Raw genomic sequence first — 72,089 nt, 5'->3', positions numbered from 1 at the left:
TTGGCCGGAATAACCAACACCCCTCTTAAGCTCAAGATAAGGATCCAGGCTGTAGGACGTTTGGTCAGAACAACCAAACACTTTACTCTAGGTTGGTTGGAAAAACCAATCTAGAGGTTGGCTGGAAAAACCAACACCCCTCCTAAGCCCAGGATAAAGATCCAAGCTGCAGGACGTTTGGTCAAAACAACCAAACACTTTACTCTAGGTTGGCTGGAAAAACCAACACCCCTCCTAAGCCCAGGATAAGGATCCAGGCTGCAAGACATTTGGTCGGAACAACTAAACACTTTACTCTAAGTTGGCTGGAAAAACCAATCTAGAGGTTGGCTAGAAAAACCAACACCCCTCCTCAGCCCAGGATAAAGATCCAGGCTGCAGGACGTTTGGTCGGCATAACCAAACATTTTATTCTAAATTGACAAGAATAACCAATTTAGAGGTTGGCTGGATTAAACCACCTCTTAATACTCTTTAGCCGAAGAAAAAACATCGGTTAAAGAGTGGTTGGCTGGACTAAACCAACTCTTGGTACTCTTCAGCCGAAGTAAGGACATCGGCTAAAGAGTGGTTGGCTGGACTAAACCAACTCTTGGTACTCTTTAGCCGAAGAAGAGACATCGGCTAAAAGTGGTTGGCTGGATTAAACCAACTCTTAGTACTTTTTAGCCGAAGTAAAGACATCGGCTAAAGAGTGGTTGGCTGGATTAAACCAACTCTTGGTACTCTTCAGCCGAAGTAAGGACATCGGCTAAAGAGTGGTTGGCTGGACTAAACCAACTCTTGGTACTCTTTAGCCGAAGAAAAGACATCGGCTAAAAAGTGGTTGGCTGGACTAAACCAACTCTTGGTACTCTTCAGCCGAAGTAAGGACATCGGCTAAAGAGTGGTTGGCTGGACTAAACTAACTCTTGGTACTCTTTAGCTGAAGAAAAGACATCGGCCAAAGAGTGGTTGGCTGGACTAAACCAACTTTTAGTATTCTTCAGCCGAGGTAGGGATCTCGGCTAAAGAATGATTGGCAGGTATACTCATAGTTGCAATGATTAAGACCGAGATAAAGTATCTCAGCAAGAGAATGCTACCTCATGCAAGACATCAGTTAGAAAGTAAAGCTATAAGCACTAAGATAAACCGAAATAAGAGTTTGAACCAAAAAGAAGCATTCATTCAAAATTCAAAAGCAAGTACAAATGGGTGGGGCCTCAGCCCGGTTATAATTTGTTCCCAAAAAGAAGAAAAAATACTAAATTAGTTAAAAAGATCATCTATTTCGGCGTCAAGATCAGCATCAACATCAACCCGAAGACCAATTTCAGACAGGATCTCGGCTTCGATCGGAAGTATGGTCTCTGTTGGAAGCATGGTATCAGTTGGTTGCTCAGTAGTCAGGTCTTCCACTGTAGGCTCCGCCCGAGCTAACTGATCGGTAGGATCATTGACGACCGGGGTGTCGTTAGGCTCGGTTTCATCATCATCTGAACCCTTAAGGAATTGTTGCTGAAGGGTAACAGCGTACTCCGCTACTGAGCTCGGTATAAAGTATGAAGGAGGATTGAATACCTCGGCTTCAGGTCCATGACCGAGCTGCACCACGGCCCCCCTCCAACCGCATTTGAAGAACAAATCCTTAGCTGCCTCACATTGTTGCATATAAAGGGCCTCCCCCTCCTTAAAACCTGCAGCATTCGCATCATCCGCCTTCTTTTTTAGCTCGGTGATCTCTGTATTTTTCTTTTCTTCGAGCTTGACCAGCTCACGCAGGTACTTGTCCTTCATCACGGTCAGGGACTTTTGTTTGTCAACATTAGCCGAGGTAACTAGTCCGGTTAGACGGGTTACCTCGGCCTGTAGCTCAGCTGTCCTCTGTTGGGAGTCTTTTAGCTCGGTGGTTTTTGCTTTAACTTCGGCTGTGGCTTGCCTTGCTGTTTTACGAAGCTCCAACACACGCTTGTGCGCAATTTGACTCTTTTGCATGGCCTGAAAAAGAATACAAAGAAACTAACGACAAAACCGAACAGAAAGTTGGAAAAATTAGAGAGACAAGAGGAGCTACTGACCAGGATCATTGATTTTGTTGCCGACCAGATGGCCTTGAGCTCGGTCAACTGCTTGTGATGCTCCATGTCAGGGGGCAGACATACGCTCTTAGCCAGGTTGAAGGCTAGCATATGGTCTTTGTCAGCCACCACAGAGTCAGTATCACAAATAGCACGGTTTTGAAAAGTCATTCTTGGAGACCATTTGGAGGAGCTAGCTCGGTCGGCACACTTCGGTTGCGGACTTGGTGGAGGGCTTGGTGGAAGACTAACTTCATCTTCATCAGCAAGGCGTTGCTCGGTTTGGGTAGTCCGGGGGCGCTTGCTTGGGCGTGATGAAGAGGGTTGTTAAGATGAGAGGGCCACCACGGTTTTCTGAATTTGGTTCGGTGGTGGTACCTCGGCTCGGTTTGTTTTGGTGAGAAGGGCCCTTACTCTGTTCCTTTTGGCTATCTCTTGTTCGGCAGTCAAAGGGACAAGATTGATCTGGGGCAAAGTGGGGTCCGGTTCGGAGGCGTCCTCTAGCAAAAAGTATGTTACTCTGGCTTTACGTCGGCTGCTATATCAGTATGTCGGCTCAAAATCTAGAAGCTTGGCCCAACTTCTTTCAGGGTATCGTAGTGCGGCGCGAAGTGTGTCTAGGTTGGGGTAACTGTATAATGACTTAAGGTGGGCTGAATCTGCATAAAGAAGACAACTGTTAGTTCGGTTCAGAAATAGGAAACCGAAATAAAAGAGAAGCAGTCAAAGAAACCGAAGTAATTATACCGGGGGTTCCTTTCTTCCAATTTATACTACGGCCAGGGATCTGGGCTTGGTGATCTTCAAAATTCTCAGATACCCAGAAGAAGTCATCGTCGTTCAAGTCTTTATCCGGTGTGTCCTTTATTATTTTCTCTCGGCGGCGACGTATTCTAAGATAATAAACCCAGCCATCTTCTTTCGAACCTATGGAGTATTAATGGAAGATCTCGGCTAGACCGAGGTTAATGCCAGCACGGCGGTTTAGTTCGGCTATACCATTTATTATACGGTATGAGTTTGTGGAAAGCTGGGTTGGGCAAATTCTGGTTTGCCTAAGGAATTCACAAAGCAAGGGTTGAACAGGAAATCTTAGTCCAGTTTCTACTATGGTCAGAAGGGTGAAGGGTACAAAACCTTGGTTCCCTCATGGAGTAATATCTTGTTTGGCTAAGGTGAGGTGGACATCGTCAGAGATGTTGTACTCCCTTCGGAATTCTGCCAAACCACCAGGTGTCTCTACTAAGAATCTATACTTCCCCATTTATGTCTTAAGTTATAAATAAATTAAAGCCGAGTGTTAGATCGGTCGAAGATTTGTGCTGAGTAGCCCGGTTGAGCGCTCAAAGGAGTTCCTGGGCAACCTAAGTCTGCAAAAGTGAAAAAAAGAGAACAAAGGTGTTAAGCACAGACCGTTGGACCGTGCTAAAGAGAAATAAAGGCAAGATACATCAAGTCCTAGCCCGGCTATGTGAAACGCTACGTGTCTTAGCTCGGTTTGTGCAAAGTGCTTTGTTATCCCGGTTTAGGCAAGGTACTCAATAGTTCGGTATGTTCAAAGGCATTTGCTATCTTGATTTGCGCAAGGGATTTATTATCTCGATTTGCGTAAGGATTTGTTAGCTCGGTTGAGCTTATAGGGGCAGCTTTCTTAGTTCAGTCTAAAAATTAAGAATGCTGGTTTACAGCCGAGACATAGCTCGGTTGGAATTAAGGTTTCCCAGTACACTATTGTACAGCCCTAGTCCGGTTCATTAGCTCGGTTAAGGAGAGTATTGTACTTTGGCTTGTTGAGACTAATAGGGTAGCATGAAGTATTAGTTCGGTTGGATAGTCTGCCTAATTCAGCATTAACTACAAACAACTTTCTAGTTCCGTTGCATCATGATTTTGGATCAAAAACCAGTGTTCTACAGGATATTACATGTATTCGAGTGTTCTATTGCTAAGTTTTTCCAGAAATATACAAATCAAGTAGAAAGAAAGTGTTTCGCAAAAACACAAACCTAAAGCTGTGGATTAAACAAATGTGAAAAACAAGGAAAGCAATGCAGGTTTGAGTAGCTTACCAGGACAAGAGAAGATGAGAGAAACGGCAGCAAAACCACGAAGCTTCTTCGAATATAGATCAAAGAACTCAGCAAGCTCAGAAGCTTAGGAACGAGAGAGAGAGAAGAGGAAGTGAATAGTGCAGTGTTTGATCCAAATAAAGAGTTTTTGTTTTGATGCAAGGGACAAAGGCGGGAACTGTTCAAATTACGCGAGGTACGAGGGCGGCGTGACAGCTGCCTTTAGCCAATCAAAGCGTGCCACGTGTCATTGAAATGAGAATCGATTCAGTCGCTGTGATTGAAGGGACGTTTTGACCGGACAAGCTGAGCCCGGTCTGGAATTTTGTTTGGCTGGAAAGGCTTAAGAGTTTTAGCTCGGCTGGAAAGACTAAAGGGGTTTAGTTCGGCTGAAAAGGCTGAAACTTTTTTAGCTCGGCTGGGGACAGGTAATCCCTATCATGCTTTGCAGATGGAATTAAGGGGCAATTGAGAGGGTAATTTATATGAAAATTGGGCCGAGCTGGGCCGTTATGGGCCTCAGTGCGAAGGGCTGAGTAAAAAGGGCATAAAGTTACTCCGGTCTTGAAGAGGTTTAAAGTTACTCCGGTCCCAAGGAGGTTAGCTCGGTTACCATACTAAAACTTATACCGGTTATGGCGCAGTATGGTTAGCTCGGTCTAAACCTTGCTAAAAGTTAGCTCGGTTTAGACTTACCACGGTTTGTACAGGATGAACTGAGGTAAGGGCAGTAAAAGGACGAACCGAACTAAGGATAGCTCAGTCTGTTCTACGGCTAAGCATAGGCATGCGTACCTCGGCCACATTGGAGTCCGACCATGGTAAAACCATCTCACTTGGTTTAAACAGTGAGGGGGGTGTTGAAGGATAAGCATTATCTTTCAAGAGTATGAATCCTAGGAGGACTCTACATGGAGGAGTAAGAGTCCTACTTGGATTGTGCCACACGGAACCTATAAAAGCTCACAAACATCACCTATGGAGAGGTAACACAACTTTGATTCTTAGATATACAGAGCTTTTGTCTTCTTGTCTATTTTACTGACTTAGGCATCGGAGAGGTTTCCGGCACACACCCGCCGGCTAGCTCACGTTTGTGTTTTCAGGGAGTAAAGCGACAACGTTTTGGAGGAGCGCAGACTTGATCAACAGGATTACATGAGAAGGTTTATTTCTTTCCTGTACATGTTGCCTTATATGTGTTTATATCTGTTTAACGTAGAAAGATTTGTTCATGTTTCCGTTTCAGTTGCGAATTAAATGCCTTATCGGCATTCGATTCAGAAATTGATTTATGTGTCAATTAAATTTTTTAGAATTTTATGATAGGTTTAATTAAAATTCGATTCGGAACGATTAAATTAGAGTAATTAGTGCTCAATTAAGACTAATTGATGAATTCCTTAATCCAAGCCTAACTAAGGCACTAGTGAACTCTTACATGCATCCATACACTCTTATTTCATTCTTTTTGAGCTACAAACGTGGGAAAAGAGAGGGAGACCAAGTGAGAGTGAGTTCAACAAGGAAGAATGGGTGAATTGCTAGGAATTGTTGGAAACTTGAGGAGAGTTTAGAAATTTAAGCCTCTACACTTGTGAATCCAAAGTATATGGTAAGAATTCAAGCCTTTAGTCTTGCTCTTGAGTTGGTAAGTTCATGAATGCAAGAGAATTAAGTTGAAATTGAACTAGAATGAAGGAGTATAAATCATATCATGCATGCATGCATATTTCATGACATTTTGAAGTTATCTTCAAAGATTTTCTCTCATGCATGTTATAATTCTAGCATGGTTTGAAGAATTCATACCATTCCTCACCATTGGATCTCATTTAATCATGTTTTGGAAGCTATGAACCCAAGTAAATACATGCATGTCATATTCATATCATATTCTTACATTTCAAGTTGAATTTTTGCACAATTGTCTTACTCTTGGGCCTTGATTTTGTAAAAAGATCTTTAATTCTTAATATTTTCAAAGTCTAAACTTGTTTTCTCAAGTTTTGGGGGCCAAAAGTTGTGTTTTGACGAGTTAGATTCGAATTTTGAGCTAAGGAATGCAATCTGGACATTCCAGATTTTGCACTCCCACTCGTGCGAAGGAATCCATGCTCAAGCGACCACTTTGAGTGCGTGTACTTCCGCTCGCGCGACCAGAAGTCCGCTCGAGCGTGAAATGCAAGCTCCTAGAAGTTCTTATGTTTTGCAATCCGCTCGAGCGACAAAAGTTGTGCTTCAGCGAGTGTGTGTCTCTCACGTTCGACCGAGCATCGAGCGGAAAAAATCAAGTAACCAGCACTTTTACCAAAGTTTACAAAATGCTCGAGCAACGGATCTTGCACTCGAGCGATCACTCATATTTTGCATGTCCGCTCGAGCATAGGAAGTTGCGCTGGAGCGAGAACTCTATTTTTAGCAATTTTTGTTAAGTATTTTCAAGTGCATTTTTTCATCCTGTTTCCATCATAGGCATTCTTAGGCCAAGTTTAAGACACCATAATGAAGATAAAGAAGTAGTAACACACCAAGATAAGAAAGAACAAAGTAAATGTTTTCGGGTGTGTAAATATGAATACATTTTGTACCTATGTAGGTCACACACCACAAGATATCTGAGTTGCCTACCCTATTTGTCTATTTGGAGCCACCTGTTATTTGTGAGTAATAACTCTGTAAAGTTACGTTAAACTTAATTATTTTCTAATGATAAGAAACGATTAGTTTCTAAAATACTACGTTTTGTGTGAATGAATGATCGTCTAAGTTTCTGAAATGTATTCATGGCATCCTTAGCATCATATGATATGTGTCCCTTTATGGGACATCAGAATGCCTTCACAGCTGTCCCTTTATGGGTTATCGGAAACATCTTTGTGCACACGAGTCATCGGAATGCCTTATGGTTGTCCCTTTATGGGTCATCCAAATGCCTTCACGGCTATCTTTTATGAGTCATCGGATTTGTTAACGCTAATGGATGTGTCACGTATTATGATGTGAAATGTATAAACTCAGAAAATGAATATGATCAAGTATATGAATCTGTTTCTGATTTGAAATCTGTATATGCATAAAACTCTGATTTTCTAACGCTATAATGGACATCATTCATTAAAATATTTACCTTGTTATTATTCACTGAGCTCCAGCTCCCTATTTATATTATTTATGTATGTAGGTGATCAGGCGCGAGACTAGGCCCAGAGTTGATGGCTTAAGATTCGTTTTGTCAGCTACCATTTGTGCCTCTTGAGGAGGTTCCAAATCATGTCATATCCCGTGGCTATGTTTTTGTGTTTAAGACTTTGGTTCTTTTGTTTTAATTATGGGTTAAATTTTATGCTTATATGTACAGTACTTGGAGTGACATGTATTAACTGTATCTTTTGACGTCACATATATCTTTATTGAAGTTTAAGAATATCTGTCTCATGTATGTCTTCACAGCTCAATGGACTATGTATATTTCCATTTATTGCTTCCGCAACCCCTATATTATATGTTTTTTTGTTAAGAAGCCTTCAATAATCCAAGGGTTACTGGCCGGTTACGACGCTAAACCTATAGGGACGGGTTTGGGTCTGGGTCGTGACAACTATCTATCTATATATTATATAAGGAAAATTGAGTTTTTAGAAAAATCTTTCTAAAAGCTTTAAACCCTTATTCTAAAGTTATTGAATTTTCTTAATTTCAAATAATTAAGAAAGTTTTCGTTGGCTAGCTTCTATTTACCTTTTATTTTACAATCTCACATTGAAAAAAGAAAGAAAAAGTGAATTGTTTCACTTACATAAAGTGAATCTTATGCTCCTATTTGTAGAAGCAAAATGAGATTTTTAGTGAGAAACTCTATGATCAACATCTCATACTCATTTTTTTGATTTTCTTAATTTTAACAATTAAGAAAATTCTCGTTGTCTAACTTTCATTTAATTTTTATTTTACAATCCCACATAGACGTTTTTATTTAAAAAATAATTTTCTATGGGACTTTCAAACTCTCATAATATTTAACTTTAAAATAATTACAATCCCACATTGAAAAAATAAAGAAAAAATGAGTTGTTTTACTCATATAAATTGAAACTTATAAAGGGGGTTTTAAGAGAGAAACCTTCTAAAAACTCCAAACCTTCCTTCTAAAATTATTGAATTTTCTTAATTTTAAAAAATTAAGAAAATTCTCATTAGCTAGCTCCCATTTACCTTTTATTTTACAATCTTAAATCAGAAAAAAAAGAAGAAAAAAGTGAATTGTTTCATTTATATAAAGTGAATCTTATACTCAAATTTATATAAATTATTGAAATTTCTTAATTTTAAACCATTAAGAAAATTTTTATTAGTTAGCTTCATTTAACTTTTATTTTACAATCTCACATCGGAAAAAGAAGGAAAAATTGAATTGTTTCACTTATATAAAGTGAATTTTATGCTCCCATTTATACAAGCAAAAAAAGATTTTTAGTGATCAATACCATTTTTTTTTTGATTTTCTTAATTTTAAACAATTAACGAAATGTTCATTGGTTAGTTTCAATTTAACTTTTATTTTACAATCTCACATAGATGTTTTGATTTAAAAAAAAAATTGTATGAGATTTTAAAACTTTCATAATATTAACTTTAAAATAATTATAATCCCACATCGAGAAAAGAAAGAAAAAGTGAATTATTTCACTTATATAAAGTGAATTTTATACTCTCATTTAATATTATAGTATTGGTCATATTTGAATTCAAGATAGTTTAAATTTTAAAATAAAATTTAAATGTTTTAATTAATTAATTTTGTTGTAAATTGGTTGGTCTTTTAACTTAGCCGATTTGGTTGAATCGTTTTCAGTTTGACTGATTCACTAGTTTAACTACGGTTTTACCTGTTTTATCAAAATATATTATTTAGATTTATTTGATTTGAAATAAACTAAGATTACCTTATTAAAAATTAAACGACTGGGATTGTTTGATTATAAATGAAGTTCCCGTCCAAACAACTGCTAACTTTATTTTACAATCCCACATTAGGAAAAGAAGGGGAAAAAAAGGGTTGTTTCACTATATAAAACATATGCACCCATTTAATATTGTAGTGTTGTACATGTTTCAGTTTAAGACAGTTTAAATTTTAAAATTAAAATAAAATTTAAAAGTTTTAATCAATTAAGTTTTGTATAAGTTGGTCCTTTGACCTAACCGATAGGGTGAATCGTTTTTGTTTTGACTGATTCGCTGGTTTTATTGTAATTTTAGCAATTTTATCAAAATATATTGGTTAAATTTGTTTTATTCGAAATAAATTAAAGATTGACCTAATTAAATATTAAACGACTAAGATTGCTTGATTTGAAATAAACTTTCCGCCCAAACAATTGTTAACTTTTAAACAATTAAGAAAATTCTCATTGACTATCTTTCATTTAACTATTATTTTATAATCCCACACCGAGAAAAGAATGAAAATGTAAATTGTTTCACTCACATAAAGTGAATCTTATACTCCTATTTATATAAGCAAAATGAGATTTTTAGTGATATCAATATCTCGTACTATTTTTTTTGATTTTCTTAATTTTAAATAATTAAAAAATCTCAATTGACTAGTTTCTATTTAATTTATATTTTACAATCTCACATAAAGGTTTTGACTTTAAAAATAATTTTGTATGAGATTTTGAAACTCTCATATTATATCTCCTTAAAAGTATTTTAATATATAGATATATTGATAATCTCAATGTCACTCTTACTGCTCCCTAATACAAAAATTATGAGATAATTATGATAATTTTAAATTTATATTTAAAACTTATAAATTATGAGATAGATTATTATAATTTTAAATTTATATTGTGTCAATTTTAAATTTAAATTAACTTTCCATATTTAGTGACAGTTTAAATCTTAATAAAATAAAATTTAAAAGTTTTAATTAATTAATTTTTGTGTAAGCTAATTGGTCTTTTAACCTAACTGATTAAGTTAAAACCATTTTTGGTTTGAATGATTTATTGCTTTAACCGTGATTTTAGCAGTTTTACATGTTACGATGATTATTTCTTACTATTAAGTTTTAAAATTTCTTTAATTATTTCCCTTTCAAAAACCAATATTATAATTTTTTAATATTCATATATTTTTATTTTAAAATAGTGAAGTATTAGAATTATGTCATTTTTTATTTTATTTTATAACAAAGTATAATTTTAATTATTAATTGTCAATACAACAATTTTAATCTATCTATACTATATATTATAGTAAATGAACATTTGAAAGAAAATTCTTAAACTTATATATAAAATTTTATTTAAGAGAGACAAAATATAAAAAAAAAATAAATATAATTATCATATTTTTAATAAATAATATATTATTTTATCTCGTGTATAATACAGGTGATATGCTAATTTTAATATAATTACATCTATCTTTCTTGTATAAATTAATATAAATAATTTAAAATATAAAAATAAATAAATATATATATTATGATATAAAATAAATAGTACTATTATTTTTTTATTCATATAACTAACAAAATATTGATAAAAAAATGAATAAAATGTTATATAAATTAAAATATTAAGAAAACTTAATATAATTATGAAACATGATATATTTTGATCAGCATAATTTATCCTTAATATTATTAGAATGTGGCCCAAATTGCTTGAGAGGAGTCACATGTGAATAAAAAATGTAGAAGTAACCCCAAGTAAGATAAAAATACAGCTTCAGCAATGGAAGAATTATATGGGGAGAACTACGTACAGGTGAAAATTGGAGAAAAAAAAATTATCAACACATGGAGGGATGCAAGTGACACTTGCACTCTTATAACCTTTCATTTGCACCTCACCACAGACACACTTGTACCCTCATGTGTTTGTAATTTTTTTTTCCCAACTCCCATCTGCATATAATTTCTCCTACTATATACCCAATCATAAAATTGCCATCCTCCTCACACTCGCACCGATATGCATGAGAACCTTTGCAGGTGGTGATGCATTGATCTTGCGGCACCAAAGACCCCAAGGTCATGTTTGTTTGGGCGGATTGGATTAGCATTCCCATGACTAATAGTCCTACGACTACAAATTCGTTGGATTATGTATCCTATCTTAACTAATAGTCAAGTTTAAAATAATTAGTCCGTACTTTAATTATTTAACCAAACATCGGATTAATAATTTTATTGGACTATTAGTCCAATCCCAAGCTCATGTCCACCCAAACAAACATGACCCAAATGTGCACTAGATCTAAAACCTCCGACTAAGGATTTGTTACTTTCAATGGACAAACAAAATCCGGTGATAGAGTTAGCAACTTAACTGGCTTAATAATTAGTGAAAACGAGATCAAGAGAGCCGACTAATAGCAATGGAGGCAACAATGGAAATGAAGGAGGAGGGCAGTACCAAAAGAAAGAGAAGTAAGAGATCAGGCAGCGGTAGAGATGACAAAAGAGAATGGTGCTATCTCTGCTAGTTAATTCATGTCTTGTTTGACTCTCTATGTGAACCTTAACATTTTGACAACATTAGAACACAAATGAAAATTTGCATAAATTCACAATTTCACTAAACAACTCTTAACTATAGTCTCTACATAGAGTCTCCAAAGCGCAAATGTTGGCTAAATCATCAAAACACAAATAACAAAAGGCCAAATATACAAAGGTTGACACAAATTTGAAAACTGTAACATATGGCTTTCACAATTCCTTGCAACAGAATGGGCTTTTCTCCCATACATACTCTTTCATACATACTCTTTCATGCCGCCAAAAGAAAAAACAAATCCCACCCCACAAAACTAAAAGAATATTGTGGACTCCAACTCCTAATAAAACGCATTTTTCAGTAAACTCATATCTGAGCTTTTTCCATGTACTTATCGAGAATTTTGAAAGCAGAAACAATCAGTGGGTGTTGACGAAACAAGATAATGGACCCATTGAACTCAAACCACGACAGTTTGACCAGTAAGACCGTCCTGGAGCTGCAATGAACCATCCTTCATCAGATTGAGGCTCAAGCTCTTGAATCTCTCCCTCGAATACTGGCGAGATGCCTTTCTCCAATCGGTTCCAGTTTTCATCATTGCAACAAACTCATCATAACTGATTTGCCCATCCTGAAATTTTTTTGTCCAAGCATCATGAAAGGACGGGAGAGGAGAGAGGGGCGAGGGGGAAGGGGATAATGTTGTCAGACAAACTTGTTTTGAAAAAGAAAAAAAAAAGAAAAAACTCGTTTGCTGTAAGCAAATGCTTTGAAAATAAAAACAAAGAAACATGCTCATGGCCAGTAGAGGGTGGCCGGAGGTGCTTGTCAAAGTTGGCGGACAGAGTGTTACCGGAGTTTATAGGGCGGTGACAAGGCTAGCTTGAGATTTATGAGGCCTCAGGCAAACTATGAAAATGGAGCCCTCTTATATATATATATATATATTTTTTTTTTTAATAAAAAATCTATGTATAAAATGTCAAGTATCAACAAGTTTTTTATTTACGTTTACTTGCATATATAATCATTAAAATTATAAATTAAAATTTACTTTCATATATTAAAATAGGATGAAATCATTACAAATACTAAAAAATATTAAAAATTGGGCCAAAACAACACTTGTTTGTATATGTTTTAATTTCAATTGGGCCAAACCACACTTATAAATATATTTTTTTTCATATGGGCCCAACAAATTTTTTTGGGCCCTTTAGACTGGCCCTAAAGCAACAAAAATAAATTGGGCCAATTTGAATATATAATGTGCTATAAGACAATACTAAATTTGGAGGCCTATTTTGGGCAATTTTTGGGGGCGTAAGGCACAAGCCTCAATGGCCTTAGCCCAGAGCCAGTTCTGGGCGGTGACTGTCTGGTCACACACAGCTGTCCTGAGTCACTGAAAGGTGACAGAAGCTTATTGGCAGCAAGTGGTGGTCGGCAATGGCTAGAGATGGTAGAGTGAGGGAAGACAATAAAAACTAGTTTTGAAAACAAGCTAACACATTTTTTGGTTTCCAAAAATTTTGAAATCAATTCCAATTTTTTTTAAACATAAGCAATATATTTTCATTTCCAGTTTCAAAAAATAAAATAAAAAAACAGAAGAGTTAACAAACGAGGCCAGAAATCAAGAAATTGCCATTTTGAAATTTAAAACAGTATAAATCTTCAATCTTGTCCAAATTTTCCTGCATGGTTCCAAGTTCTGACAATTATCTAAAGTTGTGTCGTTATAAAACTTTTTAAAAGCATTTTCAAATAGCAATCCAAGAGGGGGAAAATGGATTTTGCATGTGATTAGGCAAAAATGATGGTAAGAAAGACTCAAATGCCATACCTTGTCGGTGTCAACCTCTCGCATGATCTCATTTAGTACATCACCATCAGTTTCACCTGATTCATCTGCTAAGGCTTCTCGTAACTCATCAAGCTCAATATAACCACTTCCATCTTTATCAAAAAACATAAATGCTCTGCGGAAATGTGCATCGTTCTCCATTCTCTGTAGATGGATTGTTACGGCTACGAACTCTCCATAATCCAGTACTCCATTCCCATCAACATCAGCCTAACAAACATCCAAATAGCAATATTTCATTAGATTTTTAATGTAACCAAATTTTATCATAGCACTAGAATTTCCATATACATGCTAAAATTTGTTATCCAAAAGATAAGCTACAATCAAGTCATAGATACCTGCTAACAACCAAAGTTTTAAACAGCTTTACCGAGACTCGCCTCGATGCTCGCCTCAAGGTGAGGCTAAGGCAAAGCCTCAAGGCTTTGATTTTTAGGCTTTACTCCCCAAAAGCTTGCGTACACAGTTTGAGACATGTGCCTTAGGTGTATCTTATACGCCTTTTACGCATAAGCATGTGAAGAGTACGCATATGAAGTGTTTGTCTTAGGTTCTTGTTAAACTTAGTCTAGTAGACGGTTTAAACATAAAAAAGGTAAAAAATAAAAAAGAACCCCTTTCACAACTATATTCTATAGGAAAAATTAAATAAATGACCAATCAAGAAAAACACAAAGTTAATGCTCAATGGGAAGCTCGATCACTAAAGCTAAGAATTCAAATTTCACTTTCAATAAAGCAAAGCTTCCTTCTTTACAGTGAGCCTTGAGTAGAAAAGTATTTCCACCTTTATATTTAATTTTGATATATTTATTTATTGTTTTAAAATATTTAAATTATTTACTAAATATAAAAATTCAGAATTTGAAATACTTACGCCTCAACACCTTAAGACTTACACCTCGCCTCATAAGGAGTAAAACGCCTCACATTACGCATTCGCCTTTAAAAACTTTGCTAATAACCGTTCACTGGGAGTTCGTTAAGAATCAAATAATGCCGAAAAAGTTAGAATTCCAATACACATTTCAATATTCCCATATACATATATTTCTAGGCACTTTTCATATATTTCAATACACTTTTTGCAGATATACCAACATTAACCACTGCCCAACAGGCAGTGATTAGCATTTCCCTATAAATAATGACAATAAAATGCAGATGGAGATAGAACCATATTCTAATATTTGAAGATATTAGAACAAACACTATGTTCCATCTAAAAATCTTAAGTTTCAATTATTTCAAACTATTATGATTTTAACAAACTTGGGTTTCATGATAAGTCAAACTTTTGCAAAAACTCATGCACAATACAGGAAGTTACTTCGTAGACACGGAAATTTACCACATCCATCAGCAACTTCATCTCTGGTTCAGCCAATTGTGAACCAACCTTCTTCAGACCTGCCCTCAGTTCCTCATATGTTACTTTTCCGTCGTTGTCAGTGTCCATCAATGCAAACATATCTCTGATCACTTCAACCTCTTCAACTGATAAGTGCTCTGCAATTACCTACAGCATTTGACAGAACAAACCCACATCATATGCACAAATATTCATGGGTTGCAATGCTTGACATGACGGCTATACAAAAACTCTACAGTCTACATAGGCCCTGTTTGGTGCAGCTTATGGGGCTGCTTACAGCTTTTTATTTTTTTATTTTGAAAATCTGTGCAAGAGTGTTTGGTACAGTTTCTGCTTAAAACTTACGAGGCATAAATAGCTAAAATAAACTGAAAAAAAGTTGATTATAGAGAAGCAAGGAAAGGGTTACTTTTAGCTTATACTTTCTAATAATCAACTTTCAGGTTGCAAGTATCCACACCAAATAGCCCATAAGCTGATGTGGCCCATCATTTCAATTTCAATTTCAAAGTAGAACGACCATCATTAATTTGTTAATTACATAAGTGCCCTTAAGAATTAATAAATATGGGCTCCCTGAAAATATCAGTTGGTACGAACAGCATTCTCATTACAAAAACAAGCACCACACAACTCATATTAGATGCTTACTCTCAAGGCTTTCTTTTTGAATCTGTTCATCACAGAGAACTGCTTGAGCCTTGTTCTCACGATATCTCCTAATGGGACATTTGAAGCTTTCTTTGCATTCTGTATCCAAGGGTGTTCTGCAAAAGAAGGAGAAAAGCAAACATGGATCCAACTACTAATAAGTCATGCTTTAGAAAAGATTCAATCTCCTAAAAATACATTTGGGAAACAAATTATATACACCACCTTCTGATACTTAAAGGCATTTAATGATATAATAAAGGAATATGCAATGCACCACTGACCATCAAGGACAAATGGTATGTAGTTGGTCTTTCAGAAATTATTTCACAATAAATTATTTAAAATATAAAAATAAAAAAAAAAACTAGACAAGGTCTTTTTTGGCACACATAAAAATAGAAAATTAAAATAAATAAATAAAAAATGGGAAAAAGAAAAAAAATATATACAGTTAGTTTAACAAAGATCAGTCAGTCTATAGTAGAACCAACTTAAGGAGCTTTTCTGAATATTTGATGTATTAGAGGTGGACTTGGGAACTTGCCTCCTTTGACAACATCACTTTTTAGCTTAAAAGTTAAAAAGTCACTAAAAAACCAACAACTTATACAAAAAGTCAAAAATTCATTTTTCTCTCTACTTTTTGCACATCTTTTCGTAAAAAACCAAAAAATCATCCCAAACATACTAGTTTTTTTTACATCATATTTTAGTTAAAAAGCCAAAAAGTTACTAAAAAAACATGTTCTCAAACGAGGCCACATGTTATTGGATAGGTATCCACCATTAATAAATTTGTCCTGAACACTGCTCCATACTATCAATTATTTCAATCCCTTAGAAACCAAACATATCGACTCCAAACTGATTTCTGTCCTATTTTTTGAGAATAATACTACGCTTCATGAAGGAAATATCATGAAAATTTTCATAAAGATTTTCTACCCTTGGATTAGTTTGTGGTATTTTATTGTAAGTTATGCAATCACATACACTACGTTATAACCTATCAATCAAATAGCACTATAAGACAAAACTAAGTCTATACTATTTGTAAACTAAGACTTCAAAATTAAAACATTCTGACATTCAGGGAAGCCGCTTTTCTTGTTTTGTTACGTACCACACTAGATTATTTCTTAAAGTTTCATGAAACTTTTCATAATATTTCTTTTATGAAGCCTAGCATTACCCATTTTTGGATGTCATTTTTTTTCCTTGCGAGAACTATCCATCAACCAAATGATCAGAACTTCTACTTATAACAACAGCATACTATTTTGGCAAATCAAATGCTCGTAAGAACACCCATCACTTTAGCAATTTTGAACAGCCTTTCGATACGACATTCTAATAATCAATCAAAGCGTGAGTTTGAAATCTTTAGTGGAGATGTCGGGTGCTTAATACATACAAATAAAATTATGTTCGAAACGGTTGCCAGTAATAAGCAAGCCTTTACCATGAAAATAACAACTTATTCATAGTTGCAAGCATTTCATGAAATGAGTTTGGCCTCTGTATTGCCCCCCAACATGAGCTAAGTATGCAGCTCCAAACATACATATCTTCGTGGGAACGTGACAAAAATTAATTCCTGTCAAACACTTTTTCTCACAGTTTAGGCAACAAAATCTGAAGAAGAAAACAACACTGCTCAACTATTTCAAGCAGTAATTCCTCGAGATCCTCAAAGAGTTACATTGGCAGATCCTCAAATTTCAGTGTCATTAGACAATTTAGACGATACTTTTGTATGTATCTTTCCCAGAATGTTATATGGAAGACAGATTTTCATGTAATGTCTGAGTAATGATGATATGAATTCACATGCTATGACACAATGACTCATCATACCCCGAGAGAGGAATGGAAAAGTTTCTAAGGAGTTTTCAAAAACAGTTTTTGAGTTTTAAACCTGCATTTTTTTTTTTTTAGTGATTTTTTTATTTTTTATATTCTGGCCAATTTTTTTTTTTTTTAGAATCTAGATGTACTTAAAAAAGTAAAAAAATTGTGAAGAAATCTGTCAAAAATTCAATAAATAAATGTACTGAATTTCTGTAATTTTTTTGTATTTGTTAGTATCTAGTGAATTTTTTAAAGATTTTTTCATTATTTTTTTTAGTGTATTTAGATTAAGTGCATCTAAAAAGTAAAAAACATTAATTAAAATATTTTTAAAACTTCATGAATCCCTCCTCTAGACTTTTGAATTTTAGCAATTTTAAAACCCAAAAGTTTTAATATTTTATGATTTTCTAACTTAAAATTGAATCTTCTTGCATCAATAAGACCTAAGAAGCATGGACACGGACACGTGACACGACACGAGTACGACACGGACACGCCGACACGTTAATTTTCAAAAAATGCAGGACACGACACGAGGAAGACACGCATGAAATATATAATTTTATATATTTATTATATGTTATATATATATGAATATATCATTAAAAGATAATAAAAAATGCAATATGACACTAATTCTTATAAATTTATATGGTTTTTATTTTATTATTGTATCTTAAGTTATTTTGTTCAAACTTATAATTAGTTTTACGTATGTCTAATCGTTAGACACGTGTGTTTAAACGATTGACACGTGTGTCCTTCAAGTGTCCAAAGAGTGTCCAAGTCTTTAAACAATAGGACACGTTTTGAAGAGTGTCGGACACGTGTCCTGAGAGTGTCCAAAGAGTGTCGGTGTCCGACACGTACCCGACACGGATACGTCACCTTCCTAGAAGTGTCCGTGCTTCTTAGAATAAGACTAATCAAAATTTGAAGTCAACGAGACTCTGGTCCCTGATTTCCTTCCTCAACACATCATCATTCCTTCAAAATGAAAATAAATAACAGAAAAAAGAACAAGAAGAAGAAGAAGAAGAAGAAGAACAAGCTGTATCAACTCCTCCCATGATGTATTATTACCCACTATAAATAAATAGAAACTGCAGGAGGCAACAATGCAATCGAAAAATAACTAGAACTATGTTATCAGAAAACGCTAATACCCTAACAATTTACGTATTGGTATGCACATTTCGAAACATGATTCACTTTCGTTACAGAGTGGTAAATTTAGTGAACCGATGTGATCCGAAAAGTTTTTTCCAATATACTTCTTTAAATGTTACCTTAAGAGAAAAAAAATCAAATATATAAACTAAAATCTAAGATGAGTCAAGTTTTGACAAGATAAAAACATTAAAATTAAAAAAAAAAAAAAAAAAAAAAAAGTCAGAATTTTCATATAAATGATTTGCTACATAAAAAAATAAATAAATACCTAATAGTTGAAAGAAAATTACTCTAAAAGTACCTTAAATTCTTAAGTGTAATATATATGTGTACTTTCATCGTAGCGGACTACGTTCCTGTCCCCATTCCAAGTAACGGAATGTGAACATAGAACTAGAACACAAACTGAAAACTCGGCATGCAGCGGATAAAAAAAAAGGCTTACCAAGCACCTGCTGAGCCGTCAGACGCTTTCTGGGATCTTGCTCTAACATCTGCCGAACAAGGCTCTTGGCACTATCAGAAATCTGAGGCCATGGTTCCCTCTTGAAATCAATCACGCCCCGCAGAATTGCCAGAGCAACACCCTGTTCAGTTTCTGCAAAATACAATTAAAGGCAAAACAAATAATAATCCAATTCATCTCACAGTTAGACACCAAAACCATGTTTATATGAATTCTGCAATACTTCACGTGAAGAACTAGCAATACCTGCCCAAAATGGAGGAACCCCACATAACAAAATGTAGAGAATCACACCGGCACTCCATATATCCACCTCTGGTCCATAATTCCGCTTCAGAACCTCTGGCGCCATGTAGTATGGACTACCAACTATCTCTGAAAACCTCTCCCCTGAATGAGAAGGGTGAAGAAGTTACAGAAAATGATCATGTAATCATCCAAACCCATAACAATCTCAAATCAGAAATTCAAACTGAACAGTTCAATCAAAAAATAAACTAAAACCCATAAACAGCCTCATACATATATCTGGGTAGATTTCCAAATTTTGAAGATTCAATCAAAAATTTCAAAACCCAATCAAACAATCAACTAAAACCTATGAAAAGACTTGTGAGTGGTGACCCGTATGGGGAAAAATCAAAATTTGTACAATTTAAACGAAACAATTAACCATTTTCCCCCAAAAAATAACAGCAAAAAAAAGAAAACCCAGTAAAAATCTCAAAATAACCATTTATAGAAAAAAAATAAAATAAATAAAAATATAAATTGAAAGGAACCATCAACAACCACACAACAAAATCAAAATTCAAACAATCAAACAATCAACCAAAACCCATGAAAAGACTTGTGACCGACATGGGGGGAAAAAATAAAAATAAAAATAAAAATATATGAACAATTTAATCCATCTTCCACCAAAAAAAATCTTAAAAACCCATATAAAAAAAAAATAAAAATCCAGCACCATACCAGGCTTGAAGAACACAGAGAGCCCAAAATCAATCGCCTTAAGAGGCGAATGTTCTTTCTTATTCGCAAACAAGAAGTTCTCAGGCTTCAAATCCCTATGCATCACACCATTCTCATGACACATCCTCACAACCTCCGCAATCGTCCTCGCAACCCCAGCCGCAGCTCTCTCACTGTAATGCCCTCTCGCAACAATCCGATCGAAAAGCTCTCCACCTTCACACAGCTCCATCACCAAATGCACAGCCTCGTTGTCCTCATAGGTTGCTCTCAGCCTCACAATATTGGGGAAATCAGGCAAGCTCGACATAATCTGAACCTCTCTCCGAACATCCTCGATGTCTATGGCTGTTCTCAGCTTCTTCTTCGATATGGATTTGCAAGCTAAGGCTTCTCTGGTTTCTCGATCGGTACAGAGGTATGTGACTCCAAATTCGCCTCGACCCAGTTCGCGACCCAGTATGTACTTATCGACGATTCGGGTACGGTGGTTTAGGGGGATGAAGTCTTTGAGGACTCGAATTGGGGCTGGTGAATCGGTGGAGTATGGGTTGGGTTTTGTGTGGTTTCGAGATTTCTTGGGTTTGTGGGTCTTTTGGTGGTGGTGGTCTTCGGTGGTGTTGGGTCGAACGCAGGTGTTGCAGTTACCCATGAGTGTCTCAGTGAGTTGCTCAGCCGCTGGCGGCGGCGTTGGCGGCGGCGGTGGTGGTGGAAGAGGAAGCGTACATTGCAGGGCGAAGAGTGATAGAAAACGCGGGTGGCAGTTGAGAGAAAAGTGGTTTTGAAAAAGAAAGAAAGTTTCATTTTTACTTTTATATTAATATTAAATTATATGTATTATATATTATTAGTGGTGATGCAATTTAAATAGATAAAAAAATAAAATAAAATATTGAGGGCAAATTATATATACGGGACAAATTGTTATGAAAATACAAATCTCAAGGGGCGAGATGTAATTTTTGAAACTTCGGAAAAATATCTGTAATTTAGTCAAACCTCAGGGGAAGTATATGTAATTTGCCCAAATATAAATTATATATTATGTATTATTTAAGTAGTGAGTGTTTATTAGAATAATATTTGGGACCACTAAAATAGTAGCTCTAAAGCTGCAGTAATGATGTGGCATTGCTATGAATCTCATCTTAATGTGATAGTTTAACCTTTATTTTTATTTTTTTTCTTGCACTGTCAGCTTATTAGAGCTGACATTAATGCTCCTAAATTAGTGGTCTGTATCACCACTGGTGTTTATTATGAGTGAGAATTAAATTCTTATCACTTGAATAATACATAAATATATAATAAATATTTTGAATGTGTGTGCATATGATTGTGTTTGGTTTAGTTTTTTTTAAAAAAAAAAAATTAGACGTTGTTAATTAAAAAAATATAAGTTAAAATATATTTTCTTTAACTATTTAATAATTAGTTTATTTTTAATTCTAAAAAAAATAGCAATCACTGAGTTATATTTAGAGATTTTTTAGGTATCATTTATAAGTTTTTTTTTTTAATTATTACAAAAATAGGTACAAAAAAGTACCGAGTTTATGTGATAGAAATAAGTCAATAAATCAAGAAGTAACTTATTTTTATTCTCCAAAAGAGGCTTAAATGTGTGAACTTGAGAGCACGTTTGACATTGGCTAATATAACCAACTTTTTATGTTGATGTTTTTTTAGTCTGTCTTTTTTAGCTTTATTTGATTTTTGTTTTGGGTTTTTTTTTTGGAAAATTTACCCATAAGTCCTAGTTTTTGAAACGTTGAACCATTTAGTCCTAAAAGTTTTCTTATGCTCCATTTAGTCCCTTTTTTACATCAACATGATGTGAATGATGTAAATGATCTGATGTTTCATTCTATAATTTCAAAATTTATTGAAATCTGATGAACATTACATGTTTTTCATCTTATTTTTTCAAACATTATTGAAATTTGATGAACATTAGATGTTTGAAATCCAATGTTTGTAACATGACTCTGATGTTATTAACATTGTATCTGATGTTATTAACATTGTAATGGGACCTTTCAGTCTATAAGAAAACTTTTAGGACTAAACAGTGCATAAGTTATTAATTTGGGATTTATTGGTGCATCTCCCTTTTTTTTTTACTTTTGTAAAAGAAAAACTATAATGATTATAAATAAAAAGTAATATTTTACCTTATTAACTTTTGTAATCAATTATCTTTTTCTAATTATTTAGTCCCAACATGAATGCCAAATCGGGGCATGAATGCCAAATCGGGGCTCAATGCGATTGTAATTTGGGTGAATGTGACAAGGCTTCAGGGAACACCTGTTCATAAGTGGTAACTAAAATGTAATAAATATTCTCACATTAATTAACATGATAATAAAATTTGTAAGCAATCCATAAATTGCACCAAACAAAGCATATGCAATTTTCTTTTTCTTTTTTATTTTTTCTCGTTTTTTTCTGGATACAATGGACCAAAGAAAAATGAAGTGAAAAATGGATTAGTTGTTGTCAAATTCAAACTTTCCATAAGTGGCTAAGCTAATGAAAAATAAAAAAAAATAAATATCTATTCTCATTTTGTCTTTCTTTTTTTTTTTAACTTTTTACACGTCTTTGTTTAAAATATTAAAAAAATAGGCTTATTTTGAGAAGAAATGAAAAAGCTTGTTTTTAGCTTATTCTCAAAAAGCCAAAAGTCAGTTTATTTGAGCCAAAAAGCATTTGAAAATTAGAAATAAACTAACAAGCGAAATTAACAGAATACCCTCCAAAATAAAATAAAATTGCATGAGGGTAATATAGTTAATTTATAATTTTACAAGTGACACCATATTAAAATAATTTTTTTTAAAAAATGTTGCTTATTTTGATCGTTCAAAATGATTATGTGAATAAGCCAAAAAGTAAAAAAATAAATATTAAAAAAAAAAATTGATTATTTTCTATATTTCTAAAATAGGCCTTAATCTCAAAAACATTTTTCACCACATATTCTAATAAAAAAAATTATTAAAAAAATTGATTTCTAAGCCAACTCTTCCGCATAAAGCTTGGTTCATCTACTCCTCCATCGCTCATTAGTTTTTGGTCTTAACAGGCCATTATGGGTTGGATAATGAAATGATTTATTGGGTAATTAAGCTTCTTGTGGGAATTAACTTTTTTTTTTAATATTTTTTTATGACAACATATGTAATAAAACAAAAGGAATAAATTAATTTTTTTATTAACTTTTTAATTTTGTTTACTAAAAACTTTAGGTTCTCAAATGTGGTCTGTGGTTGAAATGAGTTTACAAAATTGCCCTTGTGTTGTAAGACTACTTGCAGAAGGATTGTAATTGGGGGTTTCATATGAGATGAGATGAAATTTTCAGTTGGGTTGACCAAAGTTGGAAATTCCAGCATTTGTCTTTTTCTGGAAATTTGCAATTCTCTGTCAAGAGATACTGTTCTTTATCTTTTCACTCACGCAACAAACAGCGAAAGGGAAAACTACAGCTACCCCTAAAACTTTAGGGGAAATTGTGAATCACTTGGAATAAAACAAAATTACAAAGTGATAGAAAAATTTATAATTATAATTATTAAAATTAATAAATTTTATTATTGATTTAAAATTATTTTGAAAATATGGGCTGAGTTGTAATTTCCGTAAACTTTATGGAGATCGCTTCCCTCAAACTTGGTGGATTTACTTTGGAATTAATTATGATAATTTAAATTATTTATTTTTTTAAGATATGAGAATATACTCTTTTGTGTGTGTGTGTGTGAGAGAGAGTGAGAGAGAAAGAGAGAGAGAGAGAGAGAACTAGATATGAGATTATACTTCGAGGTGGGTTGATTTTTTTAGTTATTTTAACCTGGGTTAAAAAATTTGATTTGGAAAAAGTTTTTTGGCTTTTTTGACTTTTTTTGTGAGAGAATAGTGTAATGATTATGGGTTGGATGTGATATTTTGTTTGTTGTGACTAAAATAGCCTATTTTATCTTTTGTGGCTAAAATAGCCAAAAAAGCCCATAAACCAACTTGCCAAACGGAGGCTTCATGGGTTGTGTTATGCTACATGGTGGCCGGCTGGAGAAGGGGGTTATGGTTGTAGGATGGGGAGGGTTTTTTTTGGCAACATGCCAAAAAAGTTAAGAGTCAGTTCTTAATTTATTTTTAGTCAGATTACCTCTCACATAAAACAGTGAAACAAAGTTTAAAAAGATAACTTTTAACTATCTTCCTAAAACACTCCTGAGTTGTGGTTGGCCGAGAAAAAAGGTGTAGTGGGGAGGCATCTTGGACATTAAAGTTTTGTTTGGCAACTTTTAATTTTAGTCAAAAAGTCAATATAAGTTGTTGCATATTTTTTTTTTATTTTTCTACATATTTTTTATATAAAAAAATTAAAAAAATTACTAAAATAATCTGTTTCCAGGTGTGATCTAAGCCATTACTATTGCTATAGAGTCCAGGAATTTAAAATAAATCATTGGGCGAAATCTCTTTCAAGTCAATTTATAACATGCTTAGCAATATGTGAATTTTGGATAGGGACCGTACTGTCTCCAATCCTTCATCAGACTGCACAGTTTAATCTGACTCGTTGGGTCAATTTTTGGACATTGTTTTGCTAATTTGAATCGTTCACATTTTAGAATTTCTTGAGCATATTATTCCTATAAAAAATCAAGTCGATCGGATAACGAAAAACACGTGTTTGGATCAATTTTGTATGAATTATTTATTTTTTTAATGTACATTCTTTTAATACAAAATTAAAACGAACACGTGGTTGTAATTATCCGATCAACTTATTTTTTGTAAAGATGATATACTCGACGAATATTAAGATGTGAATGGTTTGAATTATCAAAATAGGACTCAAAATAGACCACTAGGTCAGACATCACCTCTCTAGTCCAATGAAGAACTGCAGAGAAGGCAGCCCTTTTTGGACAAAGGAGGTCCATGCAATCAATAGTAATTGCATACAATAGAAATTGTGATTTTTTTTCTTTATAATTGAACACAATTTTAAAGAGTAAAATTGAAAATATAATTAAATTATTTGATAATGTAAACAATTGTGATCTAATTATATAATCTTCAATTTTCAATCAACTTGATTTTCACATAAATGATCTATGTGATATATGTTACAAAATGAACAATTCGAGTAACTAAGATAGGATCGGGACATGGATCCATCCAACCCCAAGAATAGTCGAAGAGAAGCTCAATTATTTTTAAAACCCTTTTAAAAAAATGACTTGAAATTTAAAGTTATGTTATGAAAATGTAAATTTCCTTATTTGAATTCATAATATTTTGAATACTACAATAAATGAATTAAGGGGTGGCTTGGAAATTAGATATTTTAAGGCCTCGTTTGGCAAGTGGCTATTTTAATCTAAAAGTTAAAAAGTTATTAAAAAAATTAAAAAGTCAAGGATTCTCTTTTTTCTTTACTTTTTGCACATCTTTTCGTAAAAAGTCAAAAAGTCATCCAAAATATACTAGTTTTTTTTACCTCATATTTGAACCAAAAAGTCAAAAAATTACTAAAATAGCATGTTTCCAAACGAGGTAGTTAGTTTTTTAATTTTTTATGAAATAATATATATTTGTAGTGATTTTCTGATTTTTATAATAAAATAGCCTATCCCAAATGGAAAACACATATATAAACGTGTCTATCTAAAAAAAATACATATATAAATGTGGATGTTACGTAGAATTATTATTATTTTATATTTTTTGGGCTACATTTTATAATCTAGGGGAGGGGGTGCTAGGTTGGAAACTTAACCAGGTCAATAATGCATTATTCATTTTTTTGTTTGGGTTTACAAAGTCCTCTTGACTTGTTAAAGCTGGCTACCAAACAACTCATTAGATGATTAGTTCAGAGACAATTACAAAATATATTAATTATCCTGTTTTTCTAGAAGGACAGATGCAAGTATACCTTGTATTACTAATAATAGTTAGTGGATAAGAAATATAGAAGTAATAAATTGATGATACCAAACAAGCCATAGATTATTATTATCATTTAGTTTAGGTGGTGAATTGAATTTAAAGATTGAAATCTTTGGTGGCACACTAGTCTTTGAAGTAGTTCACCAGTTCAACATCTTGGGGACAATCAAACCTAGAATCACCCGGTCTTGGTAGGGATTTGTATTTGGTTAAGACTTTGTTTGGCTTCTCTAATTATGCATGTGTCAAATAAACTATTTTTTTTGCATTAAATTTTGAGTGCTGCTATTAGCACCTACCTTTCTTCTTTGGACCCTCAATTTTTTAATTTTTTTTTAATTCCAATTTTGTCCAAAGATAAAGTTACATTTTTATTCTCATCTCTAACATTCTAACCCTAATTTCCCAAACCCTAACCCTAATTTTCCAAACCTTACCCCACCAACCTTTTCACCACCATTTCCACTGGTGACCACCACTGCCACTACTGCCGGCGACCTCTCTTTCCATCACCGGTGATTACCAATGTGTGTCTCTTTCATCCTCCATATCCTTCTTATTCTCCACTGTTTATCAAACCCATACCTATATAAAAACCTCTCATCTTCTCAGCAAATCCGAACTCGTCATCCTCTTCCTCAATGAAAGAGAGTCTAAAGAGAGAAAACAGAGAGATTGGCCTTAGTGAAGATCTGCATCGCTACTAAGTTCGGAGTACCGGTGATGATTTCAGTGTTGTTGACCAACGAAGGGACAAACTACTACTACTTTGACGCTAACAATGGCGTCCAGTCACAGAGGTGGCGGTAGTAGAAGAGGCGGAGGGATTGTTGTTGGTGGAGGTGAAACTAGAGATGGCTTGTTCGAGGTCCCAACCATGGAGAGGATTTCGGTGCACAAGTCAGGGTCTTCGAGGCCTGTGATTGCTTGAAAATAAGTTAATTTGTCTGCTACATCAACCATATATCTGTATAAATATATATATGCGTGTGTGTGTGTGCGCGAGCGTGTGTTTGTGTTTGAATTGAAGGAAATTATAGAACTGGATGAAATTAGGGTTTGAGTCGAGAGGTTGCTTTGAAGATGATGATAATGGGAAGTAAAAAAAACGAAGGTATAGTTGGTGTTAAGGTGGGGGTTTAAAGAAAAAAGAGGGGGGATTTATTTTGTTGGGTGGGGGTTCAAAGAAATGGGGGGGCCAAAGTAAAGAGGTAGGTGCTAATAGCAGCCCTCTAAATTTTTTGTAGATTTGTTTTTAGTAAATAAAATTACTTTTTAGCTAACTCATAAAAGGAAATCTAAGTTTAAATGATGGCTTTTTTTAAAAAATAATGAGAATATAATATCAAAAGTCTCCATATCTCTAGTGTATAGAGTGGACTGAGATAGCCAAAAAAAAAAAAAAAAAACTTGCTTCAACACACATACCAACAAAAAATTATTTATAATTACCTGTTTTAACCAAAATTTAGTTGAAATTGTAAGCTCGTAGAAATTGTCAAAAAAATTAATTAATAAATAACCATTAAAAAAACTCCATTCAAAACAAGCATATTTGTGTCAAACATATATATATATATATATTAGAATTTCATTTGATTATATTTAAAAAGTAACTTTTTGATTAAAAAAAACATTTTATTTTAAAAAATTACTTCATTTGACAAATTCATTTTCTACCAAAAATTTGAATTTAGCTATTCAAAAATGTTAGTACAAAAGTAAATTAAAAATGTGATAAACAAATTAATTTTATTATTATTATTATTTTAACTAACTCCAAAACAAGCTTTAGGAGGTGCTTGGAAACAAACTGAAATAATTAAAAAGTCAATAAAAAAATTACAATAAATATATATATATATATATATATATTTTGTAAAGGAATAAAAAATTATTAAAAAATGTCAATTATCAAACAAACCATTAGGATATAGATTTGGGCTTGGAAGGATAATTCTTAAGAGTTGAGGTTAGAGCAAGTGTTCATGGTTGGAGAATCAAAGTCATAAAGCATAATCAGACACTAATTTCTTCTTATCTAACCTTACCCACCACAGAAGGAAAATTCAAAGTCAAACCTATAAATCATTACAATTTTGACAATTTCTATCTCATTTAACTTTTTAGATAGCATGGTACCATTCTTGTGGTGTAATTTATGAAATTGTTTATAATTTTTTTTTTTAATTTAAAAATTTTTATATCAAAATATTTGATATAATTTTTTTTTATTATTTGTGGTAAAAATAATTTAAATAAGATTAAAAATTAATTATAAAAAAATCAAATATTTTTTAACTTATACTTTTTAATCATTAAACTCTCAATTGTTTAACAATAGAATGAAAATTTTCCAATATCCATTAACTGTTGTTGTAGACAGTTTAGATTAAAATATTCTGGGCATGACCACTAGATCAACGATGGAATAGTTGGAGATAAAAGGCATAACTATTCAATGATAATTATATTTTTAATCTTTGTAGTTTGATTAAAAATTTATTTAATTCTTATTATTTTGTTTTAAGAGAAAAAAAGATAAGTAAAATATAAATAAAACATATTACATTTTTTTATATTTTTTTTAAAAAAATTATCAAAATTTATAATTCAAATATAAAAAAATCTAAGCTTAAGTAGATTGTGGAATGAAACATCTCTTCCAATAATAGGAAATTGAGAGGGTAATTGGAGAAATTATTGACAACCAATCTAAGTTTGCCTTAACATCAAGGAATAAACTGTAATTTACCCATTAAATTTTTACAAAACACTAGTTTCATCTAAGCACAACAATTTATGTTTTAAAATTCTAATGTACCCAAAAAAAAAACACTAATCAAGAAACAAATTATATATGAAATTTAAATACACAAATTTATGTATTTTTTGGGCAGTTTGATCATATATGACCGTGTCCAAAATACTAATAATTTTACATTCAATAAATTAAAGACTCTACAAAAATTTAAAAATCTTATAAACTAGGACATGAACTTTTAAGCACCGAACTCCATCCTCACATGACAAAAAAGAAAAGCACCTTTGAGCTATATCCAAAGGTGCATAAAGATAATTGATGAGTGTCCCCAACCCCCCCACCCAATGGAAGTAAAATATATTGACCTACCTCCTTTCTTGAAAAGTGTTCTTAAAAAGCCAAACTTTTTTTCAGAACCAAAAAAAAAAAAAAAAAAAAGCCAAACTTTGCTTCATCAATATTTACTCTTTAAAATAGTTGCTCATTTGACTACTCTATATATATATATATATATATATATTTTAAACTTATTTTGAGTAATCGGTTAAAAATTAACTTTTTTTTAATTTTTTTGAAAAAATTGTATAAAAAGGTAGATAGGTAATATGACTCAAAAAAATCAAAAAACAAATAAGTTGGCTTTTAACTTAATTACTAAAAGAGGCCAATGCACTTGTAAATTTGCCTAAAAGGATCATAGCTGGTGTTTAGTTTATGAATTTAAGAAATTATTTAAAAACAAAAAAAATATAAGTATATTTTACATATATTTCATATACTTTTCTTTTTCATTTCTAAATTTATAAATTCATGAGTTAACATCACACATTTATATGCAAGAGATCTCAATGCATTTATGTCAGTCTCAAAATTAATAATGCATTTATGTTAGTCTCAAAATTAAGATTCCACCACGTGTTTTGAGATTTTAAAGGTAAATTTAACTCCACTAAAAATTTAGAGTTATGTTAGGATACGTTCTGTCAAACTTTTTACATGGGTGTAGACTCATATATATGTGGATTTGGGTAAGTCTCATTCCATATAAGAGATTTGGTAGAATATTTAAAATTTATAACATTTCTCAAAAATTTATAGAGACTCAAACCTAACATTAACTGAAGAAATATAATTATTACTGTTGAACCAATCAATTGCTATGGCTAGTATTTGAATAGTGTTTGATTTGTTAGAATAGAATGAAACAAAATGATTATTGCATCAAATTGTTATTCTCATTTTATTGTAAATGAAATTGTTATTTACCATTACAAATAAATAATTATTTTATAAAAAAAATAAAATATAAAATAATCATTCAATTTCATTTTATTATAATCAATCAAACAGAACATTATAGTGATTTTTCAACCTCAACTATTAATGAATGACAAGTACGAGAAACAAGCCGAACATCCATAACAATGGGAACAAAGTGCCTCATGCAAAGGGTTTATTATTTTTTAATTTTATTATCATTATTTATTCAGTTTTTAACGAGGAGCAAAAGGAATTGGCTTAGTGGGTGCGTGAACAAATAATGGGGTGTTTGTTTGGGTCTTTTTAGCTAACTTATAGCTTCTAACTCTAAAAAAGTTATTTTGGATTGTTTGGTTAAATTTTTTTCAGCCAGTTTCTGATTATAACAATTTATTTTAACTCAACAAAACTGATTTTGAGAAGCTGCTCACCCCATACTTCTGATTATCAGTTTCTGTTGTGGACATGTTGATTTATGGTTATACTCTTAAATTTTTTTATTTTATATTTTTTAAAAAATATAAAAAAATCCAAATGGACTATAAATTATTATTATTATTATTATTATTATTATTATTATTATTATTATTATGAAATGTAGACAAGTAATGAATAACAAAAAATAAAAGTTAATTGAAAAAACTACTTTACAATTTATTTAACAAATATTACTTAACAACTTAAATCTATAATCCAACAACTACACCAAATAGATTAACATCTTCTGATTAAAGTCATAATATATAATCTGTTAAGCAATAATCTATAATTTGTTTTAACAGTTACACCAAGCAGGGCCAACGATGGAAGGCCTCTCTTCCCTCCTTTCATATAGACACAGCTTTATGCAAGCAAACTCTAAAAATCATTTTTTCAAACAAATTATTTAAATTATTTTTCTCTTATAAATTATAAATATAAATCACACTAGATATCTTAACATAAATTTAAATAATAAAAAAATCATAATATACCAAAAAAACTCGCTTGTTAACGTGCACTTTATAAGAGTATCTCCAATGGTGTTTGTCAAAATAGCATTGTCATTGCTATAATTTGACAATGAATAGTGTTATTTTGCCAAATTATAGCAATGATGCTGCAATGGTCACATGCTATTTTGGTAAATTTCAACCAACTTTTCCTCTAAATTTGTAGGTATTGTTTGGATATAAGTTTTTTTAGTGATTTTGTTTTTGTTTATTTTTTTTTATCTTTTGTAACCTTTTTTCAACTATTTAAAAAAAAAATTATATATTTATATTATACCCGACTAGACAAATATAAAAAAATTAAAAAATATATAAATATAATTCACCCCACTATTTAATTTTTTTTTTTATAATAAAATTGTCTTCATTTGTAACTTTATTATCTTCATTTTAATAAGTTTGTATATTTCATAATAGCATTGAAAATTATTTAAATTCTACCTGGCTAGACAAATATAAATTTTTTATAAAAATTAAAAAATTAAAATGTTTCTATAATTCATCACACCATTCATATCCCACTACATTGAAATTGTTTGATTATTGTTGTCGTCGTCGTCCTATTTTTTATTTTTTATTTTTGAAAGGTTTGGTTGTTGAAATAATTTATGTTTTAAAAAAAATCTGTTTTAAACAATTTCTATTGAAAAAAAAAATAGTGAATTTGGTTTTACAAAAAACTAACTCTATTTTGCTGGGAAGGATGAGGGAGGAAAGAAAGAAAACGGTTGATTTTTAGTGAGTTGGCACATTAGGCAGCTGCCAAAGTTGGTGCTAAATTTGGCAACAGATTTGGCAATTGCCAAATTTGACAGCTGCTATAGCATGTCATTGGAGAAGCTATTTTTTTCCAAGCTACCATATTATGGCTTTAGTAGCTGTTTTAGCAATGCATTGGAGATGCTCTAAGCTGTTGATATGATGAGTATTGCCTTGTTTGACTACTTATTTTATTTTAAGAATTTAGGTAAAAATAATTTTTCAAAAACTAATTGGCCGAAAGTTGGACAAATTATATTTCTTGATTATTAAATTTCAATTTATAAAAAGTTACACCAAATAAGACCTTGTTTGGTGCATTTTTTTATTTTATTTTTAAATTGAAAGTTTATAATCAAAAGCTAAAATGGGAAGCATCACTCCCCTAACTTCTAAATAATAAAAAAATTTGAACCTATTTAAGTTATCTTTTCATTTCATAGTACGTTATAAACAGAAATTGTACCAATAGTACTCTCACACAAATTTTGTAAATAAAAAAGTTATAAACAACTTCAAACTGCACAAAGTTCAAACTAAGGACTTGTTTGATGCTAGTTCTATTAAATTTGATAATAAAAAAGTAGAGATTCAGAGAGGTCAACCATGTAGGTGGTTGCTGCATAGGTCACTCTTAGATAATTGTTACATAGCAGGACTATTCAATAATGTAATGGTAAGTTACGAACTTACACACGGATAGAGATTCGAATCTACACTCCTGACATATAGTTTACTAAGGCTTGAAAGCTTCGCCTTACTAATCATAATTATATACATTTTTGGTTATCAACAATCATTTTTTTAAAAATTTATTAAAGTTATTTATGCTTTACAAATTGTAAGCATAAATATAAAATTTTAAAATGAGATATTTATAAGCAAGTTAACAAGTGCCTTCATGCATAGGGATGAGTTTTTTTTTCCTTTTTTTTAATATATAAACAAATATTTTAAAATATTTATTGAGGGGGCAAAAGGAATGGGCTAATGAGCAATGATGAAAGGGCTTAGGAAGCTTTATGCCCTGGCATGAGGACTAACGTAGGCCCCAACTCAAGTGAAATATATAAGGGTAACTTTACCCCTCAACATCACTTTTTTTTTTTTTTTTTTTACCCCGTTAAATTAAAAATTAACATAATTTAATTTTTTTATCTTTTAAAATTTTTTAATTTAGCTTTTATATCTCTATTTTGTTAATAAAATAGATGAAAAATATGTATATAGGGTGCACATGCTCTATTTTTAATGAAAAAGATTTGACTTAAATATGATATGTGCACATTACATGCACTTTTTTTTGTATATTTTGTTAACAAAATAAAGACAAAGTTAAATTGAAAATCTTCACAAGATAAAAAAGAATAGGTTGTATCAATTTTTAGTTTAAGAGGTAAGTGAAAAAGGGTAATAGTTAAGGGAGTAAAGTGTAATTTGTCCAATAAAAAATAATAACTTTAGAAAAATTACTTAGAAATGATTTTTTTTAATTAAAAATTTATAATTATTGTAAATATGACTCATATTTTACTAATTTTAAATTTACATCATATATTTATTATTAAAATAAAATTTAAAATATATTTTCATACTATATAGCATTTTTGAAAAGAGAAAGTAGCCACATGTTGATTGGAGTGACACTATGATTATGTTTTTGAAGAAAAGCAAATGTTTACTTCACAGCTCATTCTTCTCATCACGCCACTCCTACTATAAGAATAAAGAAAGATTTCAAACTTTCTGTACCCTTTTTTCATTTGAAAAAGTATTAAATAACCCTACAATAATAGCTCTACCCCAAACACCCCAACTATTCCATGGCCCAACAATGTTATAAACCTTCTTTAGAAATTTACAAAACAAAAAATAAATAAAATATTAATATATAATCTAGATTTGATTTAGTGTAAAATTTACTATATAATAATTGAATCTGAACTATACAGGATCTTTCACAGTAAAAATTCTCGATAGCTAAATTTATATTAGAAAGTGAATACCAGATTTTCCCAAAAATATTCATAAGGATAAGAAAGGTAAGGATTTTGTTGCTAAGAAAATAAAAAAATATGTTAATTTTACTAAAATAATATCAAAATTATCATGTTTGATTGCCTGATTAAGTTGAATATAATTATGTACAATGAGATTGCGTTATGAGATTACTATGTTGGAAATATCAAATAAATTGTATTTATTTGTGCATTATAGTGTGATGATATTAGCTAGGTGAATTAAAATTTTAAAATTACATAAGAGTTGTCATCATATAAAAAATGACTTTTTTTTGGGGGGGGGTAAAGTGGGGTTAATAAAAAGTCTTTTCACTTCTAATCTCTTACTATATACGTTGGTTTTGTGTCCATAATTTTACTAAAAAATATAAATGTGTTCTTCAGATTCATTTTATGCATGAATTTCACAACACACCAATTAAATCTTAACCACGCTCCTCCATTCTGAATAAGATTCTTAATAAATATTCCAGGTGAAGTTGAGTTTTTCAAATAAAAAACATTCTTCAAATTTTTGTCAAACCATTGCATGTCACAATTTATTATAATAAAATATTTATAAAAAGAAAAACAAACATGGAAATAGGCAAGGTGGTGGACGACTATGTGCTATGAAAGAAAGATGTATCTCACAAGACCTAACAAATTAAAAATGGGTTCCCAGCTTAAGCCCTAATTCCTTTTCCGAATTGGGTTGATCTGTTTGAAGAGTGCTAAGCCCAGACCAATCACTTCTGTTCAATTTAAATTTTTTTTTTTAATTTCAAAAAAGTTAGTTTGGTGAAAAAATGAAAAATAAAAAACTAATTATTATTTCCATACTGTTTTTTTTTCTTGAGGCCAAAATAATTTTTAAAGAATTCATAAATATTTGGTTTTGTATTTTATTTTTATCAAATTAATTTTTAATTTTTTAACAAAAAAAAAACCCGAAAATTTAACCAAACAATCAGAAGAAGACACTATAGGGGTGCAACTCGGGCTGGTTGAGAGGTTGTCCAAACCCAATTCAAGTTGTGTTGAGACTTGCCCAAGCTCGAATTGTAACCCGAGATTTTTTTTTGTTGCAACTACATTATTAAATTATTAAAATTTAACTCTATTTATATTTTTTTTAGAAAATCATTAATAATATCAAAATAAATAATTTATATAATATAAGAGAGATGCCGTTGTAATAGTATAGTATTTACAATCTAAATTACTTTAATATCATGTAATGGATAATAATTTAATATTTTTATATATCTCTTTATGTATAATTTAGACTTCAAGTTATTTGATGTCTTTGTCTAAACTCGTACCGAATTTAAAAATAACTTATCCAAATCTTAAAAAAAAATGGATTAGATTCGGATTGTTCAGGCTCAGCCCGCTCAAATTGCACCCCTGCTCAATACTAAACATTCTAGATTATGAATTTTGCGTTGGAACTTATCGTGCTTTCTTCAGAATTGAAGTCATTTGCTGTTAGGGCTTTCAACGGAAAATTGGGCCTAACTCAAACCCAATCCTCTTCATCTGTGATAGAGGGTCCAAAGTGGGCCCCTTATTATTAGTTGTTAATGGGCCTCTCATATTCCATTGAAACACTCTACGAGGTTGTGTTCGGCGTATCTTGAAGTTGTCAAGAGAAAATAAAATATAATAAAATTAAATTATATATATTATGAGCAATTAAAAAAAAGGATAAATTACAAAAAAAGGAAGAAAGATAAAAAAAATAATAAAAACCTGAAAAAATAATAATAATTGCAAAGATGTGAAATCTACCTATGAAATGACAAAAATGACCCTTGTGAAACCCCTCTCACCTCAGTCTTCTTCTTTGTAGACTCTTCTCTCATGTTTTTGTAATAAATTTTAACTTAACCCCAAGTGCAATTAAAATTATTTTACCTAATTTTGGTACTGTTTTCCTTAAGCTTTTATTTATTTATTGGTAATTTTTCTTTGTTAACTAATATCCAATAAGCATGTGTCCATCTGCGCCCCCCCCCCCCCCAAAAAAAAAAAAAAAAAACTAATATAAAAACAAAATCATCCAATCCATCAAACTTTGCTTTTGCTAGTGATGTAATTTGTTGGCTTTTCCTTTCTTTTTTTTTTTTAATTATTAATTCAACCCTTCAGCTATGATAAAAGTCAATGTAATTCACTCATTAATAGAAGAAGTTATTTGGTAATTATAGAGCATGATCAGGTGATATTTTAAAAGTGCTCTGGTTGGTTGAGAGGTTAAGATCAACGATTTTGTGTTGAAACATAAAAAAAACAATAAAGAGCATGATGTTTAATGATGGATAAAATATATTGTTAAGTAGTGACCCTAGATCATTAAGGGGTGTTTTGGTAACACAAAAAGAAGAAGTTAAAAGTTAGTTTTTAATTCAATTTTTGTCATATCATCTTTTACATGAAATTGTGAAAAAAGTTTTTAAAAAAAAAATTAAAAAAATTAAAAAGTCAACTTTTAACTATCTTCTCAAAATATTCTCATTAATAGAAAGATTCATCATGAACTTGGATTTATGATAAGTTTTTAATAATATTAGGAATACTAAATTTTTTATCAAAGGACCCCACATTCATATAAGACTTTTAGTCATTTGTTTGGTAGATAATTTAGGACCTATAGCATTTTCTATAATTTTTACCTATTTTTATTAATTTCCATCATGATTATTTATTACTATTAACAATCATGATGATGATCTGAGAGTGATGATGGAGACTGGGGTTTTTCTTGGGGGCCAAGGCATAGTTCTCAGTCATATGTCGTATGAGAGGTGTTTCTTTCCTCCACGTTGACATTTCACAGTACTATATGTATTTATGTATGTATATATACATACAGGTGTATGGCTAGGTTGTGTGTCATCTATCAGTGCTTGTGTGCACCTGCACTGTTGCACCACCCTGACCGTTGGGGTATGTGGATTGGAATTAAAAGTGTTTTTTTTTTTTTTTGCGTGCAGTTGCAACGCTACAAATTCATAAATTTGACTAGAAAATTTAGCGTGGAATAGAGATTCATTGTAGAGGTAAGACTTATCATCCAAAAGTTAAATCTATATTACATATAAGTAAAGGTGTAAATTTGATCTGACCTGATGCACTTGGGCTCAAGCTAAGGCCGATTCATACCGGGCCGTGCGAGCTCCTGCAAAATTCAGACCCGGCCACGAGCCATAAAAATTAGGCCTAGAGGGTATTTGGTCATCGGTCTGGACTAACGAGCCTATGACTGGGCTCGGGTTTGGACTGGGTCTAGACGAGTTTGAACATTTTAATTTTATTTTTCTCACTAAAATTTTATTGTTTTCAACTAAAATGAAAATTGGGCATCAGGTTGGATTTGAGTGTGCCTTGAGTGGCGACGGGTTGGGTCTTGGACCAGGGCTACGAATTGGGCTAGGTTTCAAAATGACAGCCCAATCCCCAGCGCAAGGTCTCAAACCGGACTCAAGCCAATGATCACCCCGAGACGCAAGTCAATTTTACACCTCTACATATAAGATTCTTGTTAAAATTATAGATTGAGATAATATGTCCTTAATTTATTTTTTTTCGTGCATAATAGGAACATGATGCATAAGCGATATATAATCAATCTCCAAGTCATGGTTGGTGCAGTTTATTAGAACTAGAGTATATATATATTTTTTTTTGAGATTGATTTTTTATTAATTTTTAAATTTTTTACTAAAAGATTTATATAAAAGTAGAAAAAAGAATTTAATAACTTGTCCCGATTTTTTAACTAAAACACAAAGTTTTCAAATGGAGCATAAATGCTATACATGGCGTTTAGTACTGTTGTTGCTTGTAATTTATGGAGTACTTTGGGGTTGTTTTTTATGATTTAAATAGATGTATTTTTTAACTTTTTTATAAAAACATATGTAAAAAAATAGAGAGGTGATATGACTCAAATAAATAAAAAAGTGTATTTATATAGTGTATCCCAAACCAAGCCAAGCTAAAAAAATTATTTGAAAGTGGAAAAAGACCTATTTTAAATTTTTTATTTTTTATTTTTAAACTGTCAAATTTTAACTTAGTAAAAGTTATATCAAATGAGCCCAGTTGAGTGTGTTTGCTTGGGTTATTAGGGGTAAGGGTGGGCAACGGTTTATCCGAACCGCTCAAACCGCCCAATCCGCCCAACCCGCATATAAGTGGGCGGTTTCGCAAACATAATGCGGGCGGATGCGGTTTGAAATATGACAAATTTGCGGGTTGCGGGCGGGTCGCGGTTTAAACCCGCAAACCGCAAAAACCGCCCGCACTTTAATTATTATTATTATTATTTTTTTTATATACCAACTTTGTAACTTTTACAGGAGCACCATTATATTCTCTATGACACTAGGATCCTTATTTTTAAGTATTTCTCAACTTTCTTAATGCCGTAGAATTATCAAGTCCTAAACTTTGTTTCTTATATGATTTTCATTGGTGATTCATCCACTTTTTCCTAATAAAATTTTTCTTCTAATGGTTGATAGAACTTATAGTTTGATTATTGATTACTGAACTGGCAATTCTAATTGAGTACAACCTTTAATGCATTGATATACATTTTTTTCATAGCAAAAATGCTAGTGTAGGGTCTCTTTGTTTTGGGTACTTTCATTTAATGCATTGATATTCAATTTTTATTTGTAAACTCATCAAAAAATTGTTATCACAAATATATAAAAAGAATTTGATGCCTAAATTCGCTGGAAAAAAAAAAAACTCGAAAATTAATTTTTAAAGAAAAAAGTGTAAACCGCAAACCGCCCGCACATTTGCAAACCCTATCCGCACAAACCGCAAACCGCACGGCGGGCGGTTGCGGGTTGACTTTTTTTCAAACCGCATAGATGCGGGCGGGTCAAAACCGAACCGCAAACCGCACAAAACCGATCCGCGAACACCCCTAATTAGGGGTGATCGAGTAAGATTGTTTGAAAAAACAAAAATGATTCATCTCACTAAAAATATCACCACTAATAGCATTAATGTATTAAAAAAGTAAAAAAAAATAAAAAAATACAACTCCAAGACCAAAATATCACATCATTCATAGCGAGACCCACTGCCACCTAATTAGTGCTCCCACTAATTAGTACTTCCAAGCATTTTTCTTGAAAAAAATAATAGGATTAATAGCAAGATTGTAAACGGTACAAGTTAAGTAATAAATTTTTAACATGTTCAATCTTAACTTATTTATCTTTCTGATTGGTCTCCAGCCAACTTTAGCATAATTTATCTACTTTTAATTGTTTATGTAATTTTTTTCTAAAATCTCACTTTCTTTGGGATTACAAAATATAATCACTTTTTAAAAAATAAAATAAAATAGAGTAGAAAATTGACAAAAACAAAGCAAAAGACAAAACCCTTCACTATCTCTAGATGGAGTCACAGGAGAATAATATGACCCAACCACCCACATACAACCACTATTCAAGTCAAAACACTCAAAACTCTCATAATTAAAGCTGTGTTTGGCAATTGCAGTTAAAAAATGTCAAAAAAATTAATATAAAAAATCAATTTATTTATTTTAAATTTTTTACACATCTTTTAATTAAAAAACTAAAAAAATTACTAAAAAAATCAAATATAGGAAAGTGAAGGAAAAAGAAAAATAATAATTTTTATGTGTTTATTTAGAAAGAGAGTCGTAAAAAATAATGAAAATTAAAATCTTGTGTACAACTCAAATTATCTTATTAGTTAGACTAACAATTTCACACAAAAACATATAGGGAAATTTAAGGGTGGTTTGGAATAATCTAAATAAGTGTACTTTTTGACTTTTTGTGAAATATGGGTTGAGTTTGAAGTGATGTAGTAGAGAGTTGATGTGATTTAAATAAGATAATGTGACTTAAATAGGATAGTGACTTTTTGACTTTTTAACTTTTGTAAAGGATCCCAAACAATAGTTTTTCATAAATCTTGATAAAATTTATTTTATTTTTCTTTTTATTCATATTTCTCTCTATAACTCCTTATAATGCAATGATTATATTTTTTCCTGTCATTTTGTTATGAAAATTTTCACCAAAAAAATTAAAATTTTATTTTATTTCACTTCTTGTTATTTTTATGTTTTTATCATTTGTTTTTTTTTATAAACAAACTGAGTGTAGTTAAAAAAATCAAGAAAATGAAAGAAAAATCAGAACCTTCTGATGTGAGATGCAAACAATGAAAGCAAGAACACGTGGTTCACCAAAGCAGCAGAGCATAGCATAGCGAAAGCCTCACAAAAAGTAGGGTAAAACAAAGTTAGCGATGTTTGGACACACGAAAATTAAACCCAGTCCTTCTCTCTCTCCTTCTCCCCAAGTTGCCTGGAAGCTCAGGGGTTGACGGCACACGCTGTTGAAGAAGAAGCCGGCCGCCTCCATTCACTTTCTCTCTCCAAAACCCCTCTCTCTCTCTCTCTCTGATTATCATAGACCCATAATCCATTTTAGGTACTTCTCTTCTTTCAACTCTCTGTCTGCTGTGTTTCAATTTGTTTTGTTTACTGGGTTTTTGTTATTCTGTTCCGGGTGTATTGTTGTATCTTGCGAATGATTGTGTTTTTTGGGTTTAGTTTGGTGATTTGGAATGTGGGTTTTGTTCTGTTTGTTGGGTTGTTGCTGTTTTGGTGAGCTGTTTCTGGTGAATGATTGTGTTTTTTTTTGGGTTTAGTTTGGTGATTTTGAATGTGGGTTTTGTTGATTGTTGTTAGATAATCGTAAAGATTGATGCTTTAGTGAAAATGGAAGAACAAATTTGCAGGTCCAACTTGTGTATTGTTATTGATTTCTATATGGGGAAAAGGGGTTTTTTTTTGATGGATTGAGATGGGTATGAATGGATCAAGGTATTTGTATTAGTTTGGTATTGTCATAGTAATGGAAGTCGGTTTGGTTTGGTTTGGTTTCCAAAATCTGTTTTCTGAATTTTTTTTTTTTTTTTGAAAAAATATAGATACCAAAAAGATATTTTTGCCCCCCAAGAAGAAAACCATATGAAAATGGTGATTGTTTTTTGAGTTTTTTTCACAGTTTTTAGTTTTTTTTTTTTTGGGGGGGGGGGGGGGGGGATTTTTCTCAAAATATATTTTGAAACAAAACCAAATAGAGCAAAGTGTTTTTGATTTTGTAAGTGAGACTGTTGGTTTAATTATATATATTTTTGCTTTATGATAAAAGAGATGTACTTCCAAAATGAAAAAAAAAACCCCTAGAATTTTGTGGTTTTGATGTTTGTATGGGGAGTTTTTTGGAGAAGATGGTCTTGACAGCACAGTGATGTGAGAAGGGAATCTGAAACTTGTACAAAGTTGTGATTTCAAATTGTATTTGGATATACTTTTAGTTTGGATAACCATAATGCACCTTCTTGACATAAATCTTTAGGCTATGTTTGGTTCATGTATTTGGGTAAAGATTTGAAAAGAGAAAGAGAAAAAGTGGGTGAAATGTGAATGAAGTATAACTATTTTTCACATACTTTTTCCTTTTTCCTTTTTACTTTTTAAATTTCTACCCAAACTCATAATCCAAACATAGCCTTAAGTTATTTTACTAATTGTAATTTAAACCTGAAAGCAAACATAATTAGGTAACCTTCCTTTTATTGTTATTATTATTATTATTATTACTCCCTAAGCTGTGTAGTTGACATGGGTAAACAACAGAATTGTCCTCATTTGTGCAACTTGGAGTACTTTTTCTTGGATAGCGAAAGCAACTTGTGTAAATTGCAAAATGCTGACATTTGAGAATGTGACTGTCTTTTCATCATACAACTACATCACCCAGCCAATCACCTTCAAACCAGCACTGCTACCGTAATCAAATATACCACTTTCCTTGTAGTACCAGCATTTAGTGTCAAGTGTATACCACATCCATTTACAGTTAGAAACACCACAAACAATTATTCCAGTCACCATGATCACTGCTCTCCCTTAATAGATGCTATCAAGTGTTGTTTCACGATTAACTTTGTTGCCTTCATCAGCACCATCTTCAAACTTAGCTTCCTGCCTTTTTCCCCTCTTTCATGAAGACATTATGTTTACCTGGAATTTTTGTTGGACACTCGTTTTAGCAAAGAGTAAAGAAAATTGATAAAAGAGGCAACTCACAAATCGGTTAATTGTTTAGAGTGCATCAAAAATAATCCCCGTTTTCTGAATAAAATATCCCCCGTTTCAAGCCTTAGGAAATTCCTTGGAGCCATCTTACTTTAGTGTTTTTCTAATCAATTTAGACTAATTAGTTCAATGGACATAGATTGGTGAGATTTGTGCTACTCACTAACACATAAAATGTTGTTGTTGCCTTTGAAACTGCTTTTGAGAATTTAATAAAACTAGTGCAGTTTAAGGCTAAAGATGCCCCCAAGCCGTTGTCATGCGAGTTTGTTTAAAGTGTCGGGCACTGTGCAAATTGCCCCTGTCAAGTGGAGGAAGGGACTTTGTCAAAACATAATAAACTAGTCTTAGTCAAATCCGATTGACCATTGACAGAAAATCAAAATTATAAGTTGATTAAATGGCCAAATGTTATTGTAGACTAGTATTATTATGTCAAACGGCATTCTTGATAAGATGTAGGATTCAATTCTTGACTGTAAATATAATAATTAATGTAGAATTTTGATATTTTGAATGGAAATGTTAACATATAAGATGTCATAAAACAAATATTCAATACAAAAGAATTAGGAATAAGATAAGAAGATGGTTTTGAGGCAAGTGATTGGTATTCTTTAAAGAATGAATGAACTAATCTATAAAATTCTTAGTTAATAAATATATGAGATTGCATTCTTTTTGCAAAATTTGGGATATATAATTTATTGGGAATTTCAAGTTGTGTGTTATTCTCTGTTATGAGAACTCAAGGAAGAACTGCTGAAAATATGAGGAGAGGGGAAGGTGGGGAATAAGGTTACAGTGGTCTGATAATGGTATTTATTTGTTCTCAGTTGATGCTAAAAACAATGCATGCTGCTCAGTCACTGGAAGTTTCATTAGCTGGCATATCTGTGGATTGTTTATTGTTGGTAGGAGATTGTAAATTGGTATCATTGGCTGGAGACTGGAGAATGGAATCCAGTTAAACTACAGTTGGACAAAGTCTCTTGTCATGACTCTCATGAAAAAACTTTTACTGATTTGGGAAGTGTCACAGAAAAGGATTATTTGTCCTCGGGCTAATCAGTGTTTAAATATGGGCAACAAAATTCCATATGATTGTATTTCGTTGAAATTCTCCAAATCACACCCTTTTGACACCCTTTTGGATTGCCTCCTTTTGCATGATTTTAGAAATTCATGATATTTTGAACTCGTGTGATTTGACCAAAAGAGCATCCCAAAGTCACCAAATCATAGGATTCTCCAAACTCCACCATTAACATCACACCAAAAGAACATACCCTAGCAAAATCATTAAATACATAATTGTAGCTGCTTCAAAGAAATTGGAATATGCCTTTGGGGTGTGTCTATGTTTGTTCACATCCCCCTTCTTCTGGTTTTAGTATGGTTTTACACTGGCATCATGTGTCTTTCAGGTAAAGAGAGGTGTGTAGCCTTTAATAGGAAATCTCAGGGCTGTAGCATTTTCTTCTTACTCGTTGTAGCTTAGAGAGACCACACAAGAAGATGTTGCCAAAATCAGGTATTCCATGGAAGAAACAAGTAATTTTCTAGAATTTAAATGCCTATTAGATTTGTCCTTGAGTAACTGTAACCCTTGCAAGTTTCTTCCAATAATCTCCTATACTTATTCATGCTTAAAGGACGTTTTAGTCATGTTGCCTTTGGCTATAATTTTGATGTCTTTAATCATCAGATTTTGAGGGGCTAGGTAGTAAATAATGTTTCTTCTTTTGTCACTAGAAATGTCTCTAAAGAGCTTTCAAATTACAAATGCTCCCTCGGGCTTGCATGCTGAGGAGTGTGCTTTGCTGATTTGTTGTGGTGAACCTCAGGAGTAGTTCAAATGTCTGAAGGTTGAAATTGTAATACACCGGTTAAAACTGTAATGTGTAGATTGCACCTATATTGCATAGACTCATTTAACTGTAATTTAGTGTGGTTTAATTGATGATCCTTGTCTTTCACTGCTGCCTTCTATGTGATGTATTTGTGTTCTCAAACATTTTGATGGGTTTCCAAGTGTGCCCTAAATAAATTATTTGTAGAACACCCACCATTTGTTGTGTCATACATTATTTATTAGACTATATAGAGTGTTTTGTATGTTTTTTGTTCTATTTTGCATGTTCAGTTATTTTCTATGTTGAGGTGGTCATATATCCTCAATCATTTTGTTTCCTCCAATCTATCCACCAACTACCCACACTAGTTTCTCTCTTTCATTTTGCAAATTGACAATAATTTTTTGTAGGGAAAAATTCTTTTTGTGTCATATATTAGTTTTTGTTTCGTGCTTGGAGTGAAATGACAAATTTATGGTGATATTCACGTTTTGAAAACCATTAAAACTTGTTAACAGAAAAGGTGACTGATTTCTTTTACTTTTTGTTTTTCCATTGAATTTTATATGCAGATTATGTTACGAACAAAGCACCTCGGGACCCTTTCCCAATCTGCTAGGTCTTTCTTCTTCAGTGGGTCCCGATGCAATGCCGCAGATGGAAGTAGTTCATGCACTTGTACTGAAGACGAAACTTGTGTTTCAAGAAAGCAGAATCCTAGAAATGAAGTGCAACATGGACCAGCACCGCCCACCTTAGCATCCAAAACTTCGGCAAGAGCTGGCTCTTTGATCTCTGGAGATGCTGTTAAAGTGGTGAATTCTCATAAACCCAAGAGTGTCAAACACCCCGCTTCTCTACCACAAGTCATATCTGCCACCAGTTCGTTGGGGAGATCGGATTGTGTCAGTTATGCTAGTAGCATCGATACCGTTCAAAATGGCTCGGTTCATTCATCATCACCTCCGATTTCAGATCAATTTGTTAAGGTAGGCATTGCGGCAGTAAGTTTTTTGTCGGATTTAGTTAATTACAAAATTCCTACTTCCGATGGGAGCGGAATGCTTAGTTCATCCAAGAATTCAATGGTTGATAGTACAAGACCCGTTTCAAACATCAAATCTGCGAATGTGAAAACATACAAAAAGGACAAAGTCCATGGAAAACCATCTGCTCAGTCTGCACCTGGTTCAAACCCAACAATAGTTAACTCTCATGGTGCAAAGGGTAGAGGTGAAAAACCTGGTTCGGCTACAGGTTCCAATACCGTTCCAAACAATGGACCCAGGAATTCAGTAGAAACCCATGGTGTATCTTCGGATTCCCGTGATAGTAGAAGGGTTTTGCCTCAGAGATCAAATGGCCATTCAATCCGTGCCTTGTCGACTGCACAAACTTCTGAAGGAAAGTTTAGGGGGGAAACTGCAAAAATACCTACTGGAGTTGCTCCAATGGCTAGACAGTTTTCAAGCACCGGGCATGTGGTGGAAACGGTTTCTCGGATTTTGAGACAGTTGAAATGGGGCCCAGCAACTGAAGAGGCTCTGAGAAAGCTCAACTGTTCAATGGACGTGTATCAAGCAAACCAAGTCCTTAAGCAGCTTCAAGATTATTCGATTGCTCTTGGGTTTTTCTATTGGTTGAAACGACGAACTGGGTTCAAGCATGATGGGCATACTTACACCACCATGATCGGCATCCTTGGCCGTGCTCGCCAATTCGGCACAATAAACAAGTTGCTTGACCAGATGATTCGTGATGGTTGTCAACCCAATGTTGTGACGTATAACCGTCTCATTCACAGTTACGGACGCGCGAACTATTTGAACGAAGCAGTCAATGTTTTCAAGCAAATGCAAGAATTGGGGTGTGAACCTGACCGTGTCACCTATTGTACGCTCATCGACATCCATGCAAAAGCTGGGTATCTTGATTTTGCCATGTATATGTATCAGAGGATGCAAGAGGCCGGTCTCTCTCCCGACACGTTCACTTATAGCGTCATCATCAATTGTCTTGGCAAAGCTGGCCATTTGAATGCTGCCCAGAAACTTTTCTCTGAAATGGTAAATCAGGGCTGTGAACCAAACTTAGTGACGTATAATATCATGATTGCTTTGCACGCGAAAGCGAGAAACTATTCGAATGCGTTAGAGCTTTATCATCAGATGCAGAATGCGGGATTTGAACCTGACAATGTGACTTACAGCATAGTAATGGAGGTGCTCGGCCATTGCGGGTATCTTGAAGAGGCCGAAGCGGTTTATGCGGAGATGAAGCGAAAAAACTGGGTACCCGATGAACCGGTTTATGGTCTCCTGGTCGATCTTTGGGGCAAAGCCGGGAATGCCCAAAAGGCTTGGGGTTGGTACCAAGCGATGCTCGATGCGGGTTTGTGCCCCAACATTCCAACCTGTAATTCCCTTCTCAGCGCTTTTCTTCGGGTCCATCAGCTATCTGACGCATACAATTTGCTGCAGAGTATGCTTAGTTTGGGCCTAAACCCATCTCTTCAGACCTACACTTTACTTCTCAGTTGCTGTACAGAGGCTCAAACGTCTTTCGACATGGGTTTTTGCTGCGAGCTCATGGCCACAACAGGGCACCCAGCCCACACATTTCTACTGTCAATGCCATCGTCTGGACCAGATGGGCAGAACGTGCGTGATCACGTGAGTACTTTCTTGGACCTAATGCACAGCGAAGATAGAGAAAGCAAGAGAGGACTCGTCGATGCAGTGGTTGATTTTCTCCACAAGACCGGGCTCAAGGAGGAGGCGGGGTCTGTTTGGGAGGTTGCTGCGGAAAAGAATGTGTACCCAGATGCAGTGAAGTGTAAAAGCTCATGTTACTGGCTCATAAACCTCCACGTCATGTCAGATGGAACCGCTGTGACCGCGCTTTCAAGGACGCTTGCTTGGTTCCGGAGACAGATGCTTGTGTCGGGGACTTGTCCAAGCCGGATTGATATTGTGACGGGATGGGGCCGGCGGAGCAGGGTGACGGGTGCATCGTTGGTGAGGGAGGCGGTGGAGAATCTGCTGCATAGTTTCAGCTTTCCATTCTTCACTGAGAACAACAATACCGGTTGTTTCGTGGGCTATGGAGAGCCTCTTAGTAGGTGGTTGATTCAATCTTATGTTGATAGAATGCATTTACTGTAAGTTCTTGATGTCCTTGGACAAGGGTTTTGTATGGTGTGGAGAGCAGTTTTGTAGTGCGAAATGAACTCAGCTTTTATGCATTAGGTTGTAATTTATTTATGGCAGCTATGCTAAATTCAATCAATCTGTTTTCATGTCTTTTAGAGGGCAGTTTTACTATTTACACAGAAATCGATTATAGAATTAGACACAATTCTCTTAGGTCCCGTTTGTTTTTAGAGATAGAATGGAGGGAATTCATAATGAGGAGATTAATAGTGAGGGAGTTGTTAGTAAGGAGACTAAGTAAAATTGTATTTGTTTTGATGATAGTTATTAATGTAGGAATTATTAAATTATTTTTATATAAAATAATAAAATAAATAAAAAAATATAAAAAATTAAATATTAATGTTTTAAAAAAAAGTTCCAATATTTAAAAAATAAAGAAGATAAAAAAATTTATAATCTTCTCGCTATTTTTCTAATACCACCTCCACTTTCTCCATCACAATTCTCCCTCCAACCTCCATCTTAATTCATTTTTCAACTCTATAAACAAATGCAACACTAAATAACCACACCTCTATCCTAATCTCCTCTCATCCATTGACGGGGCCTTACATGGATATGGAAGACTCACAAAAAAGATGAGATCTACCTCTCGTGAAATAGTTGTATCCAATTGTGATCAGTTTGTGTTGAAATAGTTGTATCCAACTGTGATCAGTTTGTGTTGATTCATGAGAGAATGCATTAATTGTAAGTTTTTTATGGTTCCTGGACATGGTTCTGTAATATATTTTTGATGGTTTTGTAATTTATTTTTGAACAGCTATACAAATTCAATCAATCTTTTTCATAGTCTTTTTGAGGGAGTGCTTTGGATACACACCATTGAGGGTTTGTGTCTATTAGTGGTTTTCAATCTTTTCAAAGCTTCGTATGTATCATAACTTTCTTTTTCTCGTTTTTGTTTTGGGTCCATACATTAGGGTACAAAATAATTAGGGTAAAATTAATGAAGAAATTATAGCTAATTTATAGTTTTGATGTTATTATATTGGCCTATATTATAATAATAACCCTTTTAATGGGTAACTCTATTTACATTACAAAAACAACTCATTATATATCATATTGTTTACTTTTTTTATTAATTTTTTTGTTACAATTTGATTCGTATCTAAAATTTTCAAAAGTTATTTAATCTAAACAATTCAAAAATTCTAATTTCTTCATATATCCATTATCTCCACCAAACAACCACTATTGCTGCCATCTCTATCCCCTTTTCTACCTTGCCATAGCCCAACCATTGCTCAACCCTACATTTATCACTCAATCTTTTTTTTTTTTTTTCTCTCTTTGCTTGCATGCACACGTAGAGAGAGGGAAGGGGATCGCAATGGTGGGCAATGTTGGAGGAAGTTTGAGGTAGGAAGAAGTTTCTCAAGAGTCGGGGAAGGTTGAGGTAAGGGGTTGTTGTATGGTAGTTACAGAGTGCAAGAGAGTTATAATAAGTAGAGAGAGTGCGTGGTTAGTGGTTAGAAGTGGCTGTTAGAGATGGTGTTTGGATTGGGTAGAGTTATAATTAAAATAATTGTAAAAATGATGGTATGTTTGGAATTAGATAAAATAAAATTTTGAAAAAAACATAATTAAAAAGCGATATAAAAAATTGCGGTGTAAATATAATCACTCTATGTTAATGGCATGAAGGTGATTAAATTATTACATTACTCTCAAATATTTACTACTTTAATACGTAGTTAATTAAATGACACATTACTTTCTATTTCTTACTTAGGAATTGCTCAATTATATTTTTTGTTTTAACACGGTGTATTATTAAAAGGTAAATGTTAACGAGTGTTTTTAAACATTATTTAATGTTATAAAAGGTGTAAAATAAATCTTGAAAATATGTTTAAAATGTATGTTAATTTTAATAAAAGTGTAATAAAAACTTTCTTGTAATCATTAGCAAGATCGTTATTATCATTTTTCACCTGTTCATAAGGCCTAAGTCAAATGTAAGGGCTGAGGAAAGTTCGCTTAACATGTAAAGCTCGCTATAGTGTGAGTAGATTTTACTTTATTAAAAATAATTAACTTTTTTTTTTTTTTTTTTTATAAATAAAAAGGAAAAAAAAAGTCATAAAGCACATTATTGATGTATCATTGTACTCTTTGATATGATATGAAATAAATGGCTGTCAACTTTGCCAAAAATAAAAAACTGTTAAATAATATTTTAATGTTTAATTTAGTGAAATAATTTATAAATAAATAAAAATATAAGTAAATTAAGTAGAAGATATTTTTTTTGGGGTAGTGTTATTCTCAATCCTGTCAGTCCCCTTTTAATCAATTAGAATCTTCTTATTTTTAATTTTTTTAATTTTTAAGATAGTTATAACAAAATTATTTATACCTTTGTTGGATACTAAATTGTATCATTTCTTAAGACATTCACAATGAGATGGTTAAAAAAATGTATTAAAGTGTGTTATATAACAAAAAGTAATAGAAGTGGGATTAAAAAATATTTGTTAAGATGTGTTAAGAGTTTGTTTATTTTAGAGAGTGAGTAGTGGTGCAATAGATGTGTTAAGGCGTGTGTTAAATATATATATATATATATATATATATGTGTATATATAATAAATAAAATAAATAAATAATTTAGTTTAATAAAAAATTTCAAGCCCAAAATTAAATTTCAAGTCCAAAAAAAAATCCCAACAAGTATAAAAAAAAAAAAAATTGCCGTTGACCAGTCAACCAGCTGAACGTCCGGCCAGTCAACCCGTAAGACCAAAAACACGCCCCCTTCGCTAGCTAAAACCATCGCTGCAGATAACAAATAAGTTAACACACACCACTAACACACATGTTAACCCATCCACTGGAGCACCAAACAATACCCGCAGCTAGCCAAAAGTTGGCACTTGACACTAACACACAACTTAGTGTGTCCATTGTGGATGCACTTATACCTTTGAAACGTAATTCTTTTCTTTCATCTCTTAAGAGAAATAATTTTGCCATTGGTATAAAAATTACATACTGAGAACAAAATATGGAGTGTACTGAGTTACAAAATTAGATTTGAATATAGACCCTATTTGGTAGGGCTTATTTTCAACTTATTTCAGTTTTTAGCTTAATTTAAGCTATTTTGATGTGTTTGGTTCAGCTTAACAATACAGCTTATAGTTTTTTGTAAGTCAAAAATCAACTTATTCTTTGAGTGGGGGATGGGAAGCTTAATTTATAAGTCAAAAATCAACTTATGTTCACAGTTATAAGTTATAAGCTATTAAATTATAAGGTATAATTATTTTCTCACAGTTCTACCAAATGAGGCCATAGTCCACTCGGTTGGTATGAGCTCCCTCCATACACTCACTAATTTTTACCAAAAAAATACCAAGTAACCTAATTTCACAAAATTTTAAATTCCCATACAAAGATAACCTTGAGAAGCAATTCATCAAAGTGTAAGTATAATTATTTCTATATTAAAAAAAATATTGAAAGTTTGATTATGGTACAAAATTCACAGGCTTCAAAATTTTCAAACATTGTCTTACTGTTAATGCTATATCTGAATTTTAGATATGTTAAGACAGAGGAGTAGAAGTTTAAAAAAAATAAAAGGATGACTTGAGATTAGATTCCTTATCTTGTTCGATAAAGTTGAGAGAGAGAGAGAGAGAGAGAGAGAGAGAATAATGGGTTTTTTTTTCAAAAATAATTATTTTAGTTACTTATAGAAAATATTGATGGTTTATGCCCTAGTAGGGGCTCTTTATTAAGTTGTTTATGATTTTTTATTTCTCATTATGAAACTTATTTTTTTAGATTATGTTGTGATTATTGGAGTTGAGTCTGTGAGTACATATTGTTAGAATTTCTTATATAGTTAATTATTTAGTTTGATATAATTTACTACATATTTGTTAATAATTCAAATCGGTTGACAAAATAGATTGTAAGCAATTGAATTGAACTGACAAATAAAAAATTAAAACTCAACACAAACGATTCAAATATAAAATTACCACACTAAGTTATAAATTCTTATTTATAGTTTGAAGTGAGATACCGTCATATTTTGGTGTTGATACATTTTATTTGGAGTTTATACATGTTTTACAAGTTAAAAATACATTTTATAATTCTAAATAAAATTAAAATTGAATGATCTAACCATTGCATCATTATCAAGTAAGTATACCCAAAACTCTCAAATTTCTTTTAGGCAACTCTATAATAATGTTTCTCTCTCTTTTTTATTTTTATTTTTATTAATCATTTGAACCAAAATTTGTCTTTTGATTTATTTCATCTAGTCCATAATTAAAACAGGAGAGAATATATGTTACACTATGATTTTAAATATTTGTATTTAAAGAAATAATAGATCTATTTACTTTATTAATAAGCAAGTAAGATTTAGTTCGTCATAAGTGATTAATTTGAAGAAAGAAAAATAGATAAACATGGTGAAGATTGGCAATGAGCAGGATCCATTATAGTGTACTTTTTTTAATCTCTTTAAAACTAAAGATATTTGGACCAACAAGTATGGAGATTTATAATAATAGTTACTAATTTTATTCATAATTTTCATGATAAGTAATTTTTGTTATTGACATTTTTATTTACATATAATTTAAGAAAAAAAAAGAGAGAGTTTTACAACAATTCTATATACATTGAATTCAAATATAGAAAGTATCGTATGACAATTTTTTAAGATTTTTTTTGAAGCTGTGCCCCGGTTTACTTACTCAATATAAAGGATCGATCAATTTGTCAAGTAATATAGTTTTGAGAAGATTTTCATGATTTTTTTTTGTGAAATCTAACATTGTTGTAGAAAAATATTGACAATTGACAAAGGGATGTCCACAAGTTTTTGTCTGACATAGTGCTGTTTTGGGAAGTTTCGAAAAACACAGCGTTTTGATCTAAGGTCTGAAAACGCAAGTGGCCAAAAATACAACAAAATTAATTTGGGAAGCCATAAAAACCCAAGTGTGAAATTACAAATTGGGACTTATGACAAAAAAAATAAAAAAAGTAAATTTCTTATGTTGAGTAAGGGTATTTTGGTCATTTTAATTTGATTTGACACTATAAACAAATATTAAACCAAAAAGTCAAAAGTCAATTTTTTACCAACTTCCCAAATCACTTTCCAAAAAGTTAAAAAGCTTGGTAAAAAACGAAAAGTCAACTTTTTACTAACTTCCCAAAACACTCATTATTTTTTTTTATAAAAAAAGCAATGCAATAAAATCTCTTAAATTATATCACACTGCTATTTTAAAAAGATGGTTAAAAGTCATGTTCTAACTTTTAACTTATTTTGAATCACATTATTTTAAACATTTTTTTACATTTTTTTTTTCAAAAAAAAGTTAATTCACATCTAACTAAAAAGTCAAATTTTTTCAAATTATTTTATTTATTTTCAGTGATTTTTTTTTTAAAATTACATAAATTTTTTATTTATTTTCATGTAAACGAACAAAGTAATTTTTTTTAAAAAATTTCAAAAAAATAAAAGGGCAACTGTTTATTATTATTTTTGGATCTTTTTATTAGATTTTCCTTTCAATTTTTTTTCTCCATCCGTTCAATAAAATCCAATAAATAAATAAATATTTTGTAAAAAATCACTAAAAAAATTATTAAAAAATCTAATTCCAAGTAAAAAGAAAATCAAAGGGATTAGGCCATATTTATTGAATTATTTGTCTCTATTAACCCCTTTTCTCATCTCTCTCTCTCTCTCTCTCCAAACTCACACATTGAATTATTTGTCTCTATTAACCCCTTTTCTCATCTCTCTCTCCAAACTCACACAGAGCAGGGTACAAACCAAACCTCACCACTTCCCACCTGTGGTTAGGTGTGTATACATATAGAGAGATAGAAAACCAATATAGAGAGAGAAGATAGAGAGAGAAAGAGAGAGAGCGACACACACAGTCTCTCTCTGTATATATATACATACATATATATCGCCGCCGACCGATCGATCAATCGTCTCCGACACCATCTCCGGCGTCTCCGTTTCTCTCTCCTCCAGATTCAAACTCAACCCTCGCATTTTCTCTCTCTAGAATCGATTGGTCCCAAAGTAAGTCTCTTTGTACTCTCTCTCTCTATATATGCATGAAAATTGTATTGCTGTAGAATAATAGATGGGGCATAAGAAGCGAAACGTCGCTCCTTCTCGCTCCTCCAAAGCATCGGGTGCTCCTCCGCCGTCGCCGGTGGTTTCCAACGGCGGCGGCGGCGGTGGCTCAGTCTCCGATGGTGTTGTGAGTTCAGTCGAGACCGAGCAAAACAACACGAATTCGAATTCATCGATTGAGATACAACAACAACAACAACAGCAGCAGCAGCAGCAGAGTAAGATCGAAGCGTCTGTTGTTGAATCGGACGCTTCGCCTTACACTGGAGTCAAGCTCGAATGCGAGCGAGCTCTCACGGCACTCCGCCGAGGGAACCATACGAAAGCCCTAAGGCTTATGAAGGAGATGTGTCTTAAACATGAAAACTCGGCTCACGCGGCTTTGATTCACCGAGTTCAAGGGACTGTCTGTGTTAAGGTTGCTTCGATAATCGATGATCCCAATGCGAAACAGCGGCATTTGAAGAATGCAATTGAGTCTGCTAGGAAAGCTGCTGTGTCTTCCCCCAACTCTATTGAGTTTGCGCATTTTTACGCCAATTTGTTGTATGAAGCGGCCAATGATGGGAAGGAGTATGAAGAGGTGGTGCAGGAGTGCGAAAGGGCGTTGGCGATTGAGAATCCAGTTGATCCGGCGAAGGAAAGCTTGCAGGATGAGAGCCAGCAGAAGATTTTGACAGCTGATGCACGAATTGCTCATGTGCAGAATGAGCTTCGGTCGTTAATTCAAAAATCGAATATAGCTTCTATTTCAACTTGGATGAAGAATCTTGGAAATGGGGAAGAGAAATTTCGGTTAATTCCTATAAGGAGGGTTTCGGAGGACCCAATGGAGGTCAGGTTGGTGCAAGCAAGACGGCCAAATGAGATCAAGAAAGCAACTAAGACGCCGGAAGAAAGAAGGAAAGAGATTGAAGTTCGGGTGGCTGCTGCGAGGCTGTTGCAGCAGAAGTCAGAGGCAACCCAATCACAAAATGATGAAAATAAGGCTTTAGATTCATCATCCGGGTCTGGTCAGAAAGCGGCTGAGCGACGGAAGTCTGGAAATCTGAGGAAGAATGCATCATCTGCAGAGAGAAGGGACTGGGTCCGCTCATATTGGAATTCCATGAGTTTGGATATGAAGAAAGACTTGATCAGAATTAGGATTTCAGAACTTAAGGTCCATTTCAGTTCCTCAAAGGATAATTTGGCGAATGAAGTCCTATCCGAAGCTATATCCTTCACTGAAGGCAACAGAACATGGAAATTCTGGATGTGCTGCCGTTGCAGTGAGAAATTTGCCGACTCTGAATCTCACATGCAGCATGTTTTGCAAGAGCACATGGGGAATCTCTTACCCAAAATGCAGTCGATTTTGCCTCAAAATGTTGACAATGAATGGATTGAGATGCTTCTTAACTGTTCATGGAAACCATTAGATGTCAATGCTTCAATTAAAATGCTTGAAAACCAGTTGAAACCCCAAGCGCCTGAGCTTGGTGAATCATACCAAAGGAATTATGCAGAGGAGTGTAAGGACTGCCTGACTAACAATGATTGCTCCGAAGATGCATGGGACTTGTCCCCTCAAAGGGAGAAATTCGGGGATAGTTGTAATGGTGATATTGTGGATTGCAAAAGCTTTGACAAGGTTTCTGATATTAGGTGGAGAGAATGTGATGTGAGTCATGGTGGTAAGGCATATTTTCTTCCCGATAGCTGGCCATTGTCTGATGATTCTGAGCGTGCAAAGCTCCTTGAGAAAATCCATGCCACTTTCCAGGTGCTTATTAGGCATAAATACCTTGCTGCAAGTCATGTTCACAAGGTTATACAATATTCCATGGATGAGCTGCAGGGTATTGCTTCTGGTTCTCAGCTTCTCAACTATGGTGTTGAACAAACACCTATATGCATCTGCTTTTTGGGAGCTTCTGAGCTTAAGAAAGTCCTAAAATACTTGCAGGAGTTATCTCATTCTTGTGGCATAGGTAGATATTCTGAGAAAAGTAGTGCCATTGACGATTCCAACACTGGCACTCAAGGGGCTGAAATCATGGAGAAGATAGTCCTCACTGAAGATGCATCCTGTCTCCTTTTGGATGAGCATTTCTTGCCTTGCAATCTTACTTCCACCATCTGCCATGAAGTTGTTGCAGATGATGCAGCTGCACCAACTTCCACTAATGTTGGCTGTGAAAATTCAGTTATACTTGATGCCGATGCTTTGTTGTCCTGGATATTCACAGGTCCTACAGCTGGGGAACAATTGGCTTTGTGGACAAGGATAAGAGAAGAGAAATCACATCAAGGGATGGAAATTCTCCAAACGCTTGAGAAGGATTTTTACCATCTACAGAGCATGTATGAGAGAAAATGTGAGCACTTGAGCTATGAGGAAGCATTGCAGTCAGTGGAGGATCTCTGTCTCGAAGAAGGAAAGAAAAGGGAGCATGTCACAGAATTTGTTCGTCGAAGTTACGAGTCTGTCTTAAGAAAGCGGCGAGAAGAGCTTATTGAAAGTGACAATGACATTATGTTTATTAGCAACAGGTTTGAGTTGGATGCAATATCACATGTTCTGAAAGAAGCAGAAAGTCTGAATGCCAATCAGTTAGGATTTGAGGAAACTTATAGTGGTGTGACTAATCAACTATGTGACTTGGAATCTGGTGAAGATGATGATTGGAGAATGAAGGACTATCTGCATCAGGTGGACTCTTGCATAGAAGTCGCAATCCAGAGGCAGAAAGAACAGTTGGCCACAGAGGTTTGTTATGTTTAGTTCTAGATGTTCTTTTAATAACCCCCTCCACTCCTAAAAAAAAAAGAAAAAAAGAAAAGTAAAAAAAGAAGAGATCATGTGACACATTCTTGCTGCATTATCTCACTTGTTCAGTCATGCAGCTCAGCAAACTTGATGCGAAAATGATGCGGAATCTTACTGGGATGCAGCAGATGGAAGCTAAACTTGATCCAGTATCAGCTTTTGATTATCGGTCAATACTAGTACCTCTTGTGAAGTCTTTTATGCGGGTCTGTATCTTCCCTTTTTAAATGTTCCTGATAATTTCTAGATGCTTTATTTATTTTTTGGATAAAGACTTGTGGACTTGACTTTGTGATTTCTGGTGTGAATCTTTCCTTTCCAGGCACGATTAGAGGATCTGGCTGAAAAAGATGCCACTGAGAAGTCTGATGCTGCAAGAGAAGCATTTTTAGCAGAACTTGCACTCGACTCCAAAAAAGGCACTGGTGGGGGGAGTGATAATTCGAGAAATGTACAAGAGAAGATGAGGGATAAGAAAAAGAACAAGGAAAACAGAAAAACCAAGGATTTGAAGGTTAGAATTGTGTGGCCGGGCATTTTTCTTTCTTCTTCATTTTCCTTTTTGTTTTGTTTTGTTTTGTTTTGTTTTTTTTTATTTATATTTTTTTTATGTTGTTTTGTTTCTATGAATTGATAGTGTAAGCACAAAATGCAGGATCTAGGGCTAATAATTTCTTGCTTTTGCAGGCTACTGGTACTGATGAGCTTGTTCTTCACCATGAGACTACAGAACAGGGGTTCGCTTCTCTTACTACCTTAATGCACCTCACTTGCAATTTTCCAAGACATCTCTATTATGAATGTGGAAGTTGGCATAGTTTATTTTTTAATGTTTAACAAATGTCTGTCATGTTGCAGCTCCTTTCCACTTGCATCCGATGTAGACTATCCAGATTCTGAAATTGTTTTGTCTGTAAGTGGTGATGCCTTAAAACAGCAGGAAGAGGAGATTAGACGTAGGATTGAACTTGAAGCAGAGGAAAGAAAGCTTGAAGAAACTCTGGAGTATCAGAGACGAATTGAAGAGGAGGCTAAACAGAAGCACCTTGCTGAACAAAATAAGAAACCTACAACAACAATTCCAGACAAGCACAGCGATGATGATCAAGATAGGCACGCGCAATTGAAACATTGTAAGAAGGTGAGCATTCTTGTACTGAGGTTCTTTTCTTTAGTTGGAGTGGTTCAGAAGTTGGTTGTTCCTGTTCTCAAGTTATATTTCTATTGATTATTAGAATTTTGAATTAATTAACCTGATAAATGTCCTGAGAAAACTGTGTGGCTGCTGAATTTTTGGGTCATGATAATTCCATTTAGATATCGAGGGAAACTTACGTATTTGCAAATATCTAGGAACCTTTGACCCAGCAAAATGGATTCCCAAATGTTTTAGAAGGTGCTCTGGTGAATGCTGCTGATAGATCTGTGCAAAGGATTGGTAATACTCAGAGTCACCTTCATACATATGTTAAGCAAGGTTAGCAGTTATTTCACAAGCTCCCAGAGTTTGGTGGGGCAAACATAATTATTGCAAGATGTTGCCATCAATCATTTTCTTGTGCAGGCTTACCTAATGGAGGAATTTCGGAGGATGGTGCTTTGTCTTCTGATCGGCGGACAGGAAGGAAAGGTAGACGTCAGAGGAGTTCCTCTAAGTTGGTTGATGCAAAGTATCAAGCTGTATCATCTGAGAAGGAAAATATTGAAGCTGGACAAGTTAGAGTTAAGGATGGTCCGCATGGTGACAGCAGTAAGTTCTCAGATTTTTGCTATAAAATCATCTTGTTTTTTAACTGTAATTGTTCTTGATTTAGTATATGGCTGTCCAAAAGGGTGTAAGGGTGCACAAGAAAAAAGAAGAAAGAAAAGAATGCAAGGTTCCACTCCCAGAAAGTTTGTATTTAGTCTTGAAATCAGTAGGGATAAACAGCAAACCTTGATAGTTCCCGTCAGTTCTAAGTGCTTGGAATGTGAGGCAGAACATTATGTCAAAGTTGTTGCCTGTTGATATAAACCACATCTTATGAACATGATAAATGTACTCTGGAGAGTTTGATGATAACTCCACTTGTGTCTTGCTTAGAGTATTATCTTTTACACAGCCCTCCCAAGCTCAGAGAAAGGAGAAGGGTTGATATTGGTAAAGGGCAAATGTGGACGTATAATCATAGCTTATGTACATGAATTCTGATCTGTCCATGGTTTAATTTAGGACACAACTCTAGATGAGATGAATGAAATACGATTCATGTGTCCAACCATGCGGTTGGGTTAAGGACTTCTTGAATTTGAGTTGAGGCCTGTTAGATGATATTCTCTGTATGGTATAGTGCACTATTATGTGGACAGGTCTCACGGTATTTTAAATAGATGGAAAAGTTCATTTAGTTTGTATAACTTGCGGAGCTCAAAAAAACCAGTATCATCATGGTTTGATTTTAGTGAAATTTAGTAATTTTTGTATAGAAGAGATCATCATTAATATAATCAAATATCAATAGTCATTTAGCACTTTTAGACAATCAGAATATCACTACCGGTTTTACCTGTTGTGTTCTTATATATTTGAATGCACGTATTATCTTTCCATGCTTGGAGTCGATTGTCTATGTTTTAACATTTTTGTTTTGTTTTTAGTATGCATTTTTGCAATGTTCTACTTTGCATTAAAAGTTGTTATTTGGAAAGGGCTGCTTGATGATGTCATCTGTACCAGTTATCACTTACATTAGTTTTTTTCAGTTATTACTTAGATTAGTTTTTTCAAAAAAAAAAAAAAAAGGAAAGAAAAGATGTGTATATTGATCCTTTTTGTGGAGTAAGGAACTAATATGTCAAGGGTTACTTTGGTTAATTAGATAATCCTTGTGTGGGTGACAATGGAACAAAGACGTTAAGACAGTTACGAGCGGAGGAGGATGATGAAGAAAGGTTCCAAGCTGACATTAAAAAAGCTGTACGCCAAAGCCTTGGTAAATCTTCTGTTAGCTATTCCTGTATATGTCACTTTAGTGTAATATTTATGTCAAATATCTTTATATCTGCCATATGATCTCCAGCTGTTAGGTTGAGTGGTACTTTCTAGCACCTCCAGGGTTCAAGCCTCATTTGCGACTTGCATATTTTTTTCTTATTTGGAATATATATCTTCTGAAAGAATTCAATACAACTGAATTAATCATTTCAATTTGATGTTCTTTTGCTCTTTGTATTGCCATCTATCTATCTATATTTATTATAAAAAGTTTTTTTCTTCTCCCTGTTTTAAGAAACAATATAACACACTCTACAAGTAGAATTTTTTTTATCTATTTTTGGAACTATAATGCACTTTCCTTGTATAGGATGAGAAACACCATAAAATGCTTTATAAAGGATATACAATTCGGCTTCTGCCTTTTCTTCCGTGACTCTCAGCTAGCTTGGAAGAGCAAGAAAGAGACAGTGGTTGCTCGCTCTAGTGCATAAGCCGAGTACAAGGCTTGAGTTTTAAATGTCATAATATCTGCCTCTATAGATTTTTGAAATCATGTTTGAGCTTTGATCCTCAACTTTAGGTGATCGATGGTGTTACATGCACCAATTAATGTATACACTAGTGTACCAACTAGTTTTATGTCATTATTACCGACCCCACCTATTATACAAATTACAAATACCCAAAACTTTTAAAATTATGCCACATCATCTATTAGTATACTAGTTAGTACATTAATTGGTACATATAGCATTATTCTTAGGTGATGGATCCAGATATAGTGATATAATCTTCGTTTTAACCTATGGGGAAAGTGTTTCTTGATGCATATGCTGCGTAATTTGCAATTGGTGAAAGGTAGTTAGACACAAAAGTAGCTATTGGAAACAATTATACCATAACTTTGGAGCTTATGTTTGGGCATTCTTTGAAAGCAAGCACCATGTATTTGCATTGGATTGTGAAATAATATCTGTAGAGTCAATCCAGATAGGTGACATTTGTCGCACCAGATTTTTCTCACAAACAATTAAAAATGAAAATCAGTTTGCGATAACATTCTGTTTCGTTAAAATGATGAAAATGACGAGGATAGATTTATGATAATGTTTAATGGAATGCGTTGCATTTTCAAGAGGTTTCAGTAATTTCAAGTTTTTGGCCTTGTTCTAATGAAGTCTTAGTTCCTGCACTAATTTAATGAGTTCAAATCAATAAATGTTTAAGGAGCATCCGGGCAATGGGGAGGTTTCTTAGATGTTGTAATTACTGGTAGAACATTAATAAATGAAGAGTGATGAAAGATAAAAGCTAAAGGAATATGATGCTTGCATTTCTGTTGGTTTACTTAGCATACGACTTTCCAACATCTAGATTAAAAAATAAAGGAATCTTCCTAAAAGACCAAGACCAAAATCCAAAATGAAGCCATATAACAAATTGTCCTCCATACGCTCTATAGCTCAAATTTTTCCTCAAAAACTCATGCATTCCTTTCTAAGCCAAATAACCCAAGAAGTCATACACATTACATAGGGGTGCAACTTGGGCGGACCCAATCTAAGCAATATGAGTCCAACCTGCAAAATTTAGGGCTTGCGCAATAGAATTTCAAATTTGGTCAGGATTTGATCGAAAATTTGCCAACCCAAATTAAATTTGGACAGGGCTTGACAGGGGCTTTCACAACCTGAATTTTATTGCTAATACTTAAATGTATAAAAAGTATATATAATAGACATGAAAATACATATAAAATATTGATTATTTTCTCACTTTTCATGAAATAATTTTGTCACCCTCCGTCCCATATTGATAGTCCCTTTGAAAATTTGAAACTTTTTAAGGAGACATAATCATTATATTTTGAATTCAAATTTTAAAGGGTTAATTCCAAAAATGCCCTTCTATTCTCATTTTTAAATATTTTTATAATTACTTTACAAGGGGTAATTTTGGAAACATCTAAATTTAAAACTTTGGCTTTTCAAAGTGGACATTCATTTTGGGACAACAAAAATTGAAATAATGGACCAAAAAAATGGGATGGAGGGAGTAATGTTTTTAAATTCGGATGGTTAAGCGACTTGGAAAAGGAACTGGGTCACGAGTTATATTATTATTTTTTATTTATCAAAAAAAAAAATGAAATATTTAAATTTCTTTTTATATATAAATAATATATATAAGTATTAATTTTTTTAAAATATTATATTTCTTCTTTACTTTCTAAAGTAAAAAAGCATCATAAATACACAAAATCACAATTTAACTTGGAATATAGAGTTAATAGAATGACATACACGTTGTGTCTAGGAATTATTTCTATTCCATTCCGTGAAGGCATTATCGTAAACTTGTTGCACAATCCTTTTAAGGGGCTCATGGTTAGTTAATTCCACTTCAAAGTGCTCAGTTTTTAACATAATGTTGTCGCATCATATGGCCATCCAAGCACGGTCTATATGGCATAATCCATGAAAGTGCACTTTTTATCTTTTCATCTTTTTTGGGTCACATTACGTCTCTCATTTTTTGCACATCTTTTCGTAAAAAATCAAAAAGTATATTCATTTAGATCATCCCAAACACCCTGTACTTTTTATGGACGGTACTTGGAGTTTCTAAATTTGTCACAGGTAATCCTTTTTTGGCCCACTTTCTGCTATCTGCTTTCATAAATGTGAATTTCTATTGAATGATAAGGGATCTCTGACGTGTGTGTTTGTTTTGTGTGGTGGTAATGGCACATAGCAATTTCTTGTACTGATTTTGATGATTGTTATACTTCAATAAAAGTTCTGTTAGTACCCATACCTCCGGCATGTATGGGGAAAAGAATGAGATGGAGAAAACATTGTCTGCTATCACTTTGTTTTTGGCCCATTATTCTGCAGGTTTCTGTTAGTTTATATAATTTTTGACAAATTGTTGAATATCCACCCTCTTTTCCCTCTCTGAGAGGTTCTCTCTGTGGAGAGAAGCTTTGTATACAATTTGCTAAATGGAATTTTAATTAAGGAGGTTTTTTAAAAATTAAGAACCATTATTTAGTTTAGCAATCGTGTTGGATACTCGCTCCATCCCAAAATATTGGTCCCTTTTGGGGAATTTAACTTTTTTTTGGTAGTAAAATTATTACATTTCAAAAATATTAAATTTTCAAAACTACCCTTTGACTTAAAATTAAAGTAGTACATTTTTTTGGGAACATCAATTGTCATGAATTTAAAAGAAGGGCAAAATAGGAGATTCATATTATTTTAGTTTATGATTTTTGAAAAGGGACTAATATTTTGGGACAATGAAAAGTGGAATAAGGGACTAATATTTTGAGACGGAAGGAGTAACTAATTTTCTTAATCATATTTGATTTATTTTTCTTGCTTAGCAATCATTAATTTCTCTGTGTTTGTCTGAACATATTAATCAACTCAACCATGTTGTTGGTAGTATTAATCCATGCGTGTGTGCATTCATGTTGGTAGTCTACCTTCAAGAGTCCGCATTGGCCGGTTAAACAGTGTGATGGGTCTGCTGGCTTTTATATATGCAAGCATGTAGATATGCTTTTATCCTTGCCATTTGATTAAAAAAATTGTCTTAAATAACTATAATATTGTTACATCTTTGTATGTCATTGGTCAGGTTCAGATATCCATGAGCTTGTGTTGATGGAACTGAATTCTTTAGAAATCTTGTCTGGTTAAGCTATCAATGTAATTGGTTTAACTGAGCACGTCTATTAATATACAAATAGGTGTGCATGGTGATTTGGTTTGGGTAGGTTTGTCTTAAACTGGGTGGTTGGAAGGAAATGTTAGCATATTGTTTTATTCATTATGCCATGTTATATACACCCGTGTGTTCACTCATGTCTAAATGGATTACTGCACTTGTGTATGTCTATGGTAGACAAGCTTAATGAATAATGTGAAAATTCATGTAGTTTTGTGCTCTGATCTCTAATGCTCCCTTTATGTATTACGTCACTATAACTTCACTTTTAGACATATATCTGTACATATTTATTGTCAAGTGCCTTATGCCTCAACTGCCATTGATCTTACTGATTTAGAGTCCAATCATATCTGAGAGACAGTTGAAGTCAACTAGTGTATGTTGATTTAATTCTGCTAGCTGCCCTTGTGTCAGTGCATTTTCCAGCAGTGTTAGCACAGCTTTTTTTTGGGTGAATTAATGTTAGCACAGAGTTACTTCCCTTGTTCCTTCAAGTTGCTAAAGCATACTCTCCCTTGTATTTGTCTTGTTCCCCAGACGCATTTCAGGCACATAAAAAAGTGCCCTTGATCTCAAGTTCAAGGATGTCACAAAAGATATCTTCTGACATGGATAACTTGGATGTTGCACTTAATGAAGTCACACTTGAAAATGTGAATGGAGCAGATGTATATGGCACTGGCCTGAAGAATGAAGTTGGTGAATACAACTGTTTTCTAAATGTTATCATACAGGTTGGTTTTAGAGAATTTGTATAATTTTTTGTTTGGATCTCTTTCTTTGGCCTGAGATTTTTGTTTCTCATTGTGAAATTTCAGTCCTTATGGCACTTGAGACGGTTTCGAGATGAATTCATGGGGAGATCAACATCAGAGCATCATCATGTTGGAGATCCTTGTGTTACCTGTGCTCTGTATGATATTTTTACTGCCCTAAGTGTGGCATCTACAGACATGCGAAGAGAGGCTGTGGCCCCTACCTCTCTGAGGATTGCTCTAAGCAACATGTATCCAGATGATAATTTCTTCCAGGAGGTCACATAACTGTGTTCCTTATCCCCTGTTGTTTTTGTAACATAATAGTTCAATTTATATTCTCATCTTATGCTCTAAAACCACACATTTAGATGGATGTTTTTTACTAAAAAAAAGGTCTGACTAATATGGCTTCGATTGACAGGCTCAGATGAATGATGCTTCTGAGGTGTTGGGAGTAATATTTGACTGCCTTCATAGTTCATTTACATCTGGTTTGGGTGTTTCTGATACTGAATCAGTCGAAAGCAATTACAAAGGCTCCTGGGATTGTACAAACACTGCTTGTGTTGCACATTCTCTTTTTGGGATGGACATTTTTGAAAGGATGAATTGCTACAATTGTGGTTTGGAGTCTAGACACATGAAGTACACTTCTTTCTTTCATAATATTAATGCCAGTGCCCTCCGAACAATGAAGGCATGTCTCATTGGAAGAAGATTTTATATAATTACTTATTTGCTGATTTTGCTAGTTAATTCAGCAATATTTATTGATAGAGTTCTTCCTTTAATTTTCAGGTAATGTGTGCAGAGAACTCCTTTGATGAGCTTTTACACCTTGTAGAGATGAATCACCAGCTTGCTTGTGACACTGAGGCTGGTGGTTGTGGGAAGCATAACCATATCCATCATATTCTTTCAACTTCACCGCATGTTTTCACAACAGGTGACTGCAAAGTTGTTGAGAGAATTGTCACTCTGTTACTTAAAAAAAAGTTTAGTGTATTTTGTAAGCAATTTAAAATTATACGTGATTTGTATTGTGCAGTTATGGGTTGGCAGAATACTTGTGAGAGTGCCGAGGACATAGCATCAACATTGGCTGCTCTAGATACTGAAATAGATATTGGTGTTCTTTATCGTGGGCTTGATCCAAAGAACAAACACTCCTTGGTTTCAGTGGTATGTATTTAATTATGAAAAAAGCATGAGGTTTCAATATTTATTTGATATTCAAGAACTTTTCCACTACAGTAGTTTAAAGAGAGAAATTTGATTATATTATTCTATTGTTAAAATGGTGAGCTTTTCTCTTTTAAGGGAACTGAACAAGTATAGGTTCAAATAATGTGAATATCAGAGTATGCTAAAAGAGTTTTCAATTGAAACTGATAACGTGAAAACGTGAAGGACTTTTGGCGATAGATAAGTTATTTCATAGAGGAGAGGTGCTTTTGAACTGGTGTTGCATATGTGAAAAGCGGTGGAAGTGTCATCCACCATCTTATGTTGGTTAATTGGTAGAGGCTTGAGCACTATGGGCTGTTATGTTGATGCTTTTTGAAGTGAATTGGGTTTTCTCAAGTTCAGTGGTGAAAACACTTGGAGAGGGGGATGGTGGTATGGTGGTAGGGGTACAACTTGGGCGAGCTCAACCCGAACAACTTGCTCCAAGCCCGAGTTTTTTAGGGCTTCAGCAATATATTTTTGAATTTAGTGTGGGCTTTGGTAGAAATTCAAAAGTCCAAATTAAATTAGGCTAGCCTTGGGCAAAGACACTGGGCAACTTGAAACCCGAATTATATATATAAATATATAAAAATATTAAATATACATAAAAAGTATTAGCCATTAGATACTAAAATAATGGGGGTGTTTGGGAAGTAGCATTTTTGGCTTTTTTGGTTAAAATAGCACTAAAAGACAAAATATGTTAAAATAGCCAATAAGACAAAATATCACATCAAACCCATAATCATTTCACTTTTTCTCTCACAACATGACATCCAATTACAAAAAAAATAGAACTATCTTCCTAAACACAAAAATTTTAGCCTCCTAAAATAACCAAAAACTAAAATAGCCTACTAACATAGTAACTTCCCTAACACCCACAATCTAAACCATTATATTATATTCACTATATATCACATATGCGCTAGTATTACTACATAAAACCTAACATTTTCTTTTATCACTCGGAAATGAAAAAAGACCGTTGCAACGGCTCAACAGTGCCTCAATTCGCATCTCTCTTTCTCATCATATAAATGATTTATTTTGATGTTATTAATTATTTTGTAAAAAAAATTTAGTAGTGTCTATTTTTAACACATTAATTAGTCTAGTTGGAAAAAACCTCAAATTTGTGAGCAAGTCGGGCCAAGTCCAAGTTTAATGTATTATGTTTGGGTCAGGCTTGGGTAGACATTTTCGGGTTGAAAGTCGGGCTTGGGCAACTCTAAGCGGAAGTTGGGTTGGGCTTGGGCAACCCGATAGGACTTGATTGAGTTGCACCCCTAGATGGTGGGGTAGGTGCATGTGTTGGAGAGCAACTCTGCTTAGTGTCATGAGGTGCATTTGGGAGGAAAGGATTGGTACTCCTTTGAGGTGTTTGTTTGGAAGGATTGGAAGGGGGGATTGGACTCCATGTTCATTCTATGGAGGAGTTTGTTGTTTGGTTGGAAATTTGTTGGTTGGATTAGAAGTCCAACCAGACTCCATGTTCTTCATATATGCGATTGTTGTGTTCCAAGGAGGAGGTGGGATACAAATGGCAGGATAACAATCCCATGGGATTAACTTATAAAAAGACACTTTTATCCCCCAAATACATATATCTTTATTTTATTTTTTTTAAAATTTTTTTGGAATAAAAATTTAATTTAATTTTTTTCGAATGGTGGGATAAAGATTCAAATTTTTGTTTTCACTATCACATAGACAAATGTTTAATTTCATTATGTAATGTACTTAGTAAAATAAAATAAAGTTTAAAAGTCTCAATTAAAAAATAAAATAAAATAATTTAATTTTTATTGATTTTTATTTACTTATTTTTTTAGAAGTTCTAGCAAAAAAATAACATAAAATATTAAAAATAGATTTATTATTGCTATTACTTAGTAAACAATTGAAAAAGGTAAAATAGTCTTTTGATCTTTTGAGCATTTATTATTCTTTATAATATTCTAACCAAACATTTGATTCACTAGGATAGTCCTTTTTAGATATCTAATTCCATGAGAAGACAAACATGTGATGCACATCATTTCTAACCGAATAGTCGAGGGACCATCCAAACAAACATGCGAGAGGATGCGGGGATGCGATTCCAGAAGTTGATGAATTTTATTTGTAGTTTACATATATAGTTGGGACAATGTGATGTGTGCGCAGGAAATCCTACTGATGCATCACGCGTAATGTGGGGAAAGAGAGTCTGTAGGGGAGAAAGGTTGGTTTAAAGGTTATATTATTAGTCCTTTAGTCGTCTTCCTCATGATCAAAGCCTCAAGGGTCACCGAGTTCCGGTGAAGGTTTCAGCCAATGGTTGGTGAGAACTCTGATGACGCAGAGCATATCAAAGTAGGTATGGTGGCTGATTGTCATTGTGAAAGCAGAGATGGGATTCCTTGGAGAAAGATCATAGTTGGGATCAATGTTTTAATAACTGGATCGGACAGGCCGGTTCAACCGGTTAAATCATTGACCGGTTTAGGTTGCTGTCCAAATGAACTTCTAAACTTGTTTTCAACAGAAAACCAGCTTATTTTTGCTAAATCGGTGAAAAAACTTGTTTTCAACAGAAAACTGGCTTATTTTCGCTAAACCGGTGAAAATCAAGGTCGAACCTGCCAACTGTTGAAACCGGTAGCCGGTTCACGAATCCAACTGCATGTTGCTTTTAAAGCAAATATTGAATGTAGTAGGGCTCGAACTCGCAATCTCGTGAGAATCAAACCAAACGCCAACCACTATGATAGGCAACCAACTTGTTAAATCTTCTGAATGTTATATTTATTATATTTCTTCCAAAACATAGTATAATTATTATTTGCTTTAAACAATCTATATGAACATATATATTTGGTAAATTATATTTATGTAAATACAAATGTATCTTAAAATGCAAAATAATTTAAATGAATGTATTTGAATATTTATGATTATTATTTTTGTATAATTTTTAAGATATTTATGAGTTAATTATAGCATTATGGATCGATTTCGGTTGATTTGACAGTTGAACCAGTGACCATTGACCTGATCCTGTTTTTGGTTTGATCAACAGTCCGGGTTTTAGAACATTGGTTGTGATTTCATACAAATATTGAAGCAGGATAACGAGGGGAAAGATGAAGCAGGTGGGGAGAAGGGTCAGTTAAGTATTATACTAATCCTTCTCCTTGTTCCTATTCTCTGTTCTTTCCTGCCTGGTTCTACACCACCTTCGTTGCACACTTCACTGTTGGTATGCCGTGTGACATTTTTTCTTTTTTGGGTTGCTCTTTTGTCAAGAGGTTTAGGGGATGACTTAAAGGAAAGAGCTATAGCGCACAGGGAAGAGTTGAAAATTAATTGAATGCTTTGATAAAAATATTTTAGATGATAGTTGAATATATCGAATTGCTTATGTTAGAGGATGTTTGGAATGATCTAAATAAGTGTACTTTTTTGACTTTTTATGAAAAGATGTGCCAAAAAGTAGAGAGGTGATGTGGCCTAAAAAAGATTAAAAAGTACACTTTTGTAAGAGATGCCAAATAGTGGGTCCAATATATTAAATATTGAGTCTCTCCATATTGGTTTATTTTGCATATGGCTAGATGGTCTAAATGACTCCCTAGTCTTACTTTAGTTGGTGCTGCTGCAGTGGTCAAGTCGGGTTATGAATTGCATATCATTTTTTTTAATTTTTTGAATCACATCATATTGTATCATGTATCGATATATTAAATATTGAGTCTCTCCATATTGGTTTATTTTGCATATGGCTTTCCCTCCTCTTACTTTAGTTGGTGCTGCTGCAGTTGTCAAGTCGGGTTACGAATTGCATATCATTTTTTTAATTTTTTGAATCACATCATATTGTATCATGTATCGTAAGATATTTTAACACCCCTAAAAATAGGTAGGAAAATAAATGTAGTTATAGAAAAAACAAATATAAACAATGTATAATTCTTGAAATTGCGTAAGGGTCTTTAAATTAAAGATATGTACACATCAATACTTAATGCATATAAATGCAAAGCGGAGTTAAAATTTGTATTAATAAAAATATTGCATTTCGGTACATTATTAAATTCTCGAATCAAACCTCTAATATCATTCTCAGTAATTCTGTAGTAGGTTTATATTGTCTTCACTCACAATTTAAGTTTTAATATTTTATCTACAGCTCTCAAGTTCTCAAATTGTCCATAGTAGAAAACTTTAAACTTTAACCATGTAAGTGCATGGATCGATAATACAATACACTTGGTACGATACAAGTATATACTTGTCCAAAGGTAGGCAAAAATAGAGTAGAAAGTACCCATCTGATCTGAAAACTACTCTTTTCTAATATGCTAATGAAATCTTTTGACAATATTAATTTACATAAAATAAGTTCAATTATTATTATTTTTTAGTTGCTAAAGAAACTTAACTATTTGTGTAATATATGTTATCATGGATCATATATCATATCATATTCATGTATCATATATGTACGTAAATATTGATGATAGAATTGATTTACCTCTAAAAAGTTTTGAATCGTCAGATATGTATGCTGGATCGTTGGATATTGCAACAACAAATACTGCCAATTTTCATTTTGTCTATTGTTGTATTGCCTTGAGAAGGGCAATAAAGAGCTGAGCTGGTGTGATCAACACAAAATGAACTTTCCACCATCTATAAGTTAGGATATGTATGTTTTCTGGTTTTTGAACATCGTTAGAGTGCTTAATAAATGCAAATGGATTGAATGACTATGTCCTTTGTTTTCTCTACATATATTGTGATCTTTAAATAAATTATTAATTAGTTTATGATATTGAATACACCTCGGTCTCATTACTCTCCACTTTTTCTCATCACCTAGGTTTGCTATTACGGGCAACATTATTATTGTTTCGCCTACAGTCATGATCATGAACGCTGGGTAATGTACGACGACAAAACTGTCAAGGTAAAAATTCAATTCATATACTAGTTTATTTGGTTATACATCCCGTTTATTTTGGTTTTCACTTTTTATATTCAATGTCTAGGTAATCGGCGGCTGGGACAATGTTCTCACCAAGTGTGAGAAGGGAAAGTTGCAACCTCAGGTTCTTTTCTTCGAAGCTGTAAACTAGTTTTTAAGTGGAATTCATCACATTGTTTGGTGCTCTTGGAGCTTCGGCTTTAACCTTGGCATTCATTTGCTGCACCCGATGTTGATTGAGAAGTCATAAAATTTTGGTATGAAATCAGAACAGTGATATATAAATCAGTTCTTTTAGAGGTTTTGTAGGAACAACTGGTTTTTTCACAGAGAGAGATGGAAAAAGTTTTGGTTTAGAATGAAGAAATTTTATGAGCTGATTGAAGATCCTAAGTGTAGGTTTTTGGTACTGTTGATGATTTCCAAATACTACCCGTATCAGCAGATATGAGACTCTTGTCAAATGGAATTATCTCGTATTTTCTTGTGTCTTTACAATAAATGGTGGTTTGGTTGGAGAAGAGCGGTGACCACTGGATTCATCATTTGAGCATGCGATGCTGAATTCTCAATGGCAATGATTTCCAGTCGCTATCGGAAGCATACAATAGTTGTACACAGGGAATACTAGTCATTTAGTATCACCAAGTCTGATAGATTGCTTTTTTTTATTTTATTTTCCTGGGTTCTTCTATATAATGAGGTTTTGTATAGATAACATCACCTTACTGTATTTTTCCTTTATTATTATTATTTTTTTATATTTTATTTTCATCTCTCTTTTGGGTAGGTTAAGTGTTTTGAGAACTAGCATACCATGATGATGCTAATTGGAGAAATGAGATTTTTTTTTTTTTCTTGCTTTTTATGCCTGTAGAATATTTTTTTTCAGCATTTCCTTCTTGTTTTGGGCATGTATAGAAAATCTTTGTATTAATGTTCAACAATTATTGGGAAATCAGAAAGGCAACAATTATCCTGCGTGAGCTTTAACAATATTTGTAGTTAGTAGGTGAATACAAGTATTTAGGATTTACTTTGCAAGGACAGCCCGTCAAGCTACTTGAAGAGGGTGTAGTGTTCTCATCTATAAACCGTGTTGGACCGTTGGACCTGGATGAAGGAGACTTGACAAGCTTTGGCTGGCTTGTTATTGGAACAAATTATTGGAAAGTCATCGGAATAAGCTAGGTTTGTATTTAATTTTTTTTTTTTTTTGGATTAATTATTGTCCACTTTTAAAGTTAGGTATGATTTTGCTTAAACTTTTTTTAGATCTGTCTAAGATGATTTTATAAAGTTTAAATACTTTGAAAAAGTACACAAAAATATGTTGTTTTTTTAAAAGCCTTTTTGTGTGAGACAAAAAATGGCTCATGTTTTTTTGCTTAAACAGTCTTTCGTGGAAGACTTTGTAATATGCGATATGTTGGTAAACTACTAAGTCTTAATAGTTGAATTTAATTCTCATCAAGTCTTATTAAAAATAAGCATACTTAAAATTATTGTTAAAAATAATTTTTTTGTGATAATTTTTTATATGTTGTTAAAAATTAACAATTAATGATTTTTTTGTTATGATTTGTATAAATTGTTGTTAAAATTTATAATTAATAACTTTTTTTTTTTGATAAATTTTTTTTCATAAGACCTATCAGATAATAAATTTACTTATTAGGACATGCATGTAAGTGTCTCATATATATATATATATATATATATATATGAATGTGTGTGTGAGGGAAAGAAGGGGAGTGTTTGGGTGCCACCACCCCTCCCCCTTCCGGCCAATGCCGTTCCTCTCCTCTGCTACGCCCTCCTGCCTACTTGTGTTACTTCCTAGGCCTTTCTCCATCGACCCTTACATTCTCTCTCTCTCTCTTTTTTTTTTTTTTTTTTTTTTTACCACTCGATGTTGCTTCTCTTTTTGGCTGCCACCTCCTTCGACAAGACTGCAGATCTGCAAACCGTTGCGACCCCCACCTTCTTCCCTTCCTCATATGCGACTCTCTCTCTCTCCCAACCCCAGGGTGTCGATAAGGGGGTGGCAGAGGTGACACTGACGGGCTTGTTGGTGGGAGTAAGAAAAAAGAAAATCAACAAAGTAAGAAGTAGAAAATTAAGGTAGTGTTTGGTAGAGTTTTTTAAATATGATTTGAGAATAAGAGTTGTATTTTGAGTTTGTGAGTTTTGAAATTATGATTTTAGTGTAGAAAATTTGTTAAATGAATGAGTTTTTAAAAGAATTTTGAATTGAGTGAGAAATTTTTGCTGTGACGTATGATATGTGATGTAAAAATTTACATATCATAACCAAACACACAACTTAAAAATCTATTAGAAGTTTATAATTTTTTTTAAAAAATATTGTTTTATTATATATATATATATAAAACAAGTGCCAATTGCACAAAAAAAAAAAAAAAATTACACTGTTCAG

The 72,089-nt window shown here is 33.2% G+C and overlaps 3 protein-coding genes across 8 annotated transcripts; 2 read left to right on the top strand and 1 right to left on the bottom strand.

Moving 5' to 3' along the window:
- Nucleotides 1-11,705: 11,705 nt before the first annotated feature.
- LOC114267664 (calcium-dependent protein kinase 10) lies at nt 11,706-20,858 on the bottom strand. Its single transcript, XM_028208711.2, has 7 exons — nt 20,020-20,858; nt 19,291-19,434; nt 19,024-19,176; nt 15,549-15,664; nt 14,874-15,041; nt 13,499-13,729; nt 11,706-12,283 (listed from the first exon to the last, which is right to left on the bottom strand). Exons 1-7 carry the CDS (start codon nt 20,669-20,671, stop codon nt 12,110-12,112), a joined length of 1,638 nt encoding a protein of 545 aa, XP_028064512.2. The 5' UTR covers nt 20,672-20,858; the 3' UTR covers nt 11,706-12,109.
- Nucleotides 20,859-39,948: 19,090 nt separating this feature from the next.
- LOC114267665 (pentatricopeptide repeat-containing protein At1g74750) lies at nt 39,949-47,101 on the top strand. 2 transcript variants are annotated; one of them, XM_028208713.2, is made up of 3 exons: nt 40,098-40,267; nt 43,371-43,477; nt 44,372-47,101. In XM_028208713.2, the coding sequence occupies exon 3, from the start codon at nt 44,375-44,377 to the stop codon at nt 46,961-46,963; it is 2,589 nt and encodes an 862-aa protein (XP_028064514.2). In that variant the 5' UTR covers nt 40,098-40,267; nt 43,371-43,477; nt 44,372-44,374; the 3' UTR covers nt 46,964-47,101. The 2 variants fall into 2 exon arrangements, with proteins under 2 accessions (XP_028064513.2, XP_028064514.2); XM_028208712.2 differs by lacking the exon at nt 43,371-43,477 and having other exon boundaries at nt 39,949-40,267.
- A 5,633-nt stretch (nt 47,102-52,734) lies between these two features.
- On the top strand, nt 52,735-70,645 carry LOC114267667 (uncharacterized). Of its 5 annotated transcripts, none has more exons than XR_014327686.1 (16): nt 52,735-55,911; nt 56,049-56,177; nt 56,294-56,485; nt 56,659-56,708; nt 56,830-57,112; nt 57,325-57,448; nt 57,536-57,721; nt 58,830-58,943; nt 63,227-63,423; nt 63,508-63,723; nt 63,869-64,144; nt 64,246-64,393; nt 64,496-64,629; nt 69,221-69,370; nt 69,545-69,631; nt 69,714-70,517. XR_014327686.1 is itself a non-coding variant. In XM_028208715.2 (15 exons), the coding sequence occupies exons 1-15, from the start codon at nt 53,167-53,169 to the stop codon at nt 69,798-69,800; spliced, it is 4,929 nt and encodes a 1,642-aa protein (XP_028064516.2). In that variant the 5' UTR covers nt 52,735-53,166; the 3' UTR covers nt 69,801-70,645. The 5 variants fall into 5 exon arrangements, 2 of the variants coding, with proteins under 2 accessions (XP_028064516.2, XP_028064515.2); XR_014327687.1 differs by lacking the exon at nt 69,221-69,370 and adding an exon at nt 67,742-67,921; XR_014327688.1 differs by lacking the exon at nt 69,221-69,370 and adding an exon at nt 67,694-67,921 and having other exon boundaries at nt 69,714-70,423.
- The last annotated feature ends 1,444 nt before the right edge of the window (nt 70,646-72,089 follow it).

The sequence above is a fragment of the Camellia sinensis genome, chromosome 4, assembly GCF_055761805.1.
Source record: "Camellia sinensis isolate YWXY chromosome 4, ASM5576180v1, whole genome shotgun sequence".
NCBI classification, from domain to species: domain Eukaryota; kingdom Viridiplantae; phylum Streptophyta; class Magnoliopsida; order Ericales; family Theaceae; genus Camellia; species Camellia sinensis.
The sequence above is the reverse complement of the archived record's forward strand: the minus strand, read 5'-3'. Positions and strand labels throughout refer to the sequence as shown.

Bases quoted from the DNA above. Each gene is read 5' to 3' on its own strand.
- LOC114267664 (XM_028208711.2), bottom strand. From the start codon at position 20,671: ATGGGTAACTGCAACACCTGCGTTCGACCCAACACCACCGAAGACCAC. The intron at 15,665-19,023 runs GTAAGCCTTTTT...CTTCTTTTGCAG, and splicing joins GACGGCTCAGCAGGTGCTTG to AACACCCTTGGATACAGAAT. The intron at 12,284-13,498 runs GTATGGCATTTG...AAAAAATTTCAG, and splicing joins GAGAGGTTGACACCGACAAG to GATGGGCAAATCAGTTATGA.
- LOC114267665 (XM_028208712.2), top strand. From the start codon at position 44,375: ATGTTACGAACAAAGCACCTCGGGACCCTTTCCCAATCTGCTAGGTCT.
- LOC114267667 (XM_028208714.2), top strand. From the start codon at position 53,167: ATGGGGCATAAGAAGCGAAACGTCGCTCCTTCTCGCTCCTCCAAAGCA. The intron at 55,912-56,048 runs GTTTGTTATGTT...TCAGTCATGCAG, and splicing joins AAGAACAGTTGGCCACAGAG to CTCAGCAAACTTGATGCGAA. The intron at 58,944-63,226 runs GTAAATCTTCTG...CTTGTTCCCCAG, and splicing joins AGCTGTACGCCAAAGCCTTG to ACGCATTTCAGGCACATAAA.